The 72089-nt window shown below is 24.9% G+C and overlaps 3 protein-coding genes across 4 annotated transcripts; 1 reads left to right on the top strand and 2 right to left on the bottom strand.

The window, feature by feature from the left end:
• Positions 1 to 4452: 4452 nt before the first annotated feature.
• Positions 4453 to 23425, top strand: LOC145840576 (uncharacterized). Its single transcript, XM_082947880.1, has 10 exons — positions 4453 to 4555; positions 6230 to 7006; positions 9087 to 9242; positions 9786 to 9887; positions 10287 to 10387; positions 12038 to 12173; positions 12453 to 12540; positions 13814 to 14160; positions 15611 to 15821; positions 22749 to 23425. Exons 2-9 carry the CDS (start codon positions 6275 to 6277, stop codon positions 15815 to 15817), a joined length of 1869 nt encoding a protein of 622 aa, XP_082804006.1. The 5' UTR covers positions 4453 to 4555; positions 6230 to 6274; the 3' UTR covers positions 15818 to 15821; positions 22749 to 23425.
• Positions 23426 to 50148: 26723 nt separating this feature from the next.
• LOC145840231 (cytoplasmic aconitate hydratase-like) lies at positions 50149 to 70480 on the bottom strand. 2 transcript variants are annotated; one of them, XM_082947413.1, is made up of 21 exons: positions 70399 to 70480; positions 67196 to 67288; positions 66920 to 67088; positions 66298 to 66435; positions 64671 to 64740; positions 63295 to 63478; positions 62725 to 62864; positions 61636 to 61807; positions 61217 to 61317; positions 60595 to 60711; positions 58352 to 58511; positions 56605 to 56740; positions 56036 to 56120; positions 55437 to 55593; positions 54859 to 54983; positions 54022 to 54126; positions 52359 to 52504; positions 52046 to 52193; positions 51813 to 51935; positions 50883 to 51068; positions 50149 to 50303 (listed from the first exon to the last, which is right to left on the bottom strand). In XM_082947413.1, the coding sequence occupies exons 1-21, from the start codon at positions 70400 to 70402 to the stop codon at positions 50187 to 50189; spliced, it is 2676 nt and encodes an 891-aa protein (XP_082803539.1). In that variant the 5' UTR covers positions 70403 to 70480; the 3' UTR covers positions 50149 to 50186. The 2 variants fall into 2 exon arrangements, with proteins under 2 accessions (XP_082803539.1, XP_082803540.1); XM_082947414.1 differs by lacking the exons at positions 67196 to 67288; positions 70399 to 70480 and having other exon boundaries at positions 66961 to 67031.
• A 477-nt stretch (positions 70481 to 70957) lies between these two features.
• Positions 70958 to 71762, bottom strand: LOC145840605 (pseudouridine-5'-phosphatase-like). The gene has a single exon (XM_082947916.1). It carries the CDS (start codon positions 71746 to 71748, stop codon positions 71059 to 71061), a length of 690 nt encoding a protein of 229 aa, XP_082804042.1. The 5' UTR covers positions 71749 to 71762; the 3' UTR covers positions 70958 to 71058.
• Positions 71763 to 72089: the final 327 nt, after the last annotated feature.

Here is a 72089-nt window from a genome sequence, read left to right as displayed (position 1 = left end):
TTCCGAACCCTGATCTAATTATTCCCTCTATAACGACAATGATAAACGTTTATTTTCGAATTTCAAACTTATTTTTAAAGCTTTTTGAATAATTTTTCACTTTAAGTAGGTTTTTATATTTCTTCTAATTATTGTTTACCTATATAAATTTGCTTTTCAGAAGCAAAATTTAGATTATATAAATTTCTTTAAAAATCATTGTCAACCAGTATTTATTCGAAAAAAACAAAGTACTTTATTGAACCATTCAAAAAATAAAAGTGATATTTTTGATTTAAAATCTCTGTTTGTTAACTGCTTTGATAACTTATTGACTGCTCAAAGTTTTAGCAATCATACTTATCTTTCATAATGTTATTCCAACATCTGATGCAATACCTACAATTTATTTTTTTAGAAAAAGCAGTCGAGTATTATGAGCTACTATAAGCTGGCAAATAATTGATTCTTAAATCTATTACAATCTATAAAACATAATTTTAAGAAGTAATTACTGATGATTTGAACTATATGCGTTAAGATAAATTGTTGTACATTATTTTATTTAAAACGTTCTCAACATTAGATATTACTTTACTGGTATTTTATAAAATAAGTTAAAACAAACCTTTTATAAAATCGTTGTTTAACATTATAGGCAGAAAAAAAGTAGCAACAGTTTAAAAAAACTTTTTTTGTACAATACTTAGGATATGGACAAGACGTTAATATGTATCCGTGGTGTGCGACTCGATAACCGAAAGGTTTTTTTGTGCACCAGGATTCAAAACCAAAAAAAATAAACGTATTTTTGTCGTTCAATAAACTACAATAAACTATAATATATGTATTAAAAAGTAATTTTCATTTGCTTACTAAGTCCAATATTAAAACTTAAAATATATGAGGATTTACTTTAAAGTTATCTCAATTTTGTTTAGTTATATATTTAAGCAAGTTTACAAAAATACGCAAAATTAAACTTAAGCAATTAAGACATCTAACAAGTTTTAAAAGTCTATTAGAATCATTAAAAAAATAATTTAAATAAGATTAATTGCCATACAAACTTCAGCTATTCAAAAAAAAGATTAAAAGTATTTCTACTAAAGATATTTCAAAATGCACATTTTCATTTAATTAAGTTATTTATACAATAAACTAGCTTGCAAGACTAAAATTGCTCACCCTGCTACTTATTTACTACATATTATCCGCTGATCTGCTAAAATTGCTAAAAAGGGTAATATTGCTTTATAAAAGTCTATTCAAAATTCTAGAGTAGTCTAAAAGACTTTATATTCTTGTATTAGTTGTTAATTTTTAAACTTCTTTAATGTTAAGTACACTAATTTAAACGGATTAAGTTAACATGAACAGTTTAAATGAGTACAAAACTAAATTTAATAACTTTTTGAAAACTTTGTAACTGACGATAAATTAAGTATGAAACTCGCAAATACTGAGTTTAATTTTCTGTTACACGAGTCATTGTAAAATTAAAAATTATTATTGCTTTAATATTTTTAGGTAAAATTGAGATTCTCAAAGTTTATTTTCATTGCTTAACAGTTTTCAGCAAATTGAAGTTAGTAAAAAGAGTTATATACATGAAGAAAAAATATACGGTCTGAATAAAAGCTTTTACAAGACATAAAACTTAAAAGGCTTTAAAAAATCTTAACTAAAAGTAAATTTTGCTGGCTATAAAACTACTAAAATGCTTTAGTTTTGTACGAATTGAAAATTAAAGTTATAGAATATAGAAGAAGATTTTAAAGTCTTACATATGTTTAGTGAGATACCAAAACTAATAAAATGTGTAACACTTAAAAAGTTTAGTATGTTAACAAGTGATACTTAACTTTCACAGTTTTGGAATATCTGCAGTTATATTTTGTGCTTCAATGATGCTAAATTTTCTATAGATATTGAAGTATAATACATAAATTTAGAATATAATTAAGAAAAATTTATAGTTGTAGTACTAACTTTTTAATGTGCATATAATTTAAAGTTATTAAGAATTTAAATAAAGTTTTTACACTAATATGCAAACACGAATAAAATCAAGATTTTAAAAGAAGTTTTTAACTAAGCTGCTATAAAAACTTAAATTAAGGCTTCAAAAACCCTGAGAAGAAGCAAATTTTAGTTAAAAAAAAGTATTTAAAAATTATTTAAATTTTGTTAAAGTTTATTTGTCAAAACGTTTTAAAACTAAATGAAGATCTCGTTAAAATCAATACTAATTTCATAGTCTTAAACGGTTGTTAGTTTATAATAAATTAATGAATTGCAAAACGAAAATTTTATTGAAAATTTTACTTAATCTTTAATGGAACATTACAAAAAAACTGCTTTTTTTTATTCACAATAACTGCGGGCATTTAACAATTCTAATACACCTTGATAATTTTACAAAAGTATAATTAGACCTTTTTTAAATTTAAATTTATTGAGATCAGCTTTTCAACACTGGTCAGTATGCAAATTAAACTATAAAAAATTATGTGGAAAAGTTTGAAAATTGCTTACAAGTTATAAAAAGTTAACCAAACAAAACTATTCTTAATAAAATTCTATGGTCATCTACAGAGGTACACGGCTCAAAAGATAAGAAACTTTTGTAAATTTTACAAAAATTAGTTTGAAAAATTGCAATAATTTCTAGTTCTAAAATAAATTTTAAATAATTTTGAAATTAAAAGGTCTAAACCTGAGAGTAATTTTCAAAAAAAGTAATTTACTTGGATATTAAGTTCGTCTTTCAAAATAATTCGATTGCTTCTTAAGCTTTTTAAACAATATTTCACCTAAAAATGTTATTTAATTTCGTATTTATAGTTATTTATTAAATTTCACTAAAATGTGATTAGCATCTGAACATTTAATAAAAAACCAAAAAAGTTAAAACCTACTTTTTTCATTAATCTCTTAAAGTTATTACACCGGTTTCATGAAAATCATCGTTCCGTAACGAATTATGACGTCACGAACCGCTTGCTGTCGAAAAATGAGCAGTTGCAGCATAGAAAAGCTTAAGAGCAGCGTCCCAGCGCATATGCTTGTTTTCCTCCTTTTCTCTCTCTTGTTCCACCGCTGATGCGATTGCCGCGAGCTTCAGCTCGCCTTTAGCAACTATATGAAAAAAAGCAATTTTAAATTGTTAAGTAACAACTCACAGTTTTCTTTTTGTCTCTTGTTTGCCATCGCATTGCGCTTTGTATGAGGCTTTTTTTTTGACTTGGTAGTTATTATAGAAAATTAAATAGTTTTAACTTTTTCTACTACCTGACTTATATTTATCTTTAACAGAGTAAGTGATTTTTAGAGATATATACATATGTAATAGTTTTTTATCGTAGCAGCAGTATAAGGTTTTTTTTATTTTTACAGAAACCTACATAACAAAAAATTCATTAAAGAAATTATATATTTAAAATAAGAACCAAATTAGATAAAATAGTTTCAATATTTTTTTGTCTTATTTGTTCTGTCAATATACAATTTTTTTACATATTTCTATCAAATATTTGTTTTTCATCTGTATGTAAAATTAGTTTATTAACAAACTTAATTATTACTTTTTCTTTAAATCAATACGAGTACTTTTTAATTTTTAAGTAAACCAAGTTTAAAACCATTGTAGTTGATTTATTATTTTAAAAATAAATTGATTTTTAACTTTTGAAGAACTATAGGTGCTTTAATTCTTCAACTTTTTTATATTTTCTTTTTTTTGTACTTTTTAATAGTTAAGCTGAAAAAAAGTAGGTTAATTAATAAACACGTCAGGTAAATCGTTTTATACAAAGTTTAAGCAACTCATTAAAAAAAATACTTTTAAAGATGAAAATAAATACTTATCAAAAATTAAATAGTTATTTGTTTTAAAAGAATTTGGATAACTTTTCAAAATAAAAAAAAACCTTAATCATTCATAAGAAGTTTTTAAACATGCCAAATAAATACACAATAAACTTCATCTATATATAATTAAAAAGAAAGTTAAAATAATCATTCAAAATATGTTTAATAGAAGAACTTTGTTAAAATAAGTTTTATATTTCTACAATTATCATGGTTTAATATTGTAGTTTTGTTCTTTAAAAACAAAGCAAATGCGTATCAATTTCTAAGTTTTTATTAAAATTTTTTGTTATAAAACAAGTTATTTAGGTAAATTGTATTATATGTTCTCATTTTATTTTTAATTTTAAAATTTAAAAAAAAGAATTCTTTACAATTGTAGTTTATTGAAACACTTTAGACTTTTAATATTTTGAAAATTACTTTCGATGAACAAATTTTATTTTTAACGCATACATATAAAAATTATAAAAAAAAACTTTTATTTTGTTAATAATTGTTTCATTCTTTCAAAATATTTTAATTTAAAACCACTTAAAAAAACAGCAAAAGTAGCTTAAAAAAATATTGCAAAAATTTAATAATAAAAAAGTTTTTTGTTAAGGCTTAAATAGTTTCTATAGTTTCAAATGTCTCAAATAAATGAAGTTAAAAACTAATCAAGTAGAAGTTAACAAAATTGAGGTACCAAACACCTTCTAAGGTTAGATATTGGTAATTTAATATTACTTATTAGTAATATTTAATAATTTAAAAACAGAGTATACATTTACTAATATAGAAAAAAATATGAAGTTAAACTTATTTTTTAACAGCTAATAAAATAAAAACTAATAACTTTTATATAGAAATAAACAAACTTTTTTTATTATATAATATTTAAAATCTGCTTTGTTTTCTTTTAAAATTGAAGTTTTACAAAAATTTCTAAAGCTTTTTTAGTTTTAGACTGCTTAATTACTAAATATGTAAATAATAAACGTTTAATTGAAAACTTAAAGTATTTAAAGGTAGTTGGATTAAATGAAAACAACCTCTAATACAATATTTATTTTACTTTATTTTTTAAGGTTTTTGATAGAAAGCAAAAGTATAATATAAAATAATAACAGTATTATGTTTTACTTACTACCAGTGCAAGTATACTTTTTGGCGAAAGTTTATAACAAACTAATTTTTCGTTTGTAGAATAATTTTCTTCTGAATAGCGACTTTTACCGTTTTCAAAATTATCAGAATGATTTTTTCTTATTCTAATTTAGCTAGTTTCCATAATTATTTAACAAAAATTACCACAATAAAGAAGTATTTTATAAGTTTTGATCTAAAATTCTAAATTTAGTTAAAGAAAAATTTCACCAGAAAAAAATATTTTAAATAATCTCAAATTATTTCAAAATACAATTTCCATAGATGTAAGTCCTTAAAAGTCTTTAACATATTTCTCTTATTTAAATATACTAAAATACTTAAAAAAAAAAATATTAAAAATACCGTTTTGTTTTAAGTTTTTTAAAGTATCACTGTAAAAACTTTTTATTAAGCCATAAGTTTCAAAAAAGCTTTGATAAAATATTCAACTGTTTATGAATTATTTTTTAGATGTTGATTAAGTATCCAGAAGTTTTAAGCTAGAGGTTTTTATTAAGAAATAAATTATTGTTATACAAAAAAAATATATCCAGTCTATCAAAAAATAATATAGTCTACAATTAAAAGCAGTTAGTCGTAACATTATAAATTCATTACGATAGTTATTATCTTAAATTAAACTAATTAACATTAAAAAACGATGGAAGTTTTTTTAACGATAAACTATTACGATATAAGTTAACTTTAATTACTCAAGAAATAAACTAGACCAAAATACTTTCAAATCATATTCATTTGCTATAATATTTTTTTTTACTTACATGAAGTTGAATGTTTATAAATTTACAGCAATTTATATTTTATATAAAAAAACAAGATCTATAATACATAAATTTTTTGTTTTAAAGTTAAAGGTGTTACATAATTACATTTAAGACTAAAAAAATAAGCTACTTTGTTTTATTTGTTGCAAAGGTATTTAAACTTTTTTAACAATTTTTCGTTAAAACTTATAATTAGTTTATTTTAAAACTGTATCTGAAATTAAATTATTAGTTTGTATATACAGTGCTGATTTTAAGCATTTACCATGAAAGTAAAACTGATTCTGAAACTACTATACTGTTTTTAAAGCAATAACTGTAAGTTAATACTTTGTCCTGGACAAGACGTTAAAAGGTATCCGTGGTGTGCGACTCGATAACTGAAGGGTATTTTCGTAAATACTTTTAGCGTAGTTTTTGTCGTTAAATAAACTATATAATAGTTGCTTTATTAAATACAGGTACGCCTTTACTTCTTTTTGAGCAGATGAAATATATTCAGTCAAATGAAAAGTTTAAGCATGTCCAAAGTACAAATCAAAGCTAACTACGAAAAAGACTACAATGACTTTTTCTGCAGCAGCAACAACTGCTTTCCAAATTACAACATGATTGAAGACAAATGTCAGTCTATAGCAAAAAACCACGCCGAAAAACTTGGTAACTTGGTTAAACATTATATAAATGAAAACATAGCCGTGATTGAACATGGCGATCAGAGAAACTTTAGTGATTACGACGACTTCATTCAGTTTGTATTTGAAATGCACAGTAACTTTTTCAAAACTTCCTACAAATCGTTTTTGATTCCTAATTGTTGCACATATGACAACAGCAGTAAAGATACGAAAAGAATAAAAACCTATGAAAATAGAAATAGTAAAACATCTTCAATGTCTACTGAGAGTGAAAATGTAGATAATCAAGATCTGGAAAACTTAGAACTGCCTATTAGTGACAATGCTGACAATTTGTTTTTAAATTATGAAGAAGGCTATCAGCAACAAAAGCTAAAATCACATAGGAAGGAGCAGTGTAGTGAAGTAAACATTTTTCATGAAGATATTGTTTTCAAAAAATCCGAGTCTAAGAGTTCTAAAAACTTTTATACCGACCACAGAGAAGATGAAAAATATTTTTATCCTAAAATTGTTCATCAACCAGGTACTGAAAATAAAATAATGACTAACGGAAGTAAGAAAAATGATATTTCAAAAAATAGAAAAGGAAAAAAATTAGTTAGTTTTATCATTTAAAACTCTATAAAGAATTTAAAATACTCAAAAAGTTAGAAAAAGTAAAATAGAATTCTTTATGTTATAGAAAACTTAATATTTTTTTTACATATAAGATAAAGATTAAATTAAGAAATAACATAAGCAAAACTAAACCTAAATGTACTAGGATTAGGTAAAAATTAAATGAATTTATGCAGTTTAAAATTGAAATGAAAAGATTAGTTTTAATATTTAGCATATAAAAACGAGAATTTATATAAAAAAATTTTTTCACTTTAAATTTAATACCTTTATTTAAAGAAAAGTGTATTGAGTTGTAACGCTTTTTTTTAAGCTTTATAATATTTAAGTTAAGATTAATAAGTAGTTGTTATTTGAATTGACTAAAAAAAAATTGTTGCATAAGTTGTATCAAAAGTATAATTTCAGAAAAGTAAAGTGTAATTTCAAAGAATAAGCTCATTATGTCTTAAAATTATCTAATAAGTGTATATTTTTGTTTTGATTATAATAATTTTTACTAACTTCAATAATAAATTTTTAAAACAATTTTTCTACAGCGTAACATAAAATTTTAGAATTTTAGCTCCTGTAGGAGCCAATGTCTAATGAAAATTAAATGAAATAAGTTAATACTTATATTGGATACCAAAATCGCTTACTAGTTTAAAACTTAAATAAATTCCAGTAATTAAGTTTTCACAGGATAGTTTTTTGGCTTTTTTTAAATTGCAAAAGTTTACCATTGAATTCAATTTTAATCTTTTAGCTACAACAATACATTTTTTTTGTTTTAAAAAAGCAATTTTTCTCTTTCAATCAAAAGCAACTTTAAAATATGTTGGGGTTAATTTTCAAGCAGGGTTATTTTTAAAAAGGGGTCGATTTCCGTAGTAATGGTTAAAAGTTTTTAATTTATTTTATTTGTTTAAATGGGAAACAGTAACAAAACAGCAGCACAGTACTAATATTTAACTTGTATTCCTCTTACGAACCTATTTAAAAAAAAGGTTTTAATTTAAACCCTTACCTCGACTCACTTTACTCAAACAAATAACAAAGACTACTGATAATTACTTAAATAAAAGAATTTATTAATAGTTTTAACATTTGATTTATAATTTGTTTTGAGTTTTAGCTTTGGTTTAAAGATGTATTTAAAACATTTGAATTAGTTTTACTCTATTAACTGCAGAACTAGTCAAGAAAATTGAACCTTTCAACAGTTGAATTAATTTAAAAGTAAATTTTTGATAATTGTATTTATAGATTTTAAAAATATAAGAAAAAAACAGTTTTTTTAATGAGTTAACGTAAATAATTCCCAATGTGAATCTTCTAAAAAGAGACTTCTTTTTAAAGATTATCCCTGATATAACACATAAAACTGTTTTTGGTAAAAAATAAATTAAAAATATTTTTTTAGCTAAAACAGTAAAAACAAACTTCCGTTTAAAAGTATTAAAATTAAATAAATACTTGGCTGAAACTTGATGTCTATCACTTTAATTGATAAGGTTTTTTATTAAATAACTTACTGTATTCTAAATTATTTTAAAGATGAAGCACTTATCGAAAAAATACATATTTTTTTTATTTTACCTATAGTAACTTATGTTTCGAAAACTCTCTTAATTTAGATTAATTGTTAAATCAAACTCGTGAACAACATTATTTAAAACTCAATTTCTGTTTAGTTTTTGAGAATTTGACTACTTATGATTACTTTTAAAACAATATAAATGTTCTAGTTTATATTCTGTAACAATAATTGAATAAATTATTACACGGCCTAAAATTGTAGCACAGTATTAATGCTTCTAAGATGGTTGATAATTAAAAAACTTCAGTTATGTATGACTATTGTAAGAACGAAAATTATTGAGTAAGATTATGCCGAAAACATAGTACTGTTGGGCTTATATTAACAACAAAAAAGATATATTAGTATATAATACATATACATATTAAGCTAAAGACTATTATTTATTCTATTTTTTTTGTATGGATAAAGACTAAAAGTTTAATTAAATCATTAACAACTTTTATACTATACTTACTACTATTAAATAAAAACCAGAAAGAAAAATTTACTGAACAAAACTGTCAGTATAGATTGAGCTGGAATCGAAATAATTTAGCCTCATTTACAAACTTTGAACAAGGACAATTAATCATCACTAACTTTGAAAACACATTCAAGCTAGATATTTATTCTCCTAGAAAAACTGCTAAGGTAATTTAAATTTAAACTTGAATATTCGCTTTTGTTTTTTATTTTAATTGAACTCTTATTTTAAATAGTAGTTTGAATAATACAATCAATTTAAAAACTTAATTTTCTTTAAACTAAAATATTCTTTAGAAGTTTTTTACAACGTATTGAAAAAATAGCTTTAAAAAAGTTGATTGATATGTAAACACATATAATCTGTACAGTTAAAAAAGTTTTATCTGTGTTTAAAATAAGCTTGTTAAAAAAATTATTGTGCTTTTTATACTAAAATAGTTTTAAATATTATATGTATCTATTAAGACCAATGCACAATGTTCTGACACTCTGTTTCTAGAGCATGCTATTTTTAAATAGATTTTTATACATTTTTACAACATAAAGAGCAAACTCGTATATTTGAAATTTTTTGATTTTTTTTTTTCAACTGACGACACTTAATTTTACGTCATCATGTTTATAAAAATTTTAAATGATAATATAACCAGCGTGTCAGTTACTTTTAAAGGATAGGAGGAAAGTAAATAGGTTAAAAAAATTTTGCAGCATACAAAATCAAAGTACGAGATATATGGAGAAGACATTACAGAAATAAGAGATATTGACACAGTATCGTCACAAAATTCAAAATGCTGTTTTGTCATAAAGGTGTTTATGTTTTAGATATTAAATTAATACTTGAAGTTTTTACTAAAACTATAATTATTTTAAAGCTTGTAATGTGTGAGGTTCATAACTTCCCATACCTTTTTGTACTTCTTACCAAATTCATATCGTATTTAAAGGAAAAGAAGTAGCAAAAATATCTAAAGACAAAACAAATTAAATTTTAAAATTTAAACAAAAATTGAATTTTTTTTTTTACATTAGTAAATTTATTTTAAAAGTTACTTTTGTTATATAGAGTAAAAAATTAAAATCATAAAATTTGTAATTATTTATAATACAAAATGTTTAATGACAACGAATCTTAAAGACCGTAAAATGTAAATTTAGTATAAAAAATGAATACAACAAACTATTACTAACACTTAAATTTTGTTACAGTCAAACTATAACGAATTTGTTATCAAGTTAGAATCAGTAGAATTAAAACAAAAATGGTTGTCTGAAGTAGAAGACTTATTTAAACAATATGGCTTTACAAGGTTGTTATAATATAAGTGATCATTTAAAATTTTAAAGAATCAATTGTTTTAAAGACTAAACAAAAATTTTAATTTTTACAAGCAAGCTACTCAAGACGTTGCTATCATACACTTTATAATCTTTTGTACCAATGTGAATGTAAGGCGTTCATCACAAACTAAATGATTAACAAAAGTTATTTTTAGTACCAAAATTTTAAGAAGCTGTTACTGTTTTAATTTACATAACATTTTCGAAGTGGTACTTGAAGTAAATAAGCTTTGTAGATACTGACAAAGTGTACATACTAGGTCAAAAGTTACTTAAACAAAAGGGTAATTGACTTTAAATTATGGACGTCTCGAATTTTTCCTTACTTTTTGAAATAAAGGTAAAACATTAAGTTGTTTTATTAAACTGCAGAAAGTGTCTTTAAGGTTATTGTAAAATTTTATTTGTAATTTACACCTTTAAAAATGCTTACAAAAAAGTAATGATTATTTGTAATGATAGAAAATAAAGTCGATTAGTTTAAAAAGTAGAGATATAATTAACACAGTTTTCAAAATATAAATTATTAACGTTTTATTCATCAGTTACATTATCGTGACCATAGCTACCTGATTAGTTCTAATAAGGACTTAAACGGGTTACAGAATGTCGCATGGACTGTTGTTGATAGTCGCGCGGTTCAGTGCTTACTCATTAATATTACTATATAGCAGGCAGTCTCCTTAGGGGCATGAATATTTTTTGAGATAAAATGTCGAAAACTTATTAGTACACAGGTAAAACAAAAAGAAGGCCCAAAGACACTAAAATTGAGTGTATGTGAGCTAAACACTTTAGACTAACTCTGTATCTTTAATTCTGTCATTTTTTCTTATCCACTTATTTTTTAGTATTTTTTTTACTATCTAAATAGTAGAATCTAAATAAATGAATAAAACTAAAAGACTAATAAAACTGTTATAGAAAGCTAAAGGTCAAAAAGTGTTTTTAGTTTAATCAGTGTCACATTGTAATGTTGTTTTCATTAGTTTCAACAAACATTTAATGTTTTCAATTGTAATTATCTTCAGGTTTTGTTGTCATTGACTGATAAAGAGTTTAAGGTTATATTAAAACTTTAAAAACCAAAAATCTAAAAGAAGGGTCGAAAGCCTTTTATGCGTCACTGGTCTATTTTTCTAGAACAAATTATTCATATTGAGTAGAAAATTTTTTTTTGCAAACCGCAGTTAATCAAAATATTTGCAGTATTTCGAACCAGAAATATGACAAAACAAGTAATATTAAAACACTAATTTTTGAAAATTGTTAAAATAAACAGCCTAATTATAATTTTTTTCTTATTGAAAAAATAACTGAAAAGTACATCGGAGGTAGTAGTTTGCCGACCTCTGATCTAAATACAATAATAACTATTTTTTGTACTTTTTGTAAGTTTGATATCCTTTGAAACACTATTTAATTATTTTAAAAGTTGTAAAAGTGTTTCAGTTAAGTTTTCTCAAGGTAACTTTTAGCATAAAATGACTTTTTTTTGCTAGTGTAAAAGTAAAACTTTATAAAGAGATAACTACATAACAAACATCAGTCTGTAGTTAAAAATTTAAAGAAATTTCATAAATCAAAGTAAATTTATTTCACAACCTGTTAAAAAACAGAGCAAAAGTTCATGAGAGCTACAAGACTTCTTACTTACCAAAAGTTTTTGACCAGCAAGTTTCCAACAGACGTTTGAAACCGAAAGAAAGTCATTTCTTCAAAAAGTTGAAAACTAGCATTAATGGCAAAAAAAGAGTTAGTCTTACTTATATTTACTTAGCTTAGTTAAACTAAGTACAAAGTTTTGAAAAAAAGTTAAAAACGTACAAAAAAAATCAAAATACATTTATCATAAAGTTTAAAATAAACTTAATTTTATGTAAAACTGTTTTAAGTAAAACTGTTTTATATAAATACTGTTTTAAGTTTAATAAATTGTTACAAAAAAGTAAGTTTAAATTCTTTAAGATTAGAGCTAGTAAGACAAAAAACTTAAAGTTTAGTTAGAAAATTATGTTATTAATCGTTTTTTAGGACATCAAAACAACGAACATTAAAAAGAAATCTCACGAGAGTAAATCAAACATTGTCAAAAATATCGAAAACCTAAACTCTGTAAAAGGTAAGTTTAAACAATTTAAACAACAAACTGAACGACTTTGTCAGCCTTCTAAAAACTAATATAGATAGTTTTTAGTTTATATGTTTAAGAAAATTAGTATTTATTGTTAAAGAAAAATACAGAGCATCATAAACATTAATTTTGTTTGTTAAACCAAAATATCTCTGAAAATAACTGTCGTTAGTAAATTATTCAACTAAAGCTTAACAAAGTTATAATAGCAGCAAATTTATTTCCATAAAAAACTTAAACTTAGTTTAAAATATCTCAACTAACTATTATTAAAATGAATTTAGTTGTTATTTAAAACATTAATGTTCAGCTATAACCCTTGTTAGATTTTATTTCATTTTATGAAGTAAAAAAACAAAACTTATGTTTCAGAATAGTTTTAACAAATCTTTAGCACATTTAAAACGTCTAGCTTAAACTAATTTAACCTTTGCAAAGGTAATAAATAGTAATTTTTCAAACATTATGTAGAATAACTATTAGTATTTATGAATTAAGATTCGAAAGTAACTAAGCTTTTAAAACTATTGTTTTAAAAATAAATAGAGTATTTAAAATATAACTAGATAAATACGTCTATAAGCAGTATTTAAAACAAAACTAACTATTTAGCTTACACTTTATGAAATGATAAAAACAGTAAAATAAATGCATGAAAACTAATAAATTTAAGCACAAAAGTGGACACTAAAGTACTTTTTTTATAAACATCTTTAAGTTATTTAACCTTAAAAAACAGATAAGTATTATATTCTAAAGTTTGTTTTTCAAACCAAATATTAAAACTCTTAACTTTTTTAGTGGTAAAAAGTGTTTAAATATGTGATGCTATCCATAAAAGTTTTCATGAAGTTATTTACAAGAACTAAGTTTACTAAAAAATCTATGTTTAACTCTTTAGTGAATACTTTTATCTCTTTTAAAGTTTTATCTTTTTGAGAACTCAACCAAAAAAAAAAAAACGTAATTTATCAAAAACGAAACAAAATATTTGTGAACAACTCAGGCTTTAAAAATTGAGTTACTAAAAACTAATACTTTAACAAGTATTGATAAACTAAAAATCTTAAAGCATTATAATGATAAAAGTTTCTTTTATACTTATAGTAAATAAAAAACATTTACAAAACTACTACAAAATAAAACTTTCAGTTCTGATGTAATAAGGTAAGGAAATGTAAGAAATATAAACTAGATTTTGTGAACTACAAATTATAACATTTTCATTAAGTCGAAATATACATACATATAATTGTTATAGTAATTAGTTGGGAAGAATTCTCCAAGCGAACAACGTCCACTGAAGAAATTAATTGCAGTCAGAGTAACAATCAAAGTTTACTCAACAGAAGATATAGCAACAATGACTGTATTTCGGTCAGCTGCAGTCAATCAATATCCAGCTTCAGCAGCGCTGATAACGTTCGTTTAGAAAGTTTAGATGATAGTTTGACGAAGCTTGAAAATTTCGCTTGGTATCATGGAAACATGCAAAGGAAAGAAGCTGAAAGCAAGTTGACAGGTCAACCAGATGGCACTTTTCTAGTTAGATATTCGGAAAAGCACAACTTGCATGTGTTAACTTATGTACGGCATGGAATATCAAAAGTAAGTATGAAATTTATAAACTGTTACTAAAATTAGTGAAAATTAATCAGTCTTTTATTATTTAAAACACATTATAGCCCTTATTTTTAGAAGTTTGGATATACTTATACATATTGTTTTGTTTTATATTGAGTATGCATAAGAGTAGCTGTTTAACTTTTATGTAGCTTACTTTAAAATTTTTTCAGTTAAAAAAAATATTTTAAAAGGATTGTAGTGGTCACATTAAGAACTATATAATAAATTTTTAAAGTTTATTGATTCTTACTAATGTTCAAATAGTGTTACGATTAATAAAAGACTGGGATGTACTTAAAAAACTAGCTATTTTTCAGCATTAGTTTGCATGTCATAAATAACAACTAACTACAGGTATAAAAAGACTTTAAAATTGTTTTGAAATAAAGTTGGAAATAGCTACCTTTAATTTAAAACTTTAAGATCTGTTTAATCTAAGCTAAAAAACAGAACGAACTATGTACATTAAACTTTACTTTTTCAATTTTTTATAAAGGAAATATATTTTACTAGACTACAAAAAACTAACTTATTCAATGTTGCCATTCTATGCAAACTTAAGATTTTGTTTATATATTTATGACATAAATTTTCTTTTATTGTGAATAGAATTTTACTACCTTATAATAAGTATTTAAAAAAAAAAAATATTCAGTATAAAAATATGCTAACTTTAATCGAAAAACAACTAATTACACAATAGATGTTTTTTTTATACTATCTGTATTATGTACGGTACGTGTACGAAATTCTATAAATACTATTGTGATGTATATTTAAAGCCTCTTTGACCATAAGAAATAGAAAGCTATACAGTGATACAAACACACTAGATATAATAGAATACAAACTGTACAAATGCAACTATTATTTAAAATAAAATAAAATAAAAACTTTTTAGACGACTACAAATTTGTTAACCCAAAATAAGTGCTTTACCTATCTAACATAACAGATTTTCGGTAAAAAAAAGCTTTTGAATTCGAAAAAAAATTAACAATTTAATTTAAATACAAGACGCTAATACTTTTATTTTATACAACTTACTTGGTGTTTTGTATTATAAATTTGATGTTTCAAAGTGTTCTACAGTTTTGATATCTAAGCCGTCTCCTCATTTAGAATTATTTAACTGCTTTGTTAATGTTTCATGATAACAAATTATTTTATGCAAAAGTTATACAAATATAAACTACAAAAAATTGTGCTAAAAATATTTTTCTAGGGGATATTTAAAAAACTTATATTTGTTTCAAAATACATTAACATAACCTAAATTTATTTAATTAATTTTTTTAACTTATTTGTGAAATTTCAAGTAACAACTAAAGATAATTTTAAAAGTTAAGTACACCCTTAGAAAAGATTGTAGAGTTTAAAATATTATCACACTTTATTACTAACATCCGAAATCACATATGCTAATCTTTAGCACAGCCGAATCACAATTGATCACGAGGGGAAGTGCAGAATGCCAAACGATAAAACATTTTCATCAATAGTCAAAATGCTTTCATTTTTTCACAAGCATCCAATATTCAGTGATAACGTAATGGGAAAAGAACTTTCCACAAAACTATCTGATTTCGTTGTTAACTCTGGTCGTTTTGATGAAAATGGAGACTGTATTGCATTCTAAATGAGTTAGTATTTGTTTTAAGTGTATTCAATTAAATTTTTATACTAATTCATATACTTTTAAGTTAAAGACTAATTAGTATCTTTTTTAACAATAGCTGGAATGTGTATAATTTTTAAGTATTTTAAATGTTTAGCTACAATAATATAAAGTACTTTAACTTTTTAACATTATTTTTAGATTGGTAAACTTTTTTCTTATGTTTTAGTTAAAAAAGTCTGCCTCTGTATATTAATATCTAAAATGTAAAGTAAAAAAGTATTTAAGAAGTTGAAAATAAAATGAGCTAGTTTAAGTTTAAAAAAATTGAAAATTTTTATAATATCAAGTTGTATACAGACAACTTTTAATGCTCTAAAAAGTTAAGTCGATACTAGTGATCTACCGGATCCAATATTTAGGATCCGGATTTTTTTTCATAATTAAGGTCCGGCCGGAATCGGTTCTTATTTTTAATTTAGGATCCGACTGGATCTGGATCCGGATTATTAATGTTTTAAGTTTTATGTAGTTTCAATAGAGAACATACTTATAAAACTTAATAACTATAATAGCATTAATTATTAATAATTGTTCAACACAGGTATTTTGTTAAAAAACACATTGTTCTTGTCTAAATATTTTATTCGAACACTAGTAAAAAGAAGGTTGTAAAAAAAATGTATATTTGTACGAAATCTCAGTTTAAATGCTAAATTTCAAGCTACTTATACAACTTATTACAATCTAATTTGCGAGAAAAATTAAATTAAAAACTCATATATTTAATGGATGTATGTAGCTTTATGTTTACAACAAATGATTGAATTTACTATTCTTTAATTAGTCTCTTTCGCTTGAATAGTTTTATATATACAAAAAAATCAAAACACAATAATATAATTAAATAAAACTGAAAGAAGCTGATCGCGGAAACCAAAGTCTTCCCAAAATAAATGGAATGATTCTTTATATCTTGAAACTTTTATTCGAAATAATATCTATAAAGTATAGTAAGTTAATAGTGATTAAAGTTGAGATTAGATTTTAGTTATTGTGTTGATCGAAATAAGCAGACTTTTTTTTCATATAAAAATTCAAAGAAGCATTAAAGTAATATAAATATAGCTTTCATAAAGATTCCTTTTAAGTACTTTTTATTGTGGTAAAAAGAGCTAAACGATTATCAAGCTTTATGAATAACATATTTTGAATGAATAAACTAAATATACTTAACAATGCAAACGTATCTTTAAGACTAAATTTCAGTTAATTAAAAATAATGTTAATTTAGTTTATAGAATAAAGAGAATTGACAATTTTGCTCTTCATTTGAGCTGTCTTTTGTTTTAGTTTTAAAATACTCAGGTGATTCAAAAAGTAGTATAAAATAAAATGGTCGGAACCTAAAAAATAAAAACCAAATTCTTTTCAATGTCAAGAACTTAAAATGTTGTAAAAATGATCAAGTTACAAACTAAAACTTAAAAAAGTTATAGATTTTATATTTCGAGTTACTACAGGATAAAAAAAAAGGATTTTATACTTCTAATGGTGGTTTCATAAACACTTGGCTCCACTATCTGTTAAAGAACTATGTTATAAAATAACTTATAGAGTTTTAAAATACATGGTAGATCAACAGTTTTTGTGTATTTCATTTGTGTTTTTCGGCCCACCATTGATTACTAACTGTACCGTTTTAAGGTTTTTTTTTGATTTAAATACAACCTTTTTATATCAATCTTTCAATCTTTTAATATCTTAAAACAATCTAGTATTATATTTTAGAAAATAAATTTAAAAAGCTTAATTATTTTCCTGGTGTTTGACATATATAACGTATTAGAAAGTTAAGTTTACAATACTCCAACAGCTGTTTTTATATTGGTAATTATAAACGGTTTATGAATCGTTGTACTCGTAAACTTAGTCTTATACAACAAACTTGATGATTTAAAACAATTTAGTTATAAATCCGCCCTTTTGAGTTTTATTTTGTATATGAAACTTCTGAAAAACTTTTGTCTTTATATGTTAACTGTTTATAAGTTGTACAGTTTATACTCCGCGACTTTATCCATCAAGTTTTTCAAGTTATGAAAATCAACTTTGTAGTATAGTATAACGCTACAAGAAGTATTAAAAGAAAATGACCATTCTAAAATTATGGTTCTACTAAACGTTAAAAAAAAGTAAAACATTTTATTAACACTTTAGAACACTCGATTTATAATTCCAAAATAAAAATTGTAATAAAAACGTAAGCAGCAATAGATCACACAGCAAGTATTCTTAGAAAAATAAAACACAACTAAACATTTAAAAAAATCTTTGAGACTGGAAATATTTTCCAAAAAATTTTGTTATAAAACAACAGTTAGAATAAGTTCAATGTATTAAAAATTTTAAATAAAATTTTCAGTATTCAGGTTTAGAATTTTAAACAGGTATGTATAGAAGAAGTGCAATACTACTAATATTAATTAAACTGTATTACTCGAAAAAAATAATTTCTAGCTAAAATATTAAAACCTAAAAAGAAAAAAAATGGTACTAAACTATAGTATACCTTACTTTTTATAATAGAACAGTATTTATTTCGGCCTTCATAATATTCATCGATAATAAATAATGAGCTTCACCGCACGATCAACAACAACAGCATCCAAGACAACCTACGATCGGTTTCGTCCTTATTAAGACTCGTCAGGTAGGCATAGTCGTGAGAAACCGCTGTTGTGATCTATCCAAGCAGACTTAAGTGCATAAGCACTGAAACGACCGTTTATGGGTAAAGTCCTATTCATAGCCCAATGTCTAAGACAACTTAATGTGAAATATAAGTCTCTACGCTCGTTTTAATTAGTTTTAAGCAGTACTTATTTCGGCCATCATCACTATAGTGAAATTTTTTTTGCCACCGATAACAAACAATAATCTTCACAGCACGATCAAGAACAACAGCATCTGAGACAGCCTACTACCAGGTATTGTCTCGGATGCTGTTGTTCGTGGATTCTGAATCGTATAATTTAAGCTTGTATTCCAATGTTTATCCTTTATTAATTTTTTTTTTTTTAAATACGGTTGATGGTGACATAAATCTAGTAAAAAAACTGTTTCACTAACTCACAGTGTTTTGTTTTTGAAATGACACTTGTAGCATTCTCAAATAAAAGTTGATTGTATAAAATTCAACGCTGAAGAGCGGAGAACTCTTTTGAGCTACATATTCTAAAAGCCTTATCCATTCAATCTTTAAGACCCAGTTTATTAAGAAGAGCAAGTTGGTATACCAAACTAGACTTTTTAAATCGTTATATTAAGAAGTTTTAAAATAATTGGTTTCTTGCAAAAACTTTTAAAAGTGTAGTTTTATTTTTACTTTTATCGCTGGTTAACTTTAGTTTGATTTTAATCTAACAAGCTTTATTAGTACAGCAAAGTTCTTTAGTTAGTATAAGCATTTAGTTAATTTTTACACTTGGTTATTACGTCATTTTATAATTTATTCTTTAAACTACATTATAGTTTTTTTTTTTCAATTTCAATTAGTTTATTTTGATAAGATACAATTTTTAACTAAACTTACTTCGAAAGTACTTAAATAAGTTAAAGAAAAATAAATCAAATGTGTTTTTTAATATTTTTAAAATAAGTTATGCATTGGAAAAAAAGTTGTTCAAATCTTGCTTTTCATATATATATATTTTCCAAAAAACCGTTTCTATTTGCTGAAGTATGTCTAGAGGGAAAAGTAATTTAATTAGTCTATAAAACTGTTATCAGTACAAGTTGCTCTGCAGATTTTATTTCTAAAATTAAAACTTTAATTGGTTTCATAATGAATAATAGTTCATTTTATTGGGATTTTTTCAATACGTAAATTGATACAACTTTAATTGTTTTAAGAAATATTTAATAACTTTTAGTAATTGTAAACAACTCATAACGTTTAAAATTTTTTTCTTATAGTTTTGATAAGAAGTGATTAAGTTAGGTTGATTAAAGCACAGAGTCTTTTTTTAGAAAAATTTTCTTAAACATATGTTTTTAATTGTAATGGTTTATTTTGTTTCTTTTACTCTGGAATAACTCATTAACTTTTGTATTATAACTACATAACAAGTTTCATTATAAGTTTTGTAAACTGTGATGTTTAAAACGTTTCTTGTTCAGAGATACATAATTTTTTTATTAAAAAAAGTTCTCATGTGTTTGTTGCATAACCGATTATGAATAGCTTGTTGGAAAGTTTCTAATTGTAGGTTTGTCTTTGTTTAAAGCTTAAACTTTCAATATAAAAATTAAATTGAATTAAAAAATAACTTTCTAAAATAAATTATTAAAATAAACATATAGAGAACAGTAAAATTAATTATTCTCATTACTGTAAATACTTAAACACTTTTCGAAACCCTGCTTTAATTAACATAATACTCTGTTGTTTTAAATTATAGTTTATACGAGAACTTTTTACTACTTAGCTTACTTTAAAAATATTTTAAACAAGAAGCTAAACTTATAATATTTTGATTAAAATTAAAAAACAATAATAACTTGATTTGTTAAAAGATATTTTTAAGTTTAAAACTAGAATTTTAAACCAAGTTTAAAGCTTCATGCTTTTTTAAAGTATAATATATATGCTTGTCATGTATAGAGCCCATCTAATTTACACTCACAAATAAAACAGTATATAAATATTATATATTTGTTTAATTATGAAAAGCTCTCCACAAAAACTCTAGATGCCAGTACAGCTTACCAGCAATTTTGATTTAAGTTTTGTTTATAAAGTAACTGATGACCTTGTCTATTTTCGAAGACCAGTGAAACAATTGTTTCACGAAAATCATAAGGTTTATTTTTTTTAATACACATATACTTTTTAGTCTGTTGTTGAAATTAAATTTAATAGTGCTTAATTCCTTAGAACCAAAGCAGCTTGATTATATATAAAAAAAGTGTATAAAATATAAAAATATTATTATTTTACTGAACATCAGTTGGTCAAAAAGCAGTTTATTATAGTGTAAACAACATAATGTTTATGTTTTGAACATTCAAATTATTCTTTTAATTAGAAATAGAACAAAATTTAGTTTATAATTTTTTGATGAATAAGTTTAAAGTCTCTAACAAAATTAAAAAACTTCACAAATTATTTTTACTTATATAAGTGAAGTTTCGCGTAGGCTGTTAATAGACCTTATATTTTTTTATGGTTAATAAAGGTAAAAAATATTTATCTGCATAATAATTTATTCTTAAAAATACATGTCATAAAAAGTATGCATTAAAGACAGTTTTATATATGCTTGGTATTGGTTGTCAATAGAAGTTCCTGAATGTACTGTAAAAAAAAACAAGTAATCTCAACATATACTTTGTTTATTTTTTTCTATTTTGGAACTGAAAAACAAAAGAAAATTGTGACTTAATTTTCAAAATAAACTCGATGTTAGCTATAATGTTATATAACTAAACAAAATTGCTAATACTTATATAATTTTAATTGTTTCTAATTATTGTGGGCTTAAATATGCTTTTTATATTACTGCTTTCGTTTAAATTATAACTAGAAGCTTCATTCTTGTAAAACTAGATATATCTAAAATTTAGAATAATTAAAAGATCTAAACATTGCAATAAAAATCAAAGTTTATTGATAGAAGAAAGAGCGCTTAAAAAGTTTGGTCTAAGTACCTGGTGTACAAAAAATATTTTGGTTATCAAGTTATACTCCATGGATAAAGTTTAATGTCTTGTCATAGTCTATAAATAAAAATCGAATGGTATCAAATTTTTCAATTCAAACATTTTACCTTTTTAACCCAAAAAAATAAGCGTTGTTCAAAAATGTTTGTTTGTAATAAGATGAACATTGTACATGAAGCTTAAGAAAAAACTTATTTCATAATGTCTTGGCTTTGTATAAACAACTTTAGGAATTTGTAAGAAGACTGGAGTTTCATTCTTACTTAATCATGAAGTTTTAAACTTTTGTACACCGCAGCGTTGCGCTTTTGCAGACGTTCAAATTTTCCCTTCACTTGAATGCTGCAATCAAATTTATACACTCAAGCATGCAGTTTGAATGAAATTGAAAAAATAAGAGAGAAAACACATTACTTATATTAAGACACTGGTTGAGGCTATATGTTGTACTTAAATGTAAACTATTGTTGTACTAAATAGTTTTTTTTTTATATATGTTTAATAAAATTTTAGTACAAAACCTCTGAAGAAATATATAATAATGATAAAAACAAACAAATCAAAATCAGAAGTTTTTGTTAAAAGTTTTTTTTCATTTGTTATTTGTTATTTCTAAACATTATTTGTTAGAAGTGGATATACTAAAGATATAGAAAAATTTATAGCTAGATTTTTAAAATTAAATTAAACTGGCTACAAATTAAAAAATTTAGTCATTTAGATAAATTTTGAATTAAATATCTCTCGTTTATACTCCAAGCTGTAATAACTTGTAGTTTTTTAATTATTTCAAAAATAATATATGTTTAAGTAATCTAAGGAATATATATGACTTGATATATATCTAATTTTAAGTACTTCTCATAAAACTTACAATAACAACTCAGCCGTTAAATGAAAATAATGGATTTTAAAAGATAAACTGAATTATTTAAACTATTGTAATATAGAGCTTACTGTTTTTTGTTAAAGTGTAAAAAATGTTTTCAAATTCTGTACACTAATAATTTTAAAGTACTTTTAATAAGTAAAGTTTTAAAAATCTAAAATATGTTTTTTTTTTGGAAATAAAAAGACCCACGCAGCTTTTTATACCAACCTTAGTAAGTAGTTTACCTTAATGTAATTGATGTGATGTTAGATAAAAGACTTCAATGCAATACAAAACAAATTAATTATAAGCACATTTGTGTTTTTTGTTAAATTTAACTGTTTTATTAAATCACAGAGTGTCTCTAAAGATCATTACGATGAAGAATGATGTACTTGAAGTACACTAAATCATTGAAACCTAGGCCGTAAACAAAATAGTTTTTCAAAATACCATCTACTTTTGAAAAAAAGCTGCGTTTTATTACTAAACGCAAAAAAAGAAAAATGACGAAGTTAATAGACTCATTATTTTGTTCCATACAAGAATCATGAACAATTAAGTTGAGGTGTGCATCAAAAACTAAGATAAATGCTCTAACCAAAATTTAAAGCATTATAGACTTTTATTTGTAATATTTTAGTTTTAGTACTTTTATAGAAGAAACTTTAGGAATTTTCTGGTTTTAAGAAATAAAAACGTCAATCATTTCGTTTTAAACAAAAAAGCTAGTGTTTATAAAAAAAACAAGCGAAAGTATTTCTGTAGCTTTTAAAGTATCTAATAAAAAACCTATTAATACTATTTTTTGGATACAGTTCTGTAAAAAGTTATAAGTTATCTTTACACTGCTTACTTAAAAGACAGTCTAAATTAAAATTATTGAAGTTATATACAATTGTATAATGATAACAAATTTTAACAGTACTCTTTTGTTAACTGAACTAACATATGTTTCTTTGTTTTAAGCAAGTTAACACATTTTCGTAAAGCTAAAGCTCCAAAAACTAACTCTATAATAATTTACATTACAAAAATAGTTACCTTTTAAATATTATACTACGTGGAAAGTTGTTTACTTCTTTAATACAGAGAAAAATATATTAGTTCAATAAAGAAAAGTACTTTCAAATTTTTTCTGAAAAAAAAATAGGTAGATAAACAATTCAAAATGTTATCTTATTTATTTGTTGCTTGAAATCTTTCAGTCATATACGTTTTAATAAAATAATTTCGTGTGATAATTTTACGAAGTTCATTACAATTTTTTTTTTTTCTGTTTTTCTTTCCAAACTTTTTATTGTATTTTATTATGTTGTTGTAATATTTTTCTACTTAGCATAAGAGTATGTTAAAAATTCAAGGTTTTATTAATCAACGTGTATTATTAATAAAATATTAAATTAACTTTCTAAGTTTTTATTTATATTTAGACTAATTTTAGTTATTTATATTAGATTTCATTAAAGTTACAAAAACACAAAATTTGTTACGAAAAAATCATATCGTCTTATTTGTTGTGAAATACAGCCTTATGTTAAAGTAGAATTTTAGCTTTTTCTGTAGTACTCTGTTTTGAAATAAAATAAAACTAAACTTTAGATGATGTTATGCACAGCATAGCCTTACTAAATTTTAATTAAGTTATTGTTTTCTTTAACATTTTTGTTTTTGTTTTGTGTTAAATTTATTCAAATACAAACGATTATCTTTTTGTTTTCAAAAATGTTATTTAGTTTCTTGACACTGTATATAATAAATTTTATAAAGTGAACAAATATCAGCTTATTTATATATAAGTAATAAAAATGTACAAAAATCAATTTAAAGTCGTATTCTAAGCTATAGTTATATTATAAAAACTACTAACAATTTAGTTTAACCTGTTAGTCGATAATTTTGAATTAAGAAAAATATAAACTTTAGAATTTTTAACTACATTACAAAAAGTATTAAAGTAATAGTTACACATGATCAGAAAATACTAAGTTTATATAGAAAAGTGCAGTGGAGTTTCGCTCTCTCATAACTTTGCTAAATAAGTATTTTTTCTTCTATGGTTGATTTTAAACTAACTAAAAAACTTTTATTATCTTTAAAACTTAAAATAATAAGAGCTATATGTCTTTATATTCGATTACTTTAAACTTTTTATGTGCATGTATATTCAATGAAAAAAAATTATTAGTAAATTACTTGATGAGTTTTTGTAATAGTTATAACTTATTAAAAAGTATGTTTTAACAATCTATTAAAACTGTTTAACTTTTTATTTTAGCTGATAAATGTATCTATTAAAGTTGTAAAGACAATTATTCACAAATAGGTTTATAGCACATAAGTTAAAAGTCTTACCTGCCGTGTACCTTGTTAAACTAGTAACTAGTTAAAACTCAAGTTTAAGCTTTTAATTAAAAAGTGTTCCTACGATCCAACTTTCAAAAATAATTTAGAACAAATAACATCTTTAGTTAATAAATACTTGACTCGTATTTTCTTAAAAAAAGCTTACTATTTTTTTAGTAGTCATTAGTTTAAAAAGTTAAAATATAATTTATATATAATAACTTAATATAGTTTATTTTTTATTTAGTTAGATACTAAAAATAATCAAAATAATAAATGACTTAAAACAGAAGACAGTTATTTGTACTGTTTATTAAGTTTTATCTCCTTAAACTCTTTTGCAATTATTACTTGTTATACAATTTCTATATCTAAACCATGAGTTAATAATTAAAGGTCTAAACTATGCTAGCAAACCAAATTAAAATAAAAACTGTTATTAATGTTTAACATTATAAACTTATTACTTATCCTTGTACTGAGTTAATATTAAAGTTCTATGCGAATATAATTTGTTCATCAGTGTGCAAAATTGTTCTTATAGAATCAGTTGACCGTTTTGTAGTGAAGTATTTCAATTACTTTAAGTGATTTACTATTTTTCAATATGTGCTTATTTAGTTTTTAGTATAAAAAAATAATAATACAATAGAACTATTTAATAAGACTAGTAAAAAACTTAAACCAACCTTTTCTAAATAAACTAGAAAAAATAATTTTTAATCTAATACTAGAGAAATCTTTAATAAAACTTAAAATTTCGTTAGGATCAAAAATGTTAAAAACTTTTGTGTGAAAGTCTGAAAATAATTAAAAGGTAATTAGAAGCACTTATTTTGTTGTTTTAAAGAATTTTATTTTGTAAAGAGAAACTTTTGAAAATTTAAACCATGTTAAGCAAAATATCCAATGCCTTAAGTAATATATATACAGAGTTTATTAATGCCGTTTTCCTTAAACTATTTAAGTTGAGAACTATTCTTAACTGTCATTAAAACACTGTATATTACTTTTACCATTAATAAAGTATGTTACATTAATTTGTCATGAAAATTAATACAAAAATTTAATTTGCTTTTGTTTTCAAAGACTAACTGAAATGTTTAAAAAACGATTGTTATTTTTTTTATTAGTTTTAATTAGTTTTTAGACGTAGTTTTGTTCTAAATCACTTAATAATTTTGGTTTTGAGTCTTTAGACTACAATTTTGTCTTTAAAGTTCATGTTATTGTTTTTAATATTATAACTATTTTTAGTTACTACTAGCAGCTAAAACTTTAAATTATTGCATAAATCTCGATGATAACAAAAGTTTTAATATTTTAATGATGTTAGTTAGATAAAAAACACTTAAACTTAATATTGTATTTTAGTATAAAAATTCAAAAAGAGCATTTAATTTTTATATTTATACATAATTAGTAATTTAAGAATTTGAATTTAGAAAAATGTTACTTTTGATTTTCTATACTTTATCAGGAATTATGTTAATACACAAAATAGAAATGAGGTATATGCTCATTAGGATAATATGTAAAATAAACAGTAACTTTGATCGATGGCATTCGATTTTACCAGCAAGCGTTAGCTTTTAATGCTAATATATATTTTTTTAATTGATCAATGAAGGCAATTTTACTGAATTTCAGCTGACTAACTTATACTACTATTAATGGCCTTTATACCTTTATAAATATAACTTTATATACCATGACATATTGTTTTCGAGTTTTTTGCTATCGCTTAAAAGCTGAAAAAGTAAAGAGGTTATATTTTATATAAGTAGTAGATACCTATAGAAACAAACTTAAGTTTATGTTTTTGTTCTTTTTTTTTTTCTAATCTTTAAAAACAACTGTTTATTTTTTCTGAAGAACCAACAAACAGATCAAAATTGCGATGAAGAAGCAGTCTTTTATTGCTATAATGACAACAACAAACTGTATTTTATTAAAGTGTTTTAGGTAATACAGAAGTTAAGAGTTTTTAGCGTTTTTTCTTTGTTATTTTAACAAATAAACACATAATGACATGGTTTTTTTCTAATTCGAAGATAAGTACAAATACTTTTTGAAATTTAATTAAGAATATACAATAAGTACCCTGGAACTATAAAATAAAAGAGAGACCGAACCTGTAAAATCTTTGTAGTTCTAAATCAGGGGTCAGCAAACTGTGGCCCGTGGGCCAAATTCGGCCCTCAAAGTTTAAAGTAAAACTCTGCGGCCTGCGAGATACTTTTCAGTTAAATACATACCTTTTTTAAAACATTAATACAAAAATTTGTTTGTGTTAAAAGCTTTAAGTTAGTATACAAGAAGTGCTCCATTAGTGCTTAATTAATCATATTTTTGGTTAAAAATAGTATTTTTATATTGATTACTACAAACATTTTGTAAAACTGCGGCCTGTGAGCAATTTTTTCTAGAAAAATTGGCCCGCTACTTAGAAAAGGCTGCTGAGTGCCGACCCCTGTTCTAAATGCTATAGTTGAGTCTAAGTGTTCAGAAAAGTAGTAAAACCAGTTTGAAAAAAAAATCATACATAAGAATTAAACCATCGATAATAAGGGTGCATTAAAACAAAATTCTGACAACTTAAACTTTTAAAAAAAATTATTAATCGGCCACATATAAAAAAGTAAAATATTTTTAGAAAAATTAAATTGTATTTGGTCTACTTAAGCCTCCAAACACTTTTTTTCCCCAAAGTTTTTAATAGATTTTGGGATAAGGCTAGCATAAGTTTTAATATCTACTAATTTTTGATAACTTTAAAAATTCCTTTTTTAAATCTTAAACTCTTTTTTTCTATTTTAATCTAATTAATAAGACTTACATACGCATTTAAAATTTTTAGCGACGTATATGAATAAGAATTAAAAACTAAAGACTAAAAAAAAATAAAATTTATTAATCTTTAGTAAAAATCTTGTCACTAAAACAAACACTTAAAATCTTTACATTAACTTTAGTAATACTAAATTTTGTTTATTTTGTATTAAAAATATAGTTTTACAAAACAGCATACTCTTTTAAAACTTTACAGTTCTTTTAGAATTTAATATATTCTCTTTTACGATACTTAATATATTAAGTAAATATTTTGCCTACCAACCTAAAAAAGTCTTTAACCGCCCTCTAGTAAAGTAGTATAGGTTTTCCAAAATCTATTAGAAAAAGTTTTGAAAATGAAACAAATTACAAGTTAAAATCGTTTTATACACAAAAGTGTACGAAATTTTTTTTGTTTAACTTAAACAATTAAGTTTAGCTAAAACACTCAACAAATAAATCGAACTGTAAACAAGCTTAGTTTTTTAGCAACGAAAAGAAAAAACAAAAAATTATTATTTCACATTTAATTTTCTATAAATTTATGCTGTATAAACTTTAATGTCAACACAACTTACGAACTTTAAATGTAGTTAAGTGCATAACTAATAATATTTTCTATAAGAAGCTATTTCTAACCAACATGAACTAGGTATGGAAAAAATATTTAACTTATTAAGGTAGTAAACTGTAGAGCTAAACGCCTAATAATTATAAACACCAGGACCATCTTGAATGGTTTCAGGTCGACCTGAGAGATATTTACTGGAAGCATAATTAGATGGAGTAAAAAATAATTGCACAAGGTTGTTGTTTTCAGCTTCTTTGGTTGTTTCCGGAAAATTAATTAAATAAGAACAAAAACCAGGTCTCAGTCAACCGAAAGTTTATTTGTAGTCTGATGATCGAAATGGTATGATTAAATCTTTATGTAAACTTGATCTTGTTTCACGGTATACGAAATCCCAGGCTTATGCTCTGTACACTTTAGCCGATATTTTCTTTGACTATTTTACTGAAAAAAATTTTATAAAGAAAAAATAATCATGTAGCAATGTGTTTTTGAAATAATATTTTTGTAGAGTATATAAAAAGTCAAGTTGTAACTGAAACTGCCGCCGCGAAGATTTTTATTTTCAAAATTTTCACGCGACTACTAAATGCTTGCCGACACCAAATTTAGTTAATCCACTTTTATCAGACATAGTAAATAGAAAAAAATTACTTATGTAGTAAACTTGTGAAAACTTAATAAAAGCTGCACAAAAATTACTACATGAAATAATTAAGTTTAAAATAAAGTTTGTAAAATAAAATACTTATGACGTAAACCTGAGGTAGTTAGAGTAAGTTACTTTTTGTTATAATAAGTCGTTTTGTTTAAAATACTACATATTAAATAGGTAGTTTGAGCAAAAGAATTCAACTTAGTAAAAGGTCGAGAATGGACTTTTTTACCAAGTTCAAGATAAATATACGGAAAAAAACTAAACAAAGTTAGTATTTTGCTATATAAATACTTTTTTTAATGCTTTTATCATATATATCTTTTTTTAAATTTAGCAAACTTTTTTTTTAAGTGAATAGAATTTTATCTAGTACAAACAAATTTTAGTCCAGCTTTGTACATTTTACCGATTCAAACTTAAACTTTTTCAGTTTATACAGCCTCATTTAAAGTCAAAACCACTAAAGTTAAAGTTTAAAAGAAAAGAAAAACAGTAGGAAAGTTATTCCCTGGACAAGAAGTTAAAAGGTATCCGTGGTGTGCTATTCGATAACCGAAAGGTTCTTCTTGCACCTGGTCCTAGGACCAAATATTTTCAGCGTATTTTTGTCGTTCAATGATTTAATAGTAAAACTACAAAAAAAAAATTAATCCTACTTTTGCATGAAAACTATAGGGAAGACTGTTGATCATATGCTTTTAATGAGCTTAAAATATACACTCATGTTCATAATTACATAAAAATACCAAAATTAAAGATGAGTTAGCATCGAAAAAGTTAACAAAGCTACTGTATTTTATTGGACTTTTTTGTGCTAAAATTTCCTAAAATGTAGTACAGTTTTATTTTGAATAAGCCACATAATTTAAAGTTTTAAAACTATGTTTAGTCGTAACTTTTATAAAAAATGTCTTAAAGAAAAAAAAACTAGTGTGTAACATTATAACGTATAAAACTCTAAAGATATATTGTAGACTTAATTAATAAATTTAAAAATATTCAATTCTCTTAGTAGGTTAATGATCACCACACTTAAAAGTGTTTTAACTTAAAGTTTAAAATCTAGATATGTAAAACTTTATTAATTTTTATGCGCATTAACTACAACTATAGGTGTTATAACCAACAACTAATGTAAACAAAACAAATCTAACTATTATTTAGTTATTTAAAGTAAGTTTTTTTAGGTAAAAGATATTAGTTATTCACTCTCTTAAGAAAGTTAGTAATGAACAGAAATAGTTTATTTAAAGTAACTTATAAACTCCTTTACACTTAAATATTAAAAAAACATAAGAGTAAAAAAGGTTTAGATAAAATTTTTAAAAATACATGAAAAAACATAACTAAAGTTTTTACAACACTTTGTTGAGATCTTTGTGAATTCTAAATTTAGTGCCAAATGTAAGTAATAAAAATTTAAAAAATAATAACCTAAAAAGTTGTTTTTCTTGCTAGGTATAAAAAGAGAATTACAAACAAGGATTGTTAAACAACCATAATTTAAACTTGTGAAGATTTTGTTTGTATGTCGAACTATTTAGAAATTTAGGTTCATATAAAGTATAGGATATAGTTCTAGAAAAACAATTTCGAGCAAAATTTTATACTCACGAAGCTTTTTTAAGATAAAAAAGTTTTAAAACTGAAGGGACAAAAAAAAAAGTTTAAAGCTCTGAAAAAAGTAGAAAACGATATGACCTTGAAGCTTATTAAATAAAAAAAGGTTTAAAGAAAAATTGAACATTAGTTATATATTGTATTTTCAAACTATAACTTTTTTTTTTGTTAAACATTTTTAGGTTGAAGAGGTCCATAAATTATTTTTATCTACAGCGAAACTTTAAAACATTTAGCGTTATGAAGCTTTAGTTTTTTATCTTCTCAAATCATGCCAATTTAACTCAAAAGATTTAAGTCAAATAAATTTTTAACAAAGTCTAAATTGTACTCTAGTTTGGTGCAGAATTGCAAAATTGAATACAAAAAGCTAAAATTTATGTTTTAAAAATGTCAAAAAAACACGAGATAGTAAATTTAAACTTTAACATATATGTAAAAGGAACCGCTAAGTTTCAACTCGCGGTCATTTCCCACCCGCGCACAATTCCCACCCTATCAAATCCGAGAACCGCTTACCGACCAAGAGTAAGGGTTAGGGGTACCAGTGATTGTAAAAAATAAATAGAATATTAATAAAAGTAAACAAAAAAAATAAAAATAAACAAAAATTGTAAAAAATATTTTTAAGTGGGAGTTGTGCGCGGGTGGGGTGGGGATTGTTTTTATAATTACAGAAATTACTAACTATTAAAAATGCATCATGTAAAATCAAAAACAAAATGAACACATCTACATATATACAAAGATGTATCAGTGCATTATATATTATTATCTATATATGTACTTTTTACTGTTTTATTTTCATTTTTGTTTACTGATGCACTTTAGAAAATTTTTAAGCTTTTTAAATCCTTGATTTTGTACCAGATTTAGCAGAATGATCAAGAGCAGGCAGTTGTAAGGTTAAACATGGTATGCATTTTGATTTTTATAATTAACGCACAACATAGCAAATCATTTAAATTTACAAAAGATGCATCCAACATAGCTAAATGTAAGCTATGAAGCTTTTCATAAATAAGCTACTGCTAAGGTTTAATCTTATCACAATTTGTAACCCGATTGTAGTTTAATATACAAAGAAAAAAAGCCCCAGAAATAAAATAAAAAGTTTACTGAAACTTTTTGGAAACATAGTTTCTTTTAACGATAAAACAAATGTTTCATGAACAAAGATATTAAAACCTTTATTTAAAAAAGTGGTATACATAAGTTTAAAACTGCTTTTGTTGAATAATATTAACATTAAAACTAAAATAACAAGAATTAAATTTATTGACAAAACTATCAAAATCTTTTTCAAAAAACCAACAAAAAGTTTAGCTAATTATTAAAACTAATTTTTCTATCATATAATGTTGAACTTTTAAAAGGTTATAAAATGAATAATATAAAATAGATTAAATATACATAAACCTCTAATAAATATAAAAACAAAATGAAATTTTGTCACAAAAATAAAGCTAATTTAGATTAAGAAAATCTATGAAAAATTTGATGTTTGATTGCTTTTAAAAAGATTTAGAATTTGGTTTTTATAAATATAGCACAAAAACTGAACCAAGTAAATTTGGTTTAAAAACAAAAAAATTTAAAGATATTACCAAAATATAACACAGTTAAGTTATGGTGAGACAAAAAATCACCTTTAAGTTTAGACTTTTTCCTTAAGTAGTTAAGAAATTAATATAATGTTTAAATATTTTATAGTTTAGCTGCCCAAACTTTGTTCTAAATTAAGAAAAAAAAAACCATAAACAAAACGTTTAAAATAAGTCATTTAGTTTTAAAAAATTAATTAAATAAAACTTCATAAAAATATTTACAAGTATTTCAGCTTTAAAAAAAACTTTTTAGCACAACTTGATGAAAAAAAAAGTTTAGAATATATTCGAAAACTTTATCAAAATAACTAACAGTTTATTAATTACTTACAACAACTGCTTATCGTCAAAAGTACCAAAAAATTTTAAGAGCATTTTTCATTATCTGCTGAACGAGCGAAAATGTGGTTAGAGTATAAAACGAACAAAAAAATATTCACTTAATTAAACTAAATACTTTTAATGGACTCTGTTAATTTTTTTTTCTCTAAAACTATTCTACTCGTTTACCAACTAAAAAATTAATTGGAAACTTTTTTGTTTCTGAACCGGATATCAGACTTAATTTTTCGCTTGAAAATGGCACGAAACAAATCAATTTTAACAAGAGTTTCTGGTCTTTAACCAAAAGCGTTTTTTTATAAATTTTTTCAAGCTATTCTCGTTGTTTGCTTCGATCGGTTCTCAGATGCTTGTTTGACATTTGCCTTAAAGTTGGACTTATTTTAAACAACACGATTTTGTTCAGCTTTTCTTCTCACCTTTTGCGTTTTTTTATCGTGAGCTTAAACAGCTTAGCCTTGTTTTTGACCGACACATGAAATCGGGCTTGCTTAAACTTTGGTAGCTTCTCCATGCTCACCTTCGACCAGGGCTTTAAAACGTCTTCTTGATTAATAACGATCTAATCAGACTTGACTTTTTCTTTGAGTTTTCCGTGGTTTCATCGTTTTAAAAGTCTAAAGGGAGTGTAACCTTCCACTTGTACCTTCTCTCAAACTCTTCAAAGGTCTCCTCTTCGTTTGCGCAGTCGAAATTTAGAAATTCACAGTTGTTTCAAATGATCTTTTGTATCAGCTTTTTTCGATCTACATGCCCCTCTTGATTAAAGTTATTCCGCTTTAACGACTTTTTTAGATGAACCAATCTAGTTGTCTCGTCTTTTCGTTTCATAATTTAATTAAGAAAATCCGAAGACTTTTGACCGGTAGACATATTAATTTTACTGGATTTTTTATAAAAATGCAAGATATAGTTTGTTTTTAATGGTTTAATTTCAAAGTATGTTTGTATATTAATTTTGCATTAACGTCATAATGAAACTTACAAGATATTTTAAATCAATTATTAATTTTATATTTTATTAACAATACAATGTTTCACTCGTTTAAAAACGAGATCTTCAGTTGTTTAAAATTATATTCAAATAGAATCATTATCATCATCGAATAGAATTGATTGCCACCTTTAAAGTGTAAAGTACGAGATATTTTAAATGCTTAGTTACAAATTCTTTTTTGTATTTTCAGTATCTACCATTAACTAATCAAAATGTTACTTGTAAAACTAAGTTTCACCCTTTAAGCAATCTTCAGTTACAATTTAAATCTTATTCAAATAGAATAGAAGAAATTTAATTAGTTAATGTTGTATAATTGTCTCCTTATTTTCAAATAAGTTGAGAACTATTTTTGTTCAATTTAAAACCTCAAATATAAATCTATTTTTAATATCTGAAAGTTTTTGGTTTTTCAACGGAAAATTGAAATTTATATAAACACACTAAAAGTTTTATTATTAAATCTGTAACGTTAAGCATACTTTTACACCTTTGAAAAATAAATAGACAATTTTTAGTTCAAAATGATTTAGGTTTATTTCTATTTAAAAAACTCAAAATGTTTGCAAAAAAAGTATTTTATAGTTTTATTCTTAATGCAAAGTTTTTGCTAAACAAATAAGTTATAGGTGTACAACTAATAATAACACTTCTAACAAGCGATATCTATCTGAGTTATGTTATTTTTTAGGGTAAAATGCTTGTTAAACTATTTAAATAAATTTTTGTGCTTAAAATTTGAATAAAATATTATTTTATCTCTGAATATATAATCTATTTATAAACTTTAATATAAAATGAAAATATAATTTTAGTAAGATTTTTTAAGAAGTAAAACAATGAGCTTGAATCAAAACAAATTCCATGAAATTGTTCGGTATTGAGCATTGATCAGTTCAATTAAATATTTTTTGAAAATTATAAAAACAATACAATAAAGCACGATAAACTAAGATAAATCTTGAAAGTAGGTAAAAGGTGAACTGCGCTGTTTGAGAGAAATATTCTAAATAGTTAGTCTGTAAAACAAATTTACATTTTTGTTTCAACTTTTTTTAATTTTTGTGTTGTTTTACTCATTTATTTGAAAAAATTTAAGTGACAAGTTTTTACGTTCTTAGTTACTGTGTTGGTTTAGGCACTGATTTTACAAGAAAATATTAATCAGAATAGCTTTGTATATCCAAAGTATTTACTTTCTAGCAACTAAATGTTTTTCGATGGATATATAGTTTATTGTATAACATCAATATTTCTTTTTATAATGATCTCATTCGAAGATTTCTTTAACTCATATTTTTTGTTGTTAAATAGTATACTTCATTCTATTAGATTCAAAACTACTTTTATTACTATCAAATACTAATATATAATGTTTTTTAATATGTAACGTTTAAGGCGTTAAATCCTAGAGATCCTTGTAAGCTAGGCTTATCGGAACATATACCACAGATGTTTTTGTGTCAAAACTTTATTCCGACTAACGGCGTTTCACTGCTCTCAAATAAATTCAAGAACAGGTCTACGAAGTCTATAAAATATTAACACACATTAGAAAAAAAGCATTAATAATTATGTATAATATTTATGTGAGTAGTAACTATAAACGAACTTTATGGTTTAAAAACAAAGTTTGGAATAAAAACATAAAAATATAAAACTGTCTACAAAAACTACTAATTTGATAAAAGCATATACTAACCTCAAAAAATCTGTAAGAATAGGCAATTTTTTTTAAATTAAATATAAATTAAGTTGTGCAGAAATGTTACGTCATTATAAAATTAACAAATTAACCAATAAGTCTTTCAGCTTAAAAGCATGTAGTATTAAACTTAGTGTTCGTGATTGTATACGAAAATGATGTGAAATGAATAAGTGCTTAAGTAGTCAGAGTTATTTAAAGTAGAATTGTCGGTTGTGAGGACAAATATTAGATAAATATTGCTGCTTGTTCAGAAGTAGGTCTTTATCTTCTGCTGCAATTACTGCTCTTTTTGTATTGCAAGTTGGGCAAATTCTACTTACTCCGTTGGATGTTTGGCCTTTTACCGTACCTGTGAAAAAAGCTCTAGACATAATCCGAAAAATGCGTGCTTTGGTTTTTATTTATATTTTTAAAAGTATGTTTATGGTTAGCATATCTATCTTCGAAACTACCTGCTGTACTTCCGATATAAATTTTTATCAGGGCCCTTACTTTCAACTTTAACTTCATAAATTAGATTTTAATTTAACAATTACATTTTGATGGGCAGTTATCTTCATTTATTTTACGGCAATTACTATTTTTAGGCATATTACAAATACTATTAGGCTTAGTTGGTTTTGAATATTTATTTATAGCATTATTGTTATGCATTTTACTTATACTTTTGGCACGATTATCACTTACTTGTTCTAAGTTTTCTTTTATCATTTTAGCAATACTTCTAGTTATACGTTTATTATTATTTTAATCTACACTATTATTAGTACTATTGATAACAATATTTTCATTACCATTACTATTAATTTTATCATTACAGCTTATATCTTTTATGTATAAAGTTTTAATAGGTTTTACATTATTGTTACTATAATTAAAATTACTGCTATTAGGATTATCATCATTACTACTGTTATTATCACTACTATTAAAATTATTATTTCTATTATTACTGTTATTATCAATATGAATAGTATAATCAGAAATATAATATATATCTACGTTATTACTATATTTATTACTATGGTTATTAGTTGTATTAGCTTTGGTATTGTCGAATTTTATCCGTCTATTATAAAAGCACACTTAATTAACGCATTAGATTATGCATCCCAGTTTTCTAATTTCAATAAATCAGATACAGACATTATATTTTATTCGTGTGACTCTTTACTTTTTTCGGGTGATGATGTATGGAAGAAAAAAATGACACTACTAGTTATTTTGATTTACCAATGGGTAGTTTTCATGGAGCGCAGGTATGAGATTTTTTAGGGTTATACATTATAGATAAACTTAAAAGTAATTTTGATAATGTTGGATTGTACAGAGATGATGGACTCGGTGTCATTGATCTTTCAAAAACTCTTGTTTACGAAAATATTAAAAAATCAACGTTTAAATTGATGTCTGATATCGGTTTTAATTTAACTTTAGACATAAGAGCACAAATAACGAACTTTTTAGATGTTACTTTAAATTTATCAAATAATACTTACCATCCGTGACGTAAACCAAATTTTTTATTAAACTTTATTAATATCTATTCTGACCACACTTATCATATAAAAAAATACCTCCCAGTAATGACACAAACAAGTTTAAGTACCCTCTCTTCGAATTAAATGTTATTTAACGAAACTGAATTGAAAAATCGAGGTTTTAAATGTAAATTATGAAAAATTAGATGTAGACAAAAAACGCAAAAAACCGCGTAACCGACATATAATGTGGTATAATCCTCCATATTGCTCTTCAGTTTATATAAACTTAGTTAAAGAATTTTTAAAGCTAGTCGATAAACACTTCCCCGATAGCCACTTTTATAATAAAGTTTTTAATAGAAAGGCAGTTAAAATTTCTTATAGTTGCATAAGTAATGTTAAAACTTTAATACAATCGCACAAAAAAACAGTTATTTCAAACTATAAAAATTGACATATGTTAAAGCTAATACAAATAATAGTTCTAGTAATAAATATATTAATAACGTGGATATACATAATATTTCTAATTATACTATTCATATTAATAATAACAGTAATAATAAAAATAATAATTTTGATAGCAGCGATAATAACAGTATTAATGATGATAATCCTAATAGTAGTAATTTCAATTATGGTAACAGTAAAGAAAAACCTATCAAAATTTAAACATAAAAGATATAAGCTTTATTGATATAATTAGTAGTAATGATAGTGATAAAAACAAATTGTACAGTAATATTCCTTTATTGTACCAACATATCTTTCTGTACGTAATCGTGTCTGTGTGTAACGAATCAACACACTTCAACTTGGTTCTGTAAAAAAATAATTACTGTAATGAAAGAATAGAAGCATAGAGTAAAGTAGGTGTATACATGTTTTCATTAAAATAAAATATTTTCTACAGATGATAGTTAATAACAGGAAAAATACTAAATATTAAATTCGACTGTTATAAAACTATATAATATTTGTTATTATTAAGTCTAAAATAAGTAAAGTAAACTAAAATACACAACAAAACAACAAATAATAATATAAAAAACCACTCACGTTAATGGGAAGAAAACTGATTCTAATTTTGCTATTGTTAATAAACGAACAAAATAATTCATTACATCTAATAATTACGTCACGATATAAATGAGGTTATTTCAACTACTTAATTTCTATTGCAGAGTATGTTAGTTTAGTTTTTATGTTTGTAATCTATTTTGAACAAATTAAAACAAATATGTCAGTTCAAATGTAAAAATCAAAATTGAAAAAATTGAAAAAAATTAAAATTTAAGAAAACAAGACACAAAAAAAAAACTTGTTATTGAGCTTACAAAGTACTGACCGATAATTAAGTTACAGTGACATAAATAAAATCACAATGACTTAAATTACATTAGATTGTATTTAATAATTATTAAAATAATTGATTGATAAAGTAGCAGTCGGGTGTTTAAATTAAATATCCCATACATATATTTTAAAAATTTAATAAATAAACTGTGTTATATATGAAAGTTAAAATGAAAAACAACGAGGTGGTCATATGCTAAATATAAACCTGCAGTAAATGTATACCTAAGTTAGAAAGATCGCAAGCGTATACAACAGTAAAGGATCATAAATATAGTTTTCCAGGAACAGTCAAGTGCAGACTAATAAGTAAAAGGCAAACCCATATTGGTAAAATATCTAAACAAATTTTAACTAGTATAATTAAAGACGTAAGAAAAGCCACTAGTCTAATCCAATGAAAAAATACTGGTGAACTATTACAATGGTTAAACAATATTAAAAATAAAAGTAGTAAGCGTTCTATTAGCTTTGATATTGTCGAATTTTATCCGTCTATTACAAAAGCACACTTAATTAACGCATTAGATTATGCATCCCAGTTTTCTAATTTCAATAAATCAGATACAGACATTATATTTTATTCGTGTGAATCTTTACTTTTTCGGGTGATGATGTATGGAAGAAAAATGATACCGATAGTTTTTTTGATTTACCAATGGGTATCTTCATGGACCGGAGGTATGCGATCTTGTAGGGTTATACATTTTAGATAAACTTAAAAGTAATTTTGATAATGTTGGATTGTACAGAGATGATGAACTCGGTGTCATTGATCTTTCAAAAACTCTTGTTTACAAAAATATTAAAAAATCAACGTTTAAATTGATGTCTGATATCGGTTTTAATTTAACTTTAGACATAAGAGCACAAATAACGAACTTTTTAGATGTTACTTTAAATTTATCAAATATTACTTACCATCCGTACCGTAAACCAAATTTTTTATTAAACTTTATCAATATCTATTCTGACCACACTTATCATATAAAAAAATACCTCCCAGTAATGACACAAAAACGTTAAAGTACCCTCTCTTCGAATTAAAAAATATTTAACGAAATAAAAACACCGTACAAAACTGAATTAAAAAATCGAGGTTTTAAATGTAAATTATGAAAAATTAGATGTAGACAAAAAACGCAAAAAACCGCGTAACCGACATATAATGTGGTATAATCCTCCATATTGCTCTTCAGTTTATATAAACTTAGTTGAAGAATTTTTAAAGCTAGTCGATAAACACTTCCCCGATAGATAAAAATTTTGATAGAAAGGCAGTTAAAATTTCTTATAGTTGCATAAGTAATGTTAAAACTTTAATACAATCGCACAAAAAAACAGTAATTTCAAACTATAAAAATTGACATATGTTAAAGCTAATACAAATAATAGTTCTAGTAATAAATATATTAATAACGTGGATATACATAATATTTCTAATTATACTATTCATATTAATAATATCAGTAATAATAAAAATAATAATTTTGATAGCAGCGATAATAACAGTATTAATGATGATAATCCTAATAGTAGTAATTTTAATTATGGTAACAGTAAAGAAAAACCTATCAAAATTTAAACATAAAAGATATAAGCTGTATTGATAAAATTAATAGTAATGATAGTGAAAATATTGTTATCAATAGTACTAATAATAGTGTAGATTATAATAATCAATGTATAACTAGAAATATTGCTAAAATGATAGAAGAAAACTTAGAACAAGTAAGTGATAATAGCACTAGTATAATTAAAATGCATAAAAATATTACTATAAATAGATATTCGAAACCAAATAAGCCTGATAGTGATAAGTTAAGTAATATGCCTAAAAATATTAATTGCCGTAGAATTAATGAAGATAACTGCTTATCAAAATGTAATTGTTAAATTAAAATCTAATTTATGAAGTTAAAGTTGAAAGTAAGGGCCCTGATAAAAATTTATATCGGAAGTACAGCAGGTAGTTTCGAAGATAGATATGCTAACCATAAACATACTTTTAAAAATGTAAATAAATTCATTTTTGTAATTTTTTCACAGGTACGGTAAAAGGCCAAATATGGAGTGGAGTATTGTTTCAAAGATCAAACATACATCCAACGGAGTAAGTAGAATTTGCTCAACTTGCAATACAGAAAGAGCAGTAATTGCAGCAGAAGATAAAGACCTACTTCTGAACAAGCGGCACGATTTATCTAATATTTGTCCTCACAACCGACAATTCTACTTTAAATAACTCTGTCTACTTATGCACTTATTCATTTCATAACATTTTCATATACAATCACGAACACTAAGTTTAATACTACATGCTTTTAAGCTGAAAAACTTATTGGTTAATTTGTTAAATTTATTATGACGTAATATTTCTGCACAACTTAATTTATATTTCACTAAAAAAAAACTTGCCTATTCTTAAATATTTTTTGAGGTTAGTATATGCTTTTATTAAATTAGTAGTTTTTGTAAACAATTTTATATTTTTATGCTTTTATTCCAAACTTTGTTTTTAAACCATAAAGTTCGTTTACAGTTACTACTTACATAAATATTATACATAATTATTAATGCTTTTTTTCTAATGTGTGTTAATATTTTATAGACTTCGTAGATCTGTTCTTAAATTTATTTGAGAGCAGTGAAACGCCGTTAGTCGGAATAAAGTTTTGACACAAAAACATATGTGGTATATGTTCCTATAAGCCTAGCTTATCAATATAAGAGCTTGAATTTTTTTTATGCAACCTTAATTTTGTGTGGTAGTAAAACGAATAGTTTTAATTGAAATATTATAAATTAAAAAATAAGTGTGTATAATAGTGGGCCCAAATCAAATTTATCTGGAAAAAGGGAATGAAAGTTCGTATAAAATCGATGTTTGGTTTGATCATACTAATTCGGTCAAAGCTTTATGTCAACTTGAGTTTGTCTCACGGCATACGAAAATCCAGGCATAGGATCTGTAGACTTTCGCCGATATTTCCTTTGTTTAAAATCAGCATTTGTAAATACTTTTAAATATTAAATTACAATCTAGTTCAAAATTATCTCTTTGAAGTCTATCAAACTGAATAAAGAAATTTCTATTAGAGCAAAAGTTGCTAGACTTTATGTAGTAGCTATCTATAAAGTTTTTCTCTATGCTTTTCATATTTAAAAAGGCTTATCTAAAAATTAAATTAAAGCAATTTAAACTTATATTTTTTGTTGGCATAGGTTGTCATAGTTTTTTTGACGACAAAAAAGAACGCTCAAAATAATTGGTTTATTTACGTTTTTACATAATGTTTTTTCGTTTCAACTATATATATATATATATATGTATTTATCTATCTAATTATATAAAAACTAAAATTTAAACAGCTGTTTCACACATTGAAATGTAAAATTTCATGTGATCGTCAGTAAGTTACAGTTTATTATAAAAGTGAACAGAAATTTCGATTTTAAAGTTTTTATAACAATTGTGACGTAGTAATGGTACAGTTTATTGTACGATTAGCTGAATTTTAAATACGCTGTGAATATTAGTGAAATTTTACATTTCAATGTGAAACAGCTGTTTAAATTATAGTTTTTATATAATTAGATAAATATTTAGCTCCAATTTAATTTGTCGAGAACTATCGATCAGAACTTGTTATAAAACCTTTAGTATATATATATATATATATATAATTTATTCAAAAAAAATTTTAAAAATTCTGGAACATATGTTTCACAAAGCTTTAATTTTTCATAAAGCTTTGATCATCAGCCAGTTAAATTCAAAATACAAAGCACTGTACTAAACAAAGATACAAAAGTTATGCAAAAAAACAAAAAACAGTATGACGTAATATTGTACATTACAAATATTCAGTACAAAAATCGATCTACCTTCTAACTAATTAAACAACTAAAATTAACGAAAACAACAGTTAATTGACTATAAAATGCTTCAAAATTTGTTGTGTTTTAAAAGAAGCTTTTTTATATGTCGACAAGACGATATAAATTCGCTTCGCTTATTTAAACAACCTTCCTTTTTTAACGCATACATAACGGCTGTTGATTCTTTTAAGCACAGCCTACAAACAGGGTTGTTACCATCTGCTATTGGCTGTGCTCTTTTTATCACTTCCCAAGTTAATTTAAAATCAATGTTTTTGCGCTTAAGGCCGCAAACATACTTCGAAAGCTCAGTTTAATTTTCGTATACACCACCTTTAAAGGATTTTTTATGGTTGGCATACCGAAATCTGAATTGAGTGGAGCATAGGCCGATGTAGAACTTCTTTTCAAGGTCAGAGTTAACTGCTGCCTTGTAAATAATGTTCTCTGACCGGCAATTGCCCCCCTTCAAATTGTATTTACAGCCACCGGCGCAATTACACTGATTTTTGATTGAATTACTTTTGTTTAAAATCCTTTGATTATGTGACTTGATTAATCTCTCCAAATTCGCCATACATGAATAACTGATTCGCATATTATGTTTGTTAAATATCTTTGATAATGGGTTATTTTTGTTGAAATGTTTTTTTACTAGATTTATAAATTCTCTGCCGATTTTTGTTTTAACTGAAGTACAGAATGGGGGATTATACCAAATTATATTTCGCTTTCTTTTACTTTTATTGGTCGTTTTGTTTTTTTGCTCCGTTGTTTCAAAATTAAGTCTATTATTGTAACCGCATTTTTTCATTATTAGTTCGTAATCTTGTTTTGTCTTTAAAAAGTTTTCTTCGTTGCTTGATCTTTTATTTAAACGTTTATTAATTATTTTTGGTATTTGGTTTATAATATTTTTTGGGTGGCTAGAATATTTATTTATATACATAGTTTTTGCGTTTTTCTTTTTATAAGGCATATAGGAGAGATCATTCAAGTTGAGCTTCACATCCAGGTAGTTTTTGCGTGGTACATCCAGGTATATATATATATATATATATATATATATAAATAAAAAGGTTTATTTAAAGATGCAAAACTCAAAGGACTCGAGATTTCGAAACTATCAAAAATCATGCAAAACGGCTTGTGCAAAAACTAATTTACCAATCGACAATAAATTGGCAAAAATTCATAAAACTTCAGTGAGTACCTATATATTAGGACAGATAATTGAAAGAGATAAAGATAAAATTAAGATGCAAATTGACTTTAAGATACAAATTTGATCGTACCTTTAGACAAAACTGCAAACTTTTATGAAATTTCAGTGAGTGAATATAGAAAACTATTAATTAATAACATTACTAAAAACTATGTAAAATGTAATATAACAACTTTTAATGAAATAAACTTAGAAGCTAAAAATTTAATTAAAACATTTAAAATACACGACAGAATAAAAAAAACTACCATTAAAAAGTGCATATATAACGGTTAAAGACCACAAAGAGAATTTTTTAACACACCCTAAATGTAGATTGATTAACCCCACTAAATCTGATGTAGGACGTATATGTAAGGTCAAAATCGACCGCATCAACAAAGCTGTGCGTCTGAAATCCAAACTTATGCAGTGGACCAACACAGACCAAGTCTTAAGTTGGTTTATTGGATTGGAGGAACAGAAGTACAGCTTTTTCAAGTTCGATGTAGTCGATTATTATCCTTCTATTGGTGAAGATCTGGTGATTAAATCACTGAAATTTGCTAATAATTACATTAGCGTACCTGCCAAGGACTTAAGCCTCATAAGAAATGCCTGCAAATCGGTACTTTGCGAACAAGGAGCTCTGTGGCGTAAAAAGGGAGTAAATACCACCAACTCACTTTTTAACGTAGCACAGGGATCTTACATGGGTGCAGAACTATGCGAACTTGTTGGACTTTTCTTGTTAGACGGGTTAAAAGATATCTTTGGTTTAAATAGAGTTGGGCTATACAGAGACGATGGTCTAGCTGTATGGCCCAACTCTTCTGGCTTTAAAGTTGTGAAGCTAAAAAAACAAAATCATGCCTTCTTCAGATCTATGGGGTTGAGAGTCACTGTGGAATCTCCACTAGTGATAACTGACTTCCTAGATGTGAAGCTCAACTTGAATGATATCTCTTTTATGCCTTACAAAAAACAAAACGCTAAAATTATGTATGTCAACAAACAATCAAGCCACCCTAAAAACATTATAAAACAAATTCTTAACATAATAAATCAACGCCTAAATAAACGATCAAGCAAAGAAGAAAACTTTCTAAAGGCTAAAGATGAATATGAAAAAATAATGAAAAAATGCGGATACGATAACAAACTTAAATTTGAAAAACCTGAGCAACAACCTAATAATCGAAAATACAAAAGAAAAAGAAATGTAATCTGGTACAACCCTCCTTTTAGCAATTCTGTAAAAACTAATATTGGAAGAAAATTTATAAATCTAGTCAAAAAACACTTCAATAAACAAAATCCGCTAACAAAAATTTTCAACAAACATAATATGCGAATAAGTTATTCGTGTACGGCAAATTTAGAGAATATCATTAAGGCACACAGCCAAAAAATTTTAAATCAAAACTCAGGAATTCGAAGTCAATGTGGCTGCGCTGGTAGCTGTAAATATAATTTGAAAAGGGGGTAATTGCCGTTCAGAGAACATCGTCTACAAGGCCCTAGTTAACTCTGGCGTTGAGACGAGGTTCTATGTCGGCTTGTGCTCGACACAGTTTAGATTCAGGTATGCCAATCATAAAAAATCTTTTTGACGGCATATATGAAAATGACACTAAACCTTCGAAGTATGTTTGTGGCTTAAAGCGCAGCGGCATTGACTTTGAAATATCCTGGGAAGTTATAAAAAGAGCACAGCCTATAGCCGACGGCAATAGCCCAATATGTAGGCTGTGTCTCAAAGAAGCATCAGCCGTTGTATATGCACTGAAAGACAAGAGATGCCTAAATAAAAGAAGCGAGTTTGCATCGTCTTATAGACATATAAAAAAGTCGCTTTTAAAGTTTAACAAGTTTTAATTTCATCTTAAAATAAACTAAATTTCAATTTGCATCTTAATTTTATCTTTATCTCTTTCAATTATCTGTCTTAACATATAGTTACTCACTGAAGTTTTATGAATTTTTGCCAGTATATTGTCGATTGGTAAATTAGTTTTTGCACAAGCCGTTTTGCATGATTTTTGATAGTTTCAAAATTACGTCATAATCTATTTATGCAAAAAAAAATTAACTTTCATTCGTGATTTTGTTTTGTGCTTTATTTTAAACTTGTTTTGAAGCTGATGAGTGCATAGGCACGAAACTCGAGTCCTTTGAGTTTTGCATCGTTAAATAAACCTTTTTATTAATAAAGCCCTCAAGGTGGGCTCAGTGTGAAAAAATTTAATTTATTAAGTTAAATAACTTAATTATATATATATATATATATATAATAAGATTAATATTCAAACTTGAACACCTTCTACTGAGCCCATATATATATATAATTGTTTTACTACAATTTTCATTATAAAATTATTTAAAAGATAAACGTTATTTTCACATTAAACTAAATGTAACACAAATTTTTAAGTAAAATAGATTCTACTTCAGAAAAATTAACTATTTCTAGAATTAAAACTTTAGTTTATCTTTCAACGGATCGCTTTTATTTTTGTTCAAAAAAACGTAAAATGATCTTTTTTTGGTTAACCAAAATTAGTTCATTTCGAAAAGCTTATTCAAACAAAGTAAAGTTTAATTTTAACAAAGATTGTATTGAGTGTATAACTTTAACTTTTCAGAGTTTTAAAACATTTTATAAATTTCTAAACCTTAATCTTGAACGGTTTGAAATACCTTGAACGTTTACTTTAATTTGTAAAAATTTATTTTTAATAAATATATCCTTTATAAAACATTTAAGACAACAATATTTTGTTCACTAATATAATTTTAAATAATGATATATATTCTAATAAAATTCGATGCAAAAAGCTATTTGGATACTAATGTATTCTAAAAAATTTTTCTTATAAATAAGTAATAAGTATTTTACAAAACTGAAATGTACTGAAAGTTATTTCAGAGTTTTTTACTTTGTATTTCAGATAAAACCGCTTATAAATGTGTGGTCTGTTTTCAAACTGCCAATTATTTCTTATTTAAATGAAGTTGTGTCTTATGGTGTAGATCCAATTTATAATTGAACTTTAAAAATATTTAAATTAAAATTGCGTTGATTAATTCTTGTAAAAGTTTGAAATAAAATAAAAATATAAGTTTAAAAGATAATCTCTTGTATTTTATTTTAAACATTTCACTAAAAAAATTAATAAATCTTTATTTTAATTTAACCGTAACATTTATATACTTTCTGAGGTATTAATTTAAACTTTTATTAAATTACTTCAGCTTTGTTAAAAAATTTTACTTTGGAAAATATAATAAAAGTTAGACAGTACACATTAATTAGCAAAATTCTAAACTTATTGCTTTTATTCAAATAACACGGGATTACCGTAAAAAAAACAATTATTAAAGAAATGATTAAATTTTAACCTAAAATTGCTTATTTCACATTACTAAAAATTATAGGATTTAATTTTTTTTTTGCTTGTTTTGTTTTAGTTGATTTTCACAACAAATATTCAAACTCAGTCTTCCTAGCTCTTACAATAATGCTTTCATGGCTTAAGAGTAACAGATGTGCAATTTTCTTTTTCAAAATTTTATTTTCTTACTTTAAGCTGTCTTTTTCAAAATCCCCTTCTTTTTTAAACTTCAACACGAGCGCAGTGCTGACCAATGCAACTATCACCGCTCCATTTGCCAGCAACAAATTAAAGTTCTGATGATGAGTTTCTTCTGTTAGAGGTTGAGCCGAGCTGGTAGAGGTCGGATTCAAACAAAACCTACTCTTACCTAATCCTCCGTCGCTCTTGCCAATAAACAGTTTCTTCAGTATCGGATAATAATAAGCGACTTTAATGTCTTTGGTCGGGTGCCCATGCCACCCGACCAAAAAGTCGATACAAATGGTCGTGTTCTTTCTTATTCCACACCACGTTGTGGGTGAACAGGCGCGTCTCCGCTCCTCCGCACTTTTCTATGTCCAGCCCAATGCGGTAGGTGTGTGTGGTGTGCTCATATCACAACTGCCTTTGTAGGATTCGGTTAGGCCGTCCAACGCAATGAGGTCCCTGGAGTTGGTCACGGCAGCCAAGATCTGCCCGTCTCTCGCCCATACCTCCTTCGCCTGGTATTTTGTGATCAACTTGTTGCGGAAGGCGAAGACTCCGGTTGCAGTAGTGACGCTTCTCTCGCACGATGACATTATTGTAAATTTCTGTTTGAAAATATTAAATGATAAAATATAATTTTCAGGCATACTACAGGCAAGTTTGTGATTAGCTTCAAAATGAGGAACACTTTTTGTGCAATATCATTGATACTCAATTGTTTGGTCTATAAAGGCAAGTTTATTTTATTTAGCATAACGTCGAGTTATAAACAAATACTTATATAATTTGTTTTGGTTTACTGTAAGAACTAAGAATTAATAATTGTTATAATATTCATATTTTTTTATGTAGTAAAATATATTAATATTAAATCTATATAAACAAAGGCAACGTCGTTTTACCCTACAGGTATCTTCAGGCCTTCTTCAACATAAATTGATATTTTTTCAGCAGTAAAATATATAGTTTATTCTAGTCGTCTACCAGATCCATAAAACCAGTATATGTCTGGATCCTATAAAACTCTCAAATTTCATATTTTCATGTAATATCTAGTGTAATTTTCACAATCACCTTCAAACACAACTAAGACCTTTTTTTGTTCTCACCGTAAATTAAGAATATCTACTCATTTTTTTCTAAACAGCCTTCAGTGATCTACCGGATCCTTATATCTTATTTTAGTTATTACCCGATCGGATCTGGATTATTGGACTCAGTAGATCTCTAGTTTATACCACACTTTGCAGACTCTAGTTTAATGCTTAACGTAAACTAACTTCCAATTCCAAATATAATTAAAATTATGTATTTTTAACCGTTCCTTGAAAATATTTAAACATTTGCTGTTTGTTAAAAAAGTTCGTTTAATTTTTTTTTTTCCTTCTGTAATAATGTTATACTAAACTAATTTCAAACTGACTTAAACTAGTATCAAGTAAATTCACGGAAATTTTCAAATAAATATAAATATTAGAATGCAATTGTTAGTGCTTAGTAACTTTAAAAAAATATTCAAACTAAAATAAAAAATTTTAATTTTCAAGTGTTTCACTATAAAAAATAAGATCATAAACTTATTATTTCTGTAATTATCTTTGTACATGCCGATTCGCAATATTTATTTTTGAAACTAACACAGTTTTTTTAAGATTTAATTAAAAAAAACGGAACTTAACTAAATTTTAAGACTAATTCGAAAAGGTTATCTTTTTTTTTCAATTTATACTAAAATTCAAAAGAAAAATAAGTAAGTTAATTAAATTGGAATTAGGTTAAGGTTCAAAAAACTAAGTATTCTATTAACTCATTTTATTATTGCTTAATAAGTTAGTAATTATAAAAACAGGCACAGCAAGTTTTAATTACAACGATTGCACCCTCTTACGTCATAATCAGAAAGTTAATATTTTGAGAAATCATAATTCGAGTCAAAACTGGTGTTCGAACGGCAAGCTTGCCGTCTTAGAAGACTACCAAGACATGAAAGAGTGCCTGAAACGAATTCAACACACAGATATCTTGCAAAAGGTTTAAGTGGACTTGAAACTTGTTTCAAATGCAGAAGGTTTTATATCATTGAGTTCGACCATTATCTCACGGACTGTGAAGACGAAAAAGACATTGTATTTTTTTTTATGCCTTGAAGATAACAACGATGACCAGAAGTCAAAATTTATTCAAAAATAATAATATCAGTTATTCTCTTGGTGTTGTTAACTTGGTACGGCAGATTAAATAAAAAAAAACTTCACAGGTTAGAGCTAAATTTGCTGAATTAAATTTTACTTTTTTTCACCTTGTTCCAGGCATTACGAAACTTCAAAACCAAATAAACGGTTTTCAGTTTGATAGTGTTGTATGTTTTTTATTGAAAACTGTTTTTTTTTAATCTAGGACGTAGAAGCTGCATTTCATGATGAACTTGTAGACTCCTTATTGGAACACTCAAGTGGAGAAGAAAGTTTTTTGATGATAAAATACAACTAAAAGAAATATCTTTAAGAAATTGGATTAATAAAAACACAAGCGAAACTGCTCGATTTTACCTTGGCCTTAGAGTCGTGCACCCAAATTAAAAGCAGCTCCTAATTTAAATCAAGCTGTTTATATATATATTCATTAGTTTCTTTACTTTTTTACTCTAACTTATAAATAGCTTTAAAAATAAGCTAGAATAGTAAGTTAGTTTTTAAAGAGCTTTATTTTAAAACTATAAATTGCTTTATTAGTAATTTTTTAACTCTGGACAAGCAATTCAAAAGTTTACCGACTCTATACAAACCAATACTTTTTTATCTAATATATTTGTTTTCTAGCTTCAAGTTGTTAAATTTTCAACATAATAAAAAACCAACTAAAAACAATTTCATTGTATATTTTATTTTTTGGCTGTAATACTTCTGTTATTCTAAAAATTATTATTATTCTACAATATGAACGTACATAAAAACGTATACATAGAAAAATAAACAAAACAAAATTGTATTTTAAGTTTACTATTTGAAATTAAAATATTGTGATTAATCTATATATTAACTTAAGCAGTAATTAAAAGTTTATTTATGATAAATACAAACTTTATAAAATCGTCTACAAATTTATTAAATAACAAATTACTAGTTAAATTATTACTTATTTGTTTAAACAGTGGTAATTATGTTTAATACTTTACAAATAAAAAAAATGTTAAAAATCGATAATAACAAATTTTAAATACTTTATTTTACCATTATAATGAGTGAAACTTGTAAGGATATTAAAATTTTTCCTCATTTAAAAGCATTAAAAGCACAAAAACTTCAAAATTACAAGATAATAAAAACAATCAACTGACTTTAACACAATATATTTTAGATGATTTCAGGAAATAGTACTAAATAATAGTGGTTATAAAATAAATAAATTAAACATAATTAAATGATTGGATATTTTTTAACAAATTTAAAATCATTTTCAGAAACAATAAAACTTATTGAAGATAATAAATATTCAACCTAAATTAAATAAGTTCTTAGTTTAAATTTCTTCTATACTTGTAAAAATAACTAAAAGTATAAACGTTATCATAAAAGTTGGCATAAAAGGTATAGTAAGTGACTTATTTTTCACTCAAGTAACGAATCATGTAATTAAGGATTCCTCCGTTTTTAAAATAAGTTAATTCTACATCAGTATCAAAGCGTAGCTTCACTTCGAATTTTCTGCCATCTTCAATCTGTATTAAATAAAATTAATACATTATTGCAATACTTATTTATTTTATTTTAGCTAAAAAGTTTAAAAGAAACTTACTAATTATAGTAAAAAAAAAAAATTAATATACATTTTTAAAGTTAATTAAAAGTTTTCAAATACCGCTCTTACTCTTCAAACTATTTCAAAAACCACTTCTATATATACAAATATATATTTTAAATTGATAAATAAATTCATTAAAATTTATATTCGTTTTTTTAAATGCAAGAGGTGCATCAGATCTAGGTTTTTCTTGAGAAAGTATACTATAGTCTTATATTTATATAAGGTTAAAAACTAAGAGAAATGAACTAAAACCTATGGGAATAAAATATTATAATAAATACATTACAAGTTTCTGTTTATCTTAAGTGTTATTTTATAAATCGATTATAGTTAAGTAAACTAAACTAAAACTGTGTGTTATTGAAAAACTAAAGTTCTAAATAGATACAAAACGATAATTAAACTATTAGAAAACTTATTAAAAAATCTATAGTTATACATACTTTTCACAATACAGTAACTGTCAAAATCTTTTTTGAGTAATTCAACTTACAGTTATGTCGATTAGCATTCCAGGTGTCAATTTTTCAGGCAAGCAAACGGAAATTTTTTCCTGACCAGTTATTTTGAACTTGTCGGCATTTTCGCCAGGCATGAACTGAAGCGGAACAATTCCCATGCCAACCAGGTTGCTACGGTGGATTCGCTCAAAAGATTCCGCGATCACAGCTTTGACACCCTAAAAAACAAAAAATAATTTATAAATTTTGGTATTTAGAAAAACATAAATATACAAAAATTAATCACCTTAAAGTTAGGTAAATTATTTGTAAATTAGGTGAAGAATAAACGTCAGGTTGTGCAATACAAGTTGTACTTTAAGCTTACTTATTGAAATGCAATAAAACAAAAATACCATCAATTAATCATTAACGTGTTTATTTGTTTTAATTTTATTTAAATTTCTTCAAAAAAAGTTGTTAATATCACAATTAAAACAATTAATTTCTAAAGAGTATTTAAAACTTTTACTCTTAAACGCAACCTAGTTGTAAGACTTTTGTTTTTTGTTACAAAAGTTTGTATATATATATATACAAATAAGCTTTATAGAAATTAAAGCTTTGTGAAACATATGTTCCAGAATTTTTAAAATCGCCATTTGAATAAATTATTTAAAAGCCCTTCAAGTGGGCTCAGTTGAAAGTGTTTACGTTTAAACATTAACCTTATTTTATATATATATATATATATATATCTTTAAAAATTTTCATTTAATTTAAATGAACTTTTTACGATTAATGCTTAGGTAAGGTACATAACATAGTACACATCATTTTTCAAATATAATTAAAGCCTTTCGCTAATACTTTATTTTGATTTTGTAAAGATTTGAAACTGACGAAACGATTTGTATAAAACACACGCAGTAAAAAATAGATGGCAAACTTTAAAAAACAGTAAGCGTAAAGAATCTACTAACCAGCAACCAAGGACCTTTAGCCGCCCAGTCTCTGCTCGAACCGCTTCCGTAATCTTTCCCTGCAATTATCACCAATTGGCTTCCCTCTTTTTCATATCTCATCGCACAATCGTATATGTCCATCTAAAATTTTTTTTAAGCTAGTAAACGGCTCAAAAAAATTAATTTAGCTTCTAATTATTTTATTGGCAATCTAGGCTTTTTAGTTTAAAAATAAACATTAAACTAAAAACCTCTTCACCGCTCGGTATGTGAACAGTTTTAGGGCCTTCTTTGCCAACAAGCTTGTTTTTCAATCTGATGTTAGCGAAGGTACCGCGAGCCATCACACTGTCGTTTCCACGCCGACTTCCATAAGAGTTAAACTCGCGAGGTTTTAAACTGAAAAATATTATTTTTGATTGTTGTTTTTCAGTAAATTTGTGGTATAACTTGAATATCGAAAGTTATTAAAAACAGTAAATATACTAAAACACTTTAAAAATAAAACAGCTATAACTTACTGAATAAAATTCAAAACTACTAAATTGATATTTATTGACTAACCCAAACGACTTGAGATATCTGGCTGCAGGCGAACTTCTGCTAATGCTTCCTGCAGGCGAAATGTGGTCGGTTGTGACGCTGTCACCTAGCAACAGCAAAATATGTGCGTCCTGAATGACTGGCAGCGATTTTGGAACACTAAACGTCTATTAATTTGAGAGTTTGTAAATTTTTATCAAATTATCTAGTCGCATAAATGTACTTTGTAAAAGCTACAATTTAAAAAAGTATAAATTCACAACTAAATTAAATACAAAGTTTAAAATATAACTGAAATACTAAATTCAGTATAAAGACTTTAACTTTTACAAAGGAAAATTTTAAATTTAATTTCAATGCTCATAAAAATTTCAAAAACTTTTTGAAGTTTCAAACTTAACTTTTAGTAAAAAGTAGACACCTTGAATTATGGTAATAATAATAAATACAACTAATGTAGTACTTTAAGCATGGTTGCCACTGATCAAGCTGAGAAAAATTTCCTGACTTTTTACCAAAATTTTGCTGACTTTTCTAAATCAGTTTTACATATATAAATAGTTCACTTAGTTTAATAAAATACTACCCAAACTATTTAATATAAAATCCTTAAATTAAAATCGATTGAAAAAGAATATATTTAAGTAACTGTAAAAAAAAAGTAAACTATATATGTGTTGTATAAAATATTTCCTCTTGTCATTTAGTATAAAAATTGTAACAAATAAATATACTCTTATTTACTTTAAAACTTAAGTTACTCTACAAAAAATACAAACAATAAGTAAACTTAATCTTGGCATATACCTCTTTTATAACTTAATTTAAAAATTTAAACAACTTTGAAAAAATTATAAAGAGGTCAAGTATACACATTAACTTGTTACATAAAATACTAAACTAACTGCTTAGTTATAAAGAATTCAATTATTTAAACAAAAAAGACTTTTATTCTAAAATTATGCTAGATAAACTTTTGTGTATATATCACAGTTTCACTATGGAAGTGTCCTTGCTACAGATCATCAATACTAAAAAGCTTACAAAATCTGCTTGTTCAAGTAGGGTACTTGTTCAATATGTTAATAGAAGATTTTTGCAGTTTTGTAAAGGATATTTTACTAATTTATAACAGGTGAAGGCATTGGAAACAAAATTAACTATTTTTGTAAATTTCTAGGAAAATTTTGGAATTTTCTTCTGACTTTAAAGGACTTTTAAATAATTTTTACCATTTGAAGGCTTTGGAAAACAAGGAATTTTGTAAATTTAAACTGACAAAATCTTACTTTTTTTAAAAACCCCCCATTTTTTCCTGACCGAGTGGCAACCCTGTTTAAGCCAAACTTTTCTAAGGTTTCACTATAATAATAAGTTTTGTTTTTAATGAAATTACCTATTTTCACAAAACTTTTAAGGCTAATTTTTTATAACTTAATTACGGGAGATTGATTGGCTTTAGTTTTTTATCTCAAATCTATAAGTGTTTTACTGTACTATTGAAAACTTCAACAAAAACACCTAAAAATTATACCGTTATATTGTTTCTGTAGTTGAATACAAAAAAGTATAGTAATAACTGTAAAAAAAATATATAATCTATAATATCATCATCAACCATATTGAATATAACATCAAAAATAAGTAAAAATAGTATGTCTTATTAATTATATACAGCTCATACCATGCTTTTAAAGAAGGGAGGTGATTGAATGTAAGTTGATTTTTCTTCCCAAGGAAACAATTCACTTTGAGGCGTAAATAAACTGTTCCATTCTGTATTCCCTTTCTAATATTTTGTTTTTAAAATAGATAATATTAATATAATAATAAATTTATTTTTGAATCTTTTTTAAATACTTTTAATTGTTAGGCTAAAAATTATTATACATGAAAATTAAATAAAAATTAATAAAAAATATCCTTAAGGAAGAGTTGAAACATAAAAAACAATTTTAAACAATCTAACAAATATATGAAGTTTAGGTAAAGTAAGAGTGGTTGGTGTAAGTAGAACATCTAAAGAAAGAAATAAAACTTAGTTGGTAGCTAAAAACTTATAGTTTGTAGATTAATTTATCTAATCTAAAGTAAAATTTAAATACTTATAAATACAAAACAATTAATTAGAAATTGCTCTTTAAAAAAAACAACAAAGAAAAGTACACTTTTCTTTGAAACTTTTTAGTTATTTATAAAAGAAGCTAAATTATTTCAAACATAAAAAGAGACTTCTTTTAAGCTGCTAACTATTTTGTAAGGAGGTATTTCTTGAAAATTTTATTAGGTTCTAACATTGAGCTTCCATATGAAAAAGCTCAAGTACATCGTTTTTAAAAAACAATTTAAACTATTACTAAATACTAAATAAATAATTTTTAAAGTTTTGAATTTTTTGAGCTTATCCCACAAAATACAAACTATTTTTCAAATGATTAATTTTGTTTAAAAAAATATGATTTACAGCGCGCATTGTCTTTTTATAAAAACCAAGAAATAAAATATGTAATAATCTACTTACATTGATTTTTGAATAAACTTCCTCAAACATCGAAGGAAGGACAAACTTCTTTTCCACTTCTTGTATTTCAGACCTAGTCGGCCAAATATCTTTCAAAAACACTGGCTTACCTTCAGTCCCAATACCTGTTGAAACTAAGCTTGGAAAAAGGCTCAACAAGTTATATGAACTTTTTTCATAAGGATTACAACTTTTGTTAATTTAAAACGGTAAAATTAACAAAAGATACAGTCTAGTCCTTTTTATTTTATTTAAAAATATAGTTTGTTGAGTAATCTTTTTTTTTACTTCTAATTAAACTTATAAATATTAAAAGCAAAATAACCAAGTTGTACACAATGATTTTTAAGATGTGAAAGTACAACTAAATTAAATACATAAATAACCGATTAATTAATGTAACTCTAAATATAAAAACTTAACATAAACTATTTATTCTTTGTAAACAAACTATATTAGTTTAATTGCAAAATACACTTCAAATCAGTCGATAAAAAGGAGTTGAAAGCCTCTTACTTTTATCTAATTATACCATGTTTAATAATTATAATATTCTTAATTTTTTATAAACTATAAACCAATAGGATCCTTCTCAAAGTCAATGCATACTGTTCCAGCTAAAGCATATGCCACTACAAGCATAGGACTAGCCAAGTAATTTGCCCTGGTAGAAGAATGAATTCGACCTTCGAAATTACGATTTCCAGACAAGACTCCGCAAGCTACTAAATCACCCTTAATATCGAATTTAAAATCAAATCTAAGTATTAAACTATAAAATATATATATACTTAAAATAATATTTAGTTTCAACACGAATTTTTGCGATGTGTACTACATAACTTGTAAAAATTAAATACTTAGTAGTATTTATGTTTACTAAAAAATTAGTAAAAAACTAAAGTTTTATTTTTACGTAGTTTGAATTTTAAAACGTGAATGAACTTTTATGTAAATAAAAATAAGAAACATCATGTAACAAAAAAACTATGAAATAAATTTATTAGCAGGTTTCATACATATTTGCAATATCTAGTTTTTTTTATATAGACTGATGGCAAATAAGTTGAGTCTAAGAAAAAAACATGAAATATATACTTTTTAAATAAATATTATTAGATGTTGACTAGAAATAACTTAAACTTTTTTTATATCTGTTACTTTTAAAGCAATTCACTTTATTAATAGCGTCAGTGACTTCATCGGGTAAAGGACCACTATTTCCAATACAAGTCATGCAACCATATCCCACTATGTTAAACCTGGATAAAAACTAGTGATAATAAACATCCTTTCAGTTGTATAAATAAAACACTATAAATGCATAACAAAATAAAATTAGCTTATTTTTAATGAAATAGTCAAGTATAAAATAATCATATTCAATACAAAAACGTGTTTTGTTTCTAATTGTTTGTACTTGAAGTAGAACAAAATAGTTTATCAGTGTACTGCCTAATATCAATTGCTCTTACAATTTTAAAGACTACTTTAAAAAAGTATATGTAAAAAATAAAAAAATAAAGGTTAAACTCTTTTTTAGTGTTTAACATTAACCTATAAAACACTTTATTTAGTATTTTTACGCAGATAATGATATAAAAACATCACTTAATTTATATTGAGACTGAACAAGCATTGAGGATATTTTAAATTAATGTTAAGAATAAACAATTTCAAAAAGTTTGTAGCTTTCTGGTAAAACTATGAAGGCAAAACTAATTAAAAAATCAATTAAAAATATACCCTAAATTTTCTAGATAAGGTAGCACACCACTGTCTTTCAAATAATATGTAACAACTCCACTGCCGGGTGATAAACTTGTTTTTATGTAAGGATTGACATTGAGACCGTATTTAACTGCATTCTTTGCTAGTATACCTAAAAAAATTGTTACAATTAGTAATTCGTAAGAATAAAAACAATTTGAAAAAAATCAACAATTATCATTTACTTAGCCTTTTAATTTTGATTGAACTACTTTCGTCGTTTCTTTTTCAACAACCAAACGAAAAATCTTTATTTTAAATAACTTAAACATTAAATCTTGGTATAAAGTTAAATATACACGTCGTCTGGTATTAAAACTAAATAAATTTAAATGTTAATTATTTTATCACAATATTTCCTATTTCAAAAAGTTTTAAGAAACTAAAAGAACTTCATCTTGTTAATATATTTTCATTACTTACTAATTATCACTAAAATAGTTTTAAATTTAACAATCATATTTTTAAAAAAAGTTAAGTACAATAACTGCGTATACACAAAATTATATTTTTACTATTTTCAGTTAATAATAATCTTAAAACTCAACTTGTTGAAAAATTAGTCATTTAAAATTTTGAAAAGCTGGCTAATTCTTAAAAAAAGTTCTTTAAAACAAATGTTTGGTAACAATCTAACTTATTATATAACATTTGCAAGCTATTTTGTACAAATTTAGTGTTTATGTTTTTAATTTTGATTTTATTTATTAAAACATTCAAATATTTTTTGAATGAAAAAAGCTTAAGCTAACAACCGTAAGTACTAAAATGTTAATTAACTTTTATTGTAAAAAATATTCTTTATATGTTATTTAAGAAAATACTTTTATGATCTATAAGTAAACTACTAACATTAAAACAGATTAGAAGATGCTGAAAGTATATGTAAATAGAAAATAAAGCTTTTGGATAAACCTACAAAAACAATACAAATAAGATGAGCAAAGTCATTAGTTAATAATTAACAATTTAAATGTGACAGACACACATTTCAAATAACCAAAAGATACAAAAGCTAAACAATTTTTTAATAAATAACTAAAATAAAATTTGTTTAAATAACTAAAAATAAAAATAATGAAAAAGAAAGTAAAATCTTATACTTTATATATATTGAACAAACAGAAGTTTAGTTTTTTATAATTAAGTTAACTCCAAGCTTTCTAATAATTTGTAATGTTTTATAACTTACTTTTTCATAGGTAATTCTCACAAGCAAAAACTTTCAGTATTTTTAAACAAAATTTTGTAGTAAATTTTAAAAATACTGTATGTACAAAAAAGTATCAAGCGTACACTTAATCAGAATTAAATAATACTGGAAACACAAATTAAGCCATGAAGCTAATTTATAACGTAGTAAAAACAATTAATTATGTAATAATTGGAAAAATTTTTAAATCTCTTAATCCTCAATGAATCAAGTTTGTATTAAAACTATAATATTTTTTGACCTACGTAATTATATTTGTAAAAAATTGTAAATTTTAACTTTATAAACACCAAGTAGCTAATGATTATATAACAAAGATTTCTAAAAAGTAAACTGACTAAGATGTTTACTTTTTATTGAAAGTTATAGTAAACTACACATCTATAAATATTCTTAAACTAATTAGTTAACTGAATTTCTTTGCAAACTACTCTAACAAAATTTACTTACTTTATTCTAAGAGTAAGAACCATAGTACATTATACTAAATAATCAAATAAAAAAGCTAACCTGCACCAAGCATAACTGTAGGATTGCTTGTATTAGTACAAGATGTAATAGCAGCAATCACAACACTTCCATGCTTCAACTGGTATTCTTCTTGATTGTAAGTGAAATTAACAGCAGAATCTAGATTTTCTTTCTTTAGTCCGAACCCTTTAAATCCAACCTAAGTTTTGTGTACAAGTTATACACCAATACTTATGATAACAAAATTATTGTAAAAAATACAATATTGCTTCTACTGTCTTGAAAATGAACAAATAAGACGCTTTCGATTCACCAGTACTTTCGTTTATCAAAACGTTATCAAGCGATAAAGGGCTGAAATTATAAAAACACAATCAATAGTAACTAAGTTATAAAGTAAACAAAATTAAATAAAAGTTAAAACTTAAACTTTTAGGGTATATAAATTTATAAACATTACATATTATCAAACAATTAATTATCATACAAAATTTTTTTAAAACCAAGATTCTACTAACTAACAACTCATAAATGCATACAAGTAAACAAGCAAAAACATAATGTACAAAAATGCTCTTTTCCTAAAAATCCTAAAATACCAAGTTCTAAAATATTAAATCTTCATAAATTGTTTTATTTTAGTTAATTTTTGGATCTAAACTCTTTATCCATAAACTTTCTTTGTAGTCTGAATTTTTTAATTCTGGTTGTTCTAAAGACATTATCTTGTAGGCACTGTCCAATCCTATATTCTCAATATCATTATGATGATTCTCAAAGTAAAGTTTAAATAATGCAGATTCGTCTCCTTTACCAACCAATTTAAAATTTCTTTAGAATTTTTTTCATTTGTTTCTATGTGCATTCCATCTTACGTTAAAATTGTTTTTAGTCTAACCTACATAAATTTCCTTGCATATTGTACACTGAGCAGAATATATTCCGTAACTTTTACAGTTTAATTTTGGTTTTATGTTTATTATTCTGTTTTCAACTGTTTTTATGTAACTTTTCTCATCTATCATGTCTTTATAATTACTGTATTTTTCGCATAATGCACAATTTTTGCATTTTTTGCTCTTATTATTAGGTACGTTGCTTCCCTTTTTAGCTATACAACTAAATGTATTCAGCAATTGACCTATACTACTTGGTTTTGTGAAAGATGTTTTTGCAAGTGGGAATAGTTTCTTTTTAATACTTATGACTTACATATATTTTTTTATACTTTTTTAGCAACATTTGTTTCTCAAAATTATAAGATTTACTATTAACTAATTTTATTATATTTGAATATTTCTTAATAGGCTAAAGTACCTTTAAACCCTACTATATATTTTTTAAACAATAAGTTTTAAATTAACATTGTTACTTAAAATCAACTAACTAATATTACGTATTAACACAGTACAGTAAATTTTTAGAAAACTAATAATAATAAAAGAAAAAATAGTTAGTCTTCTCTAAAGTTAACAAAGTTTTAAAACTTTATATAGATGTACAATGAGTAAAAACAAATGTATATAATATTCTTTTGCTGGAACAACTGTTAGTGGCTGTGTGGTAAAGTCTAGAATTAAAAGAATCATAAATAAATCAAACCTAAAAAACTAGCTCCAAACTTTATTATGAGCAATTTAGAAGAAAATTCTAAAATTGTTGTTTTACAAAACCTTAACATTATTATAAAAAAACACTTGTTTTAATATTAAGGTAACTATTAAAAATTGCAGTTTAAATTTATTAGCCATTTAATTTGAGCAACATGTATTTTTTTTTTTACACAAAAGAAATCTAAGGCTCATATTATATAACCAAATATATCATTTTTGTTGGAGTATTTCAAATAATAATAGAAATTTGAAACGTAGATAAAAAAGTAAGATAAATATAATTGTTTAAAATACTAGTTTTAATTTATTAATGATATCTTGTAATAAACGAACAAAATAGGTTCAATGAAGTAAAATAACAACAATTTTAAAGTTGTTAACTTTAAAAAAAACTCCGTCGATCTGTAGTATCAATTTGACACAGAGAAGCTTTATAAGTCTAAGTCAATTAAGTATTTTTTAGAAAAGTATATAATAATTACTAAATAAATTTATTTTTAAATTTCTTCTTAAATTAAAGTTTCACTTATTAGCTATATTTGAAATTTATCATATTTAACAAAACTTTATATTTTTGTCTGTGTATACTTCACCATTATACTTTAACTTTTTTTCTTTTAAGCTTTGATTTGCACAAAAAAACAACTAAGCTAAAGTACTTTAACTAACTTCATTTTTGAGACAAGTAATGAAATCTTGTGACATATTAGAAACAGCAACTCTGTCATGAGGACGTTTTGGTCCGCTTAAAGATGGTACAATTGTGGTCAAATCTAATTCTACTACCTGTTAAAAATTTTAGTCATTCTAAAAATACGATTCGTAATAAATGAATTAATAACCTAATATACATTTCAAGATAATTATTTGTATAAATATTATCAAAGTTTAAAAGATATTTGACACACATCAGCGTTAAATGAGTATTTATTAATTTATAATGTAATAAACTTATAAAACTATAGTATTTTATATATTTTTTACACTTGTCTAGAAACGAAACAACAATCATATTAAAACAATTTGAAATCAATTATTTGCAAAGTATTTTATAAATTTCCGTATTTAATAACATAAAATAAAGTTCATATTTGTAAAATCTTAATAACTTGCATTATATATTTTTGCAATATATAGTTTGTATAACATTTTTAGTATTTAGTTCGTTTTAAAGTCAAAACTATTAGTTTTTGATTCAATTATTCTGACAGTAATTTTAAAAACATATGTTTGGGTATGGTTTTAAAAAAGAATCATTTTAATACAGTAGACTTTAAAAAATTCTATAAACCTGCGAAAATACAGGCTCTTTATTTTCATTGGTATAGTCTTTGAAAAGTCCAACTCTTTTCAAATACGTTTCAACATGACTTATTTTTTCTGGTGAGCGAGCTGTAAAAATTTTACTACTTTAAAGCTTTGAAAAGACTTACATAAAACTTATTCTATACAGCATGTAAAAAATGTATAAGTTAAGAAGAGTTGATTACCAGTGCTTTTCATTTTTGTGTTTAAACTGTAGCTTGTGCAAAATACAAAAGAAACGCAAGTTTAAAAAACACAACAACATCTTCATAACTTTTTTCATATTATGATTCAACCAGTCAGTAGTGTAAAAACAGATTAAGAAAAATTCTAGTTTTTTATTTTGAATACAAATAAACTACTACTTTACACTAAGTAGGAAAGTATCAAATTTCAATTGCTTACCTGTTTGACGTAAGTAGTCCAACGTGATGTCATCGACGGGGAAAAAACCAACAGTTGCACCGTACTCAGGGCACATGTTGCTTATTGTTGCTCGGTCCGCAATGGACAACTTCGCCACTCCCGGTCCGAAAAACTCCACAAATTTACCCACAACTCCAATTTGTCTTAAATGCTGTAAAGAATTTTCAATATCAAATTTTTATATGGTTTAAATCGATTAGAAGACAGATATAGTTGAAGCTAAAACAAATTTACTATAAAGAAAACTGTTATTGTATGAAAAAATATTTTACTATATTTTTAACAAAAAAAGTCGGTTCAGTATTTTGAGTTTAATTTTCTGAACAACTATAATTAACAACTGTTAAAAAAATAAACTAAAAGTACGTTGAAACATTTATTTTTTGTTCTTTTAACTATGAAATTATTGTACACACGACCACAGCAACATTTTATCTATAATTATTCTTAAAATTAATTTTAAGGTTTACTAAATAATTTTTATACAAAAAAGTTGTTAGAAAGATAATAAACAACTTGTAAATTGATAAAAACATCGTAAGCTAAATTCATAAATTATCAAAGTTTAAATTGTTATATGTTTTTTTTTTAGATCTTTTTAGAAACTTGACAACTAACTACTTAAATTTATTATGAGTTATAACTGTAAAGCTTTCAACAACTTAAGAGTTTTTTGCAAATATTATAGACATGGCTATAGAAAGTACATACTTTTAAATCAAAATTACAACAAAAAAATATGTACAATTCTTTAAAATAAAAAAATTTAAAATGTTTTTAAATAATAAATGGTTTATATAAAACTTATTTATTAGAAACTTAATAAAAACAAACTACTTTAATATCAAATAAGTTTTTAAACTTTAGAGTATCAAAACAATAAAAAAACAAAGCTAAAGTAATTTATAAAGTATGTAAAAGCTACTAGCAAACGATAACTTATGATTATAAACAAATAAACATTTTTTTAGACAAACTGTCTTTATTTAAAGTAACTAAAAAAACAACACAAAAATTTAATAAATAAACTGAACCCCTAATGCTGTTGCTAAATTTTCAAAATATTACTTTTGTAATTGTTAAGACAACATCAGTGCTAGTTGCAAGCGCGTCTATTTCTCCGACAAGCTTGTAGCCAACTACTTGAGGAAGCACCATAGATATCGCTTGCCCTAACATTACAGCTTCAGCTTCTATTCCGCCCACACCTTATATAGAACATTCAAAAATGAAATGAATACTTTATTTTAAAAAGCACTTTTGCATAACATTTAATGCAAGAAGCTAGTATTAAATAACTTTTTTATCCTAATCCAGGACATAATTTAAACCACAAAGCATAGTAAAAATACAACGGATCCTGTTTTTAAATAAAAAGTATTATTTAAGTAATAATATATATGCTTAATGTCACTTTAAATTTTGGTTGTTAAAACATAAGCTTTAATTAATTTGTAAAACAGACATTTCTAATCACTTATTATCTTAAACTTACAACTATTAGAATTGATCTACATACCACATTTAATTCTAAAGTGAACTACTTTAGCTAAGAAAATATTTTTTATAACTAATAGATACTGCATTAAACAGATGGACAGTTGGCTCTGATTTTTCTCTTATCGATTGGAAACTCACCCCATCCTAACACTCCGAGTCCATTTATCATGGTAGTGTGTGAATCAGTACCAACAACACTGTCCGGGTACATCCAGCCCTTCAGATCGAAAACCACTCTTGCCAGATACTCCAAGTTGACTTGGTGCACAATGCCAGAGCCGGGTGGGACTATCAGCATATTTTCAAAAGCGTCCGCACCCCACTATAAAGTTAAACTTGTAGATTCGAAGGTTTCAATAATTGCTTAATAATCTTTAACTTTTTTCTTTAAAAATAAAAAAAATAATTCTATAATAAATTTGATATTATTTTTAGAGCTTAGTTTTTTATAAAAAAACTAAATCAAAAAATTTTTCCTAGTGTTCTTTCAATAGTGCAAAAAAAAGTTTAGACATTTACTTTTAGAAGCCTTTATAAGTACATTGAAACAACTTAATTATCAATAACATAAGCATTGTTATTGATTGTTCGTTTTATGTTATTAAATAGTTGCTTAAGTTAGTTTATATTTCTTTTTTGTAATGGTAAAAGTGTAATCCTAAGTGGATTTTAAAAACTTTTATTACAATTGTAATTCCTATTCTTTTTTAGGCTTTTACTATAGTTGGTACTATATTTCAATTTGTTACGGCTCCATGTTGTTTTCAATTACACTTTGTTTTATAAAGATGAACACTTGCAAAAGTATATGTTCTAATTTTTCTATGGTCACAATTAAACTTACTCTTAAATTAAATGTAATATGATTTAACTTTGTTTGTGATTTGTTTTCTGCTTTAAGCATTTATTAAAGTCAATGTTTTATTTATTTTGTATTACAAAAGTACAACTTAATTGTTAATGTTGCTTGCGTGGACATCAAAATATTGTGTATGTAGCTTAATTTCTTTTCTAGCAAGACATTCCTTTTTTTGTTTGCTTTTAAAATAAATTACTTTTAAATAAAAAATGTACTAATTTATTGACACTTTAAAAATTTTGTTCAAACTTTTTTTACCAATAAAATATAATTCGTAATTATTATTTATAAACTTGTATTGTATTTACATTCTAAGCAGCTTATATCTTTAAAATTCCAATTATTAAAATATTTGGATTCGGACTCGGATCCGGATTCGGCCGGGTCCAAATTTGAAAATTGCGATTCGGATTCCGATCCAACCGAATCCTAATTTGAAATAAGACTTGGATTCGGATTTAGCCGAATCCAAAAGTTTTGGACTCGGTAGATCACTACTAATTACATACTATGCTAAACTAATAGTAACTTATAACTACTATCATTTAGCTGTTTAAGTAAATCCAACCAATGTATATTAATAAATAGAATAACAAACAAAAATTCACTGAATGAAATTAGTTATATTACCGTGTTTCAATAAAAAACAACCAACTTTCAAAAACTGAAATCTTTCTTTGTTTCTTTCAAACTCTCGGGTCTGATTCTTTTGTGCTGCATCTAAACTGTAATAAAATCACCTTATGTAACTATTATGTTTAAGGTAAAAACTTATTATATTTGATATCCAATATCATTTTGTTTAAAAAAATGTTATACGTGTTATTTAACTTCTTAATTAAAGCAAATTGTAAAATAAACTTGTGTAGATTCTACATATTTTATACAGCTTTTTGTCACTTAAAATTATTTTAGTTTAGGGTTAAGTAACCTACTTTTAGAATTAAAAGAACTTGTGCAAAACAAAAAATAATGGTAAAATATAAATTTGAATCTTAAAGTTAGCTCGATTTCCGTTACACCTTCTAATTAAGGGGATTGGGGGGGCTTAAATCATCTTTTTCACAATTTAGTCTTATAGTTTTAAAAACAAAAAAAAATTTAAATAAAAACTAAAATTTTTATGACAAATATTTAAAAAAAAAACTGTTTTTTTGTTTATTTTTTGTAAAAACTTTTTTAGTTTTTAATAAAAAAAATTCGACAGAATTTACTTAATAATGCAAGAAACATTTCCTGAAAGTTTAAGGTAGTTATCTCGAGAAACGTAGGTGAAGGTAGATTTTTAGTTAAATAGTCTTTTTTTTGCCGTTTTACTTTGCGCTTCCCATAAGGAACCTATTGTTGCCTCCGACTTTGACCTACAATATCTCAAAACTTTAATTGAACTTTTAAATTCTGTAAAAAGCATCTCGTAGCTTAGTTAAATCTCTAAAAAATAAGATCAAATTGTGAAAAAAATGAGTTAACCCTTCCTCCCCATACTGTTAAGTAATGATTTTAATAAAATATTTGTTTAAAGAGTTTTAAACTGTTACTGTTATAGTATATTGCAAACTGCAGATTTTTGCAAAAAAAACTATTTCTCTAACTATCTTTATTCATATTTATAAGTTTATGTAGAATAAAACACACAAACAACGATTATTACTTATAATGGATAAAAATATAAACAAAAACAAATTATACAGTAATCTTCCTTTATTCTACCAACATATGTTTCTGTGTGTCAACGAATCAACACACTTCAACTGGGTTGTTAATAGGAAAGATAACTCAGTTATCTTTCCTATTAACAACCCAGTTGAAGTGTGTTGATTCGTTGACACACAGAAACATATGTTGGTAGAATAAAGGAAGATTACTGTATAATTTGTTTTTATTTATATTCCAGTGAAGTTACTTTACTAGGATCTTTTATTAGCAAACAATTAAAACTATATTTTGAACAGTTAAAAATATAAACACTTTTAAGTAAAACTACAGAAAGTTAATTAAACTATAAATTCAGTTTTCATTTTCTACACAATTATATACTTTATTTGTAATTTAAGTGTATAAAAATTTTTAATTTTCATTTTATTCACTTATGTGGATAACTCTTGAGTATTTAAAACATATCTTTAGTAGCATTAAACTTATCAGTTTCTTCAAGTATTTTTTGATTTTTTGAATATAATATTTAATAAGTAACAAAAATTAGTAGTAGGAATTATACAAAGATAAACATCAAATGAGAATTAAGCTTATTTTCATTAAAAGTTTTTGTGTTTTAAACTTACCTTCTGTTAAAATCAACTTGAATTGAGTGGTCAATAACTAAGTCTACTGGACAAATTGGATTAATTTTTTTAGGGTCTCCTCCAAAATTTTTTACTGCATCTCTCATAGCAGCAAAATCAACAAGTGCTGGAACTCCACTAAAAAAGTTAGGTTATGTTATATTTGGTGCTATTATTCCCTTCAATAAATATATATAACGAGTTAAAAATGTACCAGTTTAATTAAGTTGTTTATTATAACTATATGGTGATATAGCTAACTAAAAAACGAAAACCGAACTAAAAATTAATACATATTTTCAAGTAAAATAAAGATAGCCATTAAGAACATAAAATAGTGTTATCTAGCAAACATATTTTTATTAAATTTAGTTGATAATGTAGCAAAACATCAGCGTGCTTTAAAGTTTATTATAAACGATTAGTAAATAGACATAGAACTCCTTAATGTAGTAACTTAAAGTTAAAGTCAATTTAGTATATAAATTAAAACTATGTATTTTCGGTTTGGTGTAGAACTAACTTATGGTTGTCAATATTCAAGAAAAAAACTCAGTGTGATTAAATGACTAAGATTTTTGTTTAAAATAAATATAAAGTATCATTGATTACAAAAACAAACGTAAAATCCTGCAAGACTACACGTGCTGGTTTAAATCTAACTTCAACTTTTTCATTGCTAGTTTTTTCCCAATCAACTACTTTTCTTACATCTGTTTCTGATATTTGAAAGCCATCACAATTTCTTACTATGGACTCTAGCAATACACGTATTGAAAAGGGCAACCGTTCTAAAAATATTATTTATTTAGATAAATTTATTTTGAAAAATTTTTTTGTTAACATACATTTTTTCAGTTCATTATTATACATTTAGTAAAACTAAAATTTCAAAAACCAAGAGTTTTTTCATCTGCAATTTCTGTAAGATCAGCAAATTTTAAAGAGGATTCTCCAACTTTTATTTCTTTTGTCACTTTCTTTCTTATATCTAAAAATTATGATCATAATAAAAGGTGGAGTTTTTTTGAAAAAATTAAAGCTAGATTCTAAAATATTTGTTTTTATGTTTAAAATTTATACTAAAAATCTTTAAATAGCTTTAAAAAACTTTGCTTAATTTTAAGTAATCATCAATGTCCCATGACATTCATACTTTAATTTATTTTTATGTAAGACTACTATAAATAATATGAACATAGGTTTTTCATTTTGCTTATTTACTTTGTTTCGTTTTTGCCTTTAAGATTTATTTGTTAAATATTGTTTGTGATTCGATACATATATAACAAATATCTAAAAACAGTTTTATATTAAACAAAACAAAACTACAAAAGAGTACGTAATCTTCTCAGATACGGTATTGATGACCTCAAAATAGATATTTTCTATTAAATTCATTTTGTAAGAAACTGTTTAAATTTTTCATTTAAACTATGTTTTTCATTTCAAAATATCATTTAAAACTTAAGTTGTAAAAAAAATATTAATAATAAGTATATATTTTTTTGAACAACAATAGTGACAATTTTTTCTTATTAAAATCATTATCTGTGTACAACTATTTAATTTAGATAACATGATTATAGATTTTTATAATTTATAAAAACAGCATTTAAAAACTTTTTAAAACCATTGTAAAACTTACATACAAAGCTAGTAGGAAATTTATATTAAAGAGTTACAACAAAGTATTCTGAGTTTTATTGTTAAAAAGTTTAAAGACTGTTTTCAATAAAAACTTTTTAGTGATTCATTGACAATTTTAAATAATATTCAATAACCCTAGATATAAATGAAGGATTCAAATGTTAAAAAATAAACTTTAACAACTATTTGTAACAGCCCATCTTCATTTCCAGTAACTTCATACATTATTAAGTATTGATTTTGAAAGCCTGTAAGAACATTTTTGATCCCTATTGAATTTGGCTAGTCTGTCTACAAAACAAAGTAAAACTATTTCAATAAAGTTGAACATTTTCCACAATGGCTAATTCAAAAAATTAGTTTATAAACCTTTATTTCAAACTCTATAACTGTTCTATCTAACTATATACACTATTTGTATACGGTCATTAGGGTGCATTTGCTGCCTCTCAAAAATGAAAATTTTAGAATTTTTCTTAGTAAATTTTTTAACGTTAGGAAATCACATAAATAGACAGCACAAAAAAATAGATTCCTAGCTTTCAGCCTACTGGAGCAAATTACTATCATAATTTTGCTTTGTATCGGTACATTTGAAAATGGGGAAAAAAGACTATTTCACTAAAAAAAAAATTTCTCCTACGTTTTTTGACATAATTACCTGAAAAATTAGGAAATGTTCCTTGCCATATTTAGAAAGTTTTGTATAAGCAAAGTTTAGAAAAAAAAAAATATGCAAAAATAACAATAGAAATTCAATTCTATTTTATATTTTTTTAATATATTTTCTATTTTTAATTTACTATTTTTTGTTTATAGAGAGTTTTCTAAATATGTCAAGGAACATTTCCAAACCGTTTCAGGTAATTATCTCAAAAAACTTTAAAAAACTTGAGTGAAATAGTTTTTTTCCCCTTTTTAAATAAAGAAATATAAAGCAAAATTTTAAAAAGTTATTTGCTCCAGCAGGCTAAGAGCTAGGAAACTTTTTTTTTGTGCTGTCTATTTATGTGATTTCTAAACTTCAAAAAATTTTTACTAAGCACAATTCTAAAGTCGGGGCAACAGATGCACTTTAATGGTCATCATACCTTATGTAAACTTAAAATTTAAAATCCAATAGACCTAAATTCTATAAGGTATGGATGATGGTATACTTAACTTGTTGGTACTAGCCATCATAACTAAGTCCTACCTTATTTAGTTAATATCTTATAAATACTATATTCTAATTGATACTACTTTATATAAATCAGACAAGACAGTTTGAACAATATATGTATTATACAAAACAAGCATAAAGCAATATTACAAAATCTCTATTTCAAAAATATCAGTTACTTTTAAAACTTTTATAAATCACTTGGCAAAAGTGCATAATTAACAATAAACCAAGCTTAGTGCAGTAAACTATAAAACAATTAAAGAACTGTCAACTATTTAAATCTAATCCAAAAGACTTAAAACAATAAATAAAGCTTCAATTAAAACTTTTAGTGAGCAATTAACTAAAAAATAGCTTAATAAAATATTATACATGTAAATCTAGCTCAAATATTTAAGCAACTAAACACCAGTTTAAATATTAATTTTATATCTTAACAATGCTTACAATTAACATACAATCTAATAAGTTCGAACGGAATTCTTTTAATAGACCCTTCTCTCAGCTGGGCAAAACACAACCGCACAAGTCAATGTATTTGTTATGTTTTTTATGGCATTTCGTCAGTATCTTACGCCTCACTAACCCTTGTTCTTGTTGGCTCATTAGGTTGTGGGTGATTATGAGTTCACTTCCAAATATGGGCGTTGTTGTCTGGTTCTTATACTCAGAGATCAAAATAATGAACAATGCAATTAATTGCAGCACTTCATTAAAACTTAAATTAATAATAAGTAATTTTTATATGGTTATGACTGTTTAAAATCTAGGCAAATGCATTAAACATGTGGTTTTTGAACTGCTCTAAAACTTTTATCAAATAATAATTTCTTTCTATTTATCGACTTTAGTGTAACTAATTATGAATAAAAACAACTAACTGAATCTGCATTTTTAAACTAGTCAAAGTTAATGTTTGAATGATATACAAATAATAATTGCAACTTTTATTTTACAAAAATTTTTGTGATTTTCTGTGGCAATTTCTACTAGTTATAAGTATTGAACCTGAAGTGGTTGATATAGTTTATTTTGAAATACAAGAGCTGGCATTAACAAATGAATATATTTATATATTGCAGCACTTTTTTATTATAAATATGTTTAAAGTGTAAGTTATTAAAAAAAAAATGAAACATAACAAATTAACATCAATAAAAAAGAAACAACATTTTAAAGAAATTAATTAAAAGTTTTTATGCTAGATAAATAAGGTTTATAAATTAATTTTATAAAACAACTGTGATTTAACTTCCTTTACTTGATTAACAAGAACTATAACTAACCCATAATATAGATTATGAAAAAAACTAATTGTTATACTCTCTGGTATACACAATCCTTAATATAAATAAAGCTTAGTATTCTGCAAAAAAAAAATATCAATTTTAGTGATAATCACATATAAATGTGTATGTAGTTAAATTAAAATAATAATAAATAACTAAACATTTGTATCATCACTTTAACCTTATTTTATCAGTTCCTAAAATCTTTTTTGAAACATCACAATCAAAAAAATTGTGCTAAAATTTATGATTAATTAATCATTTTCTAAATTGCTTATATTATTGTTCATTAATGTTCTAAAATAAAACCTAAAATTATTAAACTAAAACTACAAGAAGATGATAGAATTAAATTAAAATAATGAACTCCTATACATTAACTTTTTGATTATTTGATTTTTTTTACTGCACTGTAAAATATGTTATAAGTAAATAACTATTCATGTAAAAAAAGATAAAAACATTACCATAAACCATAAAATTTCAAATGTTCTTACTTTTATTGATTAAATTAAATTTTGACTTACATTATACTAAATTTTCCAGTAAACTCTTCTAAGTAGTCATACAAATTGTAAAGGCTCAAAGTACAATTTTGAATTAACATTTTTGAAAAGTTTATAACTAAACTAATCTTTATCACTTTATTTGTCTTTTTTACTTATAAGGAGGCAAACCAAACTCCTCAGGTTTAAATTCAAGCAAACTGTCAAGACACAAAGTGGCCTTATCTTTTTGTTCTTGTTCAACTCTTGGATCAGGAACCATTACACACTGCATTCCTGCAGCAAGAGCAGACAGCACTCCATTGTACGAATCTTCAAACACAAGGCAACTTTCTGGTGCAGGAATTTTTCCTGTAAACCGTTTTCTTGTTACTTCATAAGCGTCTGGGTTTGGCTTACCAAACTTAACTTCTGGGTCATCAGAACACAACACTTTAGGATTGAAGTTTGTAAAAAAATGCTGGTGATTTTTGGTCTTTGCTTGGTAACCTTTAATACTAGAACCTGAACATAAAGCTACTGGTATTTTGCTGTCAACAAGATGTGCTACCAATTTAAAAGCACCTTCAAGTAACTCAGAATTGTGAAACAGGTCATCAATAATAGCATCAAACTTTTCTTTTAACTGAGGTACAGTAATTGGAAGTTGTAATCTATCTATTATAATTTTGCTTCCTACATCAAACTTGTTTCCCATACAAAGTTTTTTAGTCTCCCAGTCATAATTTTTTCCATATGGTTCACAAATCTGTTTGAATGCAACGGTGTATATGTCTTCCGTGTTTAACAACAAACCATCCATGTCAAATATAACATGAGTAACATGTTTGAATTTTTTCATTTTAGCAAAAACTATGTTATTTTCTGTTAAAAGTGTTCTAATTATTTTTTTTTTTAGTATCATAAGTTATAAAATTTAACATTATTAACCAGATGCAAGGCTTTAACAATGTCATAGGGTAGCAGAGCAATTTAAACTACCTTGAGTATTTTTTCATCTAGAAATAAGATATTTAGTTTTGTTAGAACTGAAAATCTTAAAAACGGAATATTTTAGAATGAGAGAGATTTGTAACTAAGCTAATTTATGTTGCTCTGCATCCCCTATGATATGTCCATGTGACACCACTGGTATCAACCATAACTTTACAAAACATGTAAACATTTCAGAAGTTAAAAGTA

The sequence above is a fragment of the Thalia democratica genome, chromosome 7, assembly GCF_965202585.1.
Source record: "Thalia democratica chromosome 7, ktThaDemo2.hap1.1, whole genome shotgun sequence".
Lineage (NCBI taxonomy): Eukaryota > Metazoa > Chordata > Thaliacea > Salpida > Salpidae > Thalia > Thalia democratica.
The sequence above is the reverse complement of the archived record's forward strand: the minus strand, read 5'-3'. Positions and strand labels throughout refer to the sequence as shown.

Excerpts from the sequence above, each read along its gene's own strand:
- LOC145840576 (XM_082947880.1), top strand. The coding sequence starts at position 6,275 with ATGAAAAGTTTAAGCATGTCCAAAGTACAAATCAAAGCTAACTACGAA. Across the intron at positions 9,888-10,286 it reads AATGCTGTTTTGTCATAAAG|TCAAACTATAACGAATTTGT; the intron begins GTGTTTATGTTT and ends ATTTTGTTACAG. Across the intron at positions 12,174-12,452 it reads GCATTAATGGCAAAAAAAGA|GACATCAAAACAACGAACAT; the intron begins GTTAGTCTTACT and ends ATCGTTTTTTAG.
- LOC145840231 (XM_082947413.1), bottom strand. Across the intron at positions 51,936-52,045 it reads ACATACCGAGCGGTGAAGAG|ATGGACATATACGATTGTGC; the intron begins GTTTTTAGTTTA and ends AAAAAATTTTAG. Across the intron at positions 50,304-50,882 it reads GAATGCTAATCGACATAACT|ATTGAAGATGGCAGAAAATT; the intron begins GTAAGTTGAATT and ends TATTTAATACAG.
- LOC145840605 (XM_082947916.1), bottom strand. The coding sequence starts at position 71,748 with ATGAAAAAATTCAAACATGTTACTCATGTTATATTTGACATGGATGGT.